Below are 72,089 nucleotides of genomic sequence, written 5' to 3'. Positions count from 1 at the left end.
TTCCAAAAAGTTTGTTGTGGTTTCTGACCACCTCCTCACCGAGCACCTCCAATTCCTTCTCACTGAATTTGCGTTTGTGCTTCCTCTCTCCTTTGTCCGTCACATTCCTATCAGTACCCATAATCTTGTTTGGTCCTGGCTGGTTCTCAAGACTGCCTCACTGGTGCTTGGCTGGGTCTATCTGCCTGCTCCTGTGGATGGGGCTTCTGGAAGCAGCATGGACTGACTCACTTCCTGGTTGTGATGTCATCAGGCTGTTCCAGGTTGCCGTTTGCGCAATTTGCGATTTGCAAATACTGATTTGCTATTTTTTATTAATAGGTATTTGGAACTCGCAAATTGCAATTGCAAATGTTAAGAAATCGCTATTGCCGACTCACAATTTTCATACATCCCATTTTGCAATTCTTAAATAGCGATTTCTTAAAAATCGCTATTTAATAAATGCAAACCGGGAGCTTGTTACATGTAGCCCATTGTGTTCTATCAGTGAGGAAGGAGGCAATCCATCCGAGGGCTGCTCCTTGGATTCCTATGTCGTGAATTCTTGTGAGGAGCATATGGTGAGAGATTGTGTCTAAGGCCACTGAGAGATTGAAGAAGAAATGGGCGGCTGTCTCTCCTTTGTGAAGGAGAGCCTGGATGTCATTTGTGGCAGAGATCAAGTCTGTCTCGGTGCAGTGATTGCTACAGAATCCAGATTGGGAGACGTCAAGGAGGTGATTTTATTCTGGATGGTGAGTTGTCAGTTGATTACATTTTTCCATGACTTTAACCGGAGAAGGAGCAGAGAGATGGGTCTGTAGTTATTGAGTTTGTTGGGGTCCACTGAAGATTTCTTCACCAAATGTTTGATTTCTACATGCTTCTATTCTTCTGGGAAGGTGGCAGAATCCAGTGAGGAGTTGAGTAAAGTAGAACGTTCAAGGCTGATCCTTGATGCTGCTAGGTTGAAGATGTGGTGGCAGCATGGGTCGGATTGGGCCCGTGAGTGGATGGATTTCATGATGGTGATGGTGCGCTAAGTGATAAATGCTTCCAGGTGATAAGACTTAGGATGGTCATGTGTGTGCAGGTACGGCTGTTGAAAAGGTCTTCTGGTTTGAGCTGGGGGGGTCAAAGGTTCTATAATTTTGGCAATTTTTTGTGGAACTAATCTGTGAGCCTGTTGGATAGGTCCAGAGAGGGAGATATTTTGCTTGTCATGGTTGCGGAGTTGGTTAATTTCTTGACTATGCAGAAGAGCTCCTTTCTAACGCTGGGGCTAGCTTTGATGAGTCATGCCAGGGCTTTTTTTTCATCTCACTTACTTGGCAGTGATATATCTTGAGTGCTGATTTGTAGACAGTTCTTTTGGCTGGATCTTTGTTGGTGTGGCACCTTCTCTTGAGGTGCTTGCAGTGGTGTTTGGCTGTTCTGAGGTCCTCTGAGTCCCAGGTGGCTTGATTGGCTGATCTTCTGTGTTTCTCGTTCTATATGGGGCAACAATGTCATCACAGACTGTGATCCTGGTTTTGAAGCTTCTGACGCCTTTGCTCACTTTCTTGTGGTGTTAGGGTGGGTTGAGGGTGAGGTTTTTGGTCTATTCAGTCTGAGGCCAGCTGCGTCAGGCAGCGTTGGGTTGTGTTGTAGGGGAGGGCGTAGGGTGATGATGATAAAGTGGACGATTGAGTGGTCGAGCCATGTGAGATAAGTGTGTGGCCATATTTGATGTGGTTGCTAGAGGTGAATATGGGGTCAAGCATGTATACTGTGATAAGCATGAAGTCATGTACGAGTTGGGTGAAGTCGATATTGTTCAGGCTGTTGAGGAGGTTGGCACAATGAGAGTCACTTATGTCATTGAGGTGGATGTTGAGGTCGCCAAGGAACATATAGGGGGTCATTCTGAACTGCCGCCCGCCTGGCGGGAACCGCCATTTGGCCGCACCGCCGTCAAAAGACCGCTGGTGCCATTCAGACCTTCCCGCTGGGCCGGCGGGCGCTACCCAAGGTAGCGCCCGCCGGCCCAGCGGTAAGGAGCCCTGCAACACAGAAGCCGGCTCTGAATGGAGCCGGCGGTGTTGCGGGGGTGTGACGGGTGCAGTTGCACCCGTCGCGCTTTTCACTGTCTGCTAAGCAGACAGTGAAAAGCTTAATGGGGCCCTGTTAGGGGGCCCCTGCACTGCCCATGCCAGTGGCATGGGCAGTGCAGGGGCCCCCAGGGGCCCCAGGACACCCGTTCCCGCCAGCCTCTTCCTGGCGGTGTAAACCGCCAGAAACAGGCTGGCGGGAAGGGGGTCAGAATCCCCTGGAGCAAGCAGCGCTGCCCTGGAGGATTCTCCCAGCGGCGGGAAAACCGGCGGCAAACCGCCGGACCCGGCTGGGCGACCGCGGCTGTACCGCCGCGGTCAGAATGACGAATGAAGCACCGCCAGCCTGTTGGCGGTGCTTCCGTCATTCGCGACCCTGGCGGTCTATGACCGCCAGGGTCGGAATGAGGGCCATAGTCTTTTGAGATGATGGGGAGGAGGGTGATGAGATTGGTGATGCGTTGGGACCACTGCCTGCTCTTAAAAAATGTTTTTCCAACATTCACAAGATGAAGGGGTCCCATAGGGGCCGCTTCCAATTTGCAAATACATCACCACTAACTTTGAGTTGGCGGTAAAATATCAAGTTTGTGCGGCCAGATGTCCGTTCCAAAAAGCTTTATACATAACACTGGAAATCGCCATTTGGAGGTGATGCCCTAAACACATTCCTTCTAAATAGAAATGTATTCACCCAAAATGCAATTCTGAAGAGTAGCAGTTTGGATGTTTGTACATCTGGAAAAGCATTTTTGCCATTGCAAATGGGCCACTTCTTTGAATTAGACTATTTGCAATAGTAAAAATGTTTAATACACGTGGCCCAAAGTCACTATTCTGTTAGGTACAGTAAAGGTCCTTAGTATTTTCAATCAAATTTCAACCCAAGGTAGTTATGGCACACAATAGACATGCTTCACTTAACAAAAATATATAAAAAGTTTAGAAGTACCAAAATCATTACGAAGTCAAAAACACAGCACACTAAAAATGCCACTCCTATTTAAAAAATATGTAAGGAAAATTACACCACATCAACAACAATTCAATAAAAGGAATTAGAGATATGAATTTTTGAAGATTTAATTAAAAATACTGCTAAAAAAGTGGAAAAGACCAATGGTAGTCAACGGTCCCGGTAGACCAGGACATAAGCGCGAGTTGAGGCCAACTGCAAATTTTCATAGGTTGGCCTGACTAAGGCCTACACATATAGAAGTTTGAAAAAGTTTCTGTGTCTTAATTTGAAAAGGAACTTTGTGTGTTTTTCTGAGGAACAATTCTGCTCCAAACAAGAGAAATCTCTAATTTATTCCTATGCTATGGAACTGTGACATACAGCTCACTTTATGCCCCCTTGAAGCTTCGAAGCAAAAGTTTTAAAAAAGTTGCCAAATTTGTTTTGGTGCCCATACAACCACAAGACTAAATTTCCAAGCCCCCCCAGGGGAACCTTCTAGAGAATTTACCCTTCAGCTTTTTATGGTGCTGGAACCACCCTGTGTCTGTGAATTAAAAATGGGAGGGGAGTTCAGCTTCCTCAGATCCTTCTCATAGCTCACATACCCAAGTGTTGGCACAGTTCACCTTGTATAGATTCACAATCCCCACGGTGTTCTGATGAAGTACCTTGGGGTGCCAGATTTTCTGCATGATGCTAGCAAGTGGATGGGATGAATCCTGAACACTCCCTAACCGATGGGGTAAAAGTTCCTTTGGGATATTCTACCCACTTTTTCAGTAGTTCTTGTTTATCCTACTGCAACTGGGCCCAAAATGCCATGTGTCAGGATATTCCCAAGATGACCAAAGTCTTCGGGCCATACTAAACTTGGGCTCTGAGGGCTGGGTGTGTATAGTGGAGTGCACTATGGTATCACTAGTGTCTGCCTACATCTAATACTAAAGTCCAATTTGAAGCAAGCATTCTACCCACAGCAAACCAAAAGACAGATGTCTGGTAGGGCAAAAACAGAGTCCTTCAACAACCAGACAGGGGATACTGTCAGAGTCACCAGATCCTCGGGGTTTGTGCACGTTCCCAACACGTCCACCACTGAACAGCTCCAAGACTCTGATAGATAAATCACAGAGACTGAGAGAGTTCAAGAGGGGAAGAGGGGATTAGGAAGGGAACGGCTGGGAAGGAGACCTGTAGTAAGAAAAAGGTTAAAACACACAATATGAAAATTATGGGGGTCATTCTGACCCCGGCCGGCGGCGGTATCCGCCGGCCTGGCTGGGACCGCCAGAAGACCGTCCCGCGGTCAAAAGACCGCGGCGGTCATTCTGGGTTTCCCACTGGGCTGGCGGGCGACCGCCAAAAGGCCGCCCGCCAGCCCAGTGGGAAACACCCTTCCAGGAGGAAGCCGGCTCCGAATGGAGCCGGCGAGTGGAAGGTGTGCGACGGGTGCAGTAGCACCCGTCGCGAATTTCAGTGTCTGCTAAGCAGACACTGAAATTCAAAGTGGGGCCCTCTTACGGGGGCCCCTGCAGTGCCCATGCCATTTGCATGGGCACTGCAGGGGCCCCCAGGGGCCCCACGACACCCCTCACCGCCATCCTGTTCCTGGCGGTCGAAACCGCCAGGAACAGGATGGCGGTGAGGGGGTCGGAATCCCCCATGGCGGCGCAGCAAGCTGCACCGCCATGGGGGATTCCTCAGGGCAGCGGAAAACCGTCGGGACACCGCCGGTTTTCCGGTTCTGACCGTGGCCATACCGCCGCGGTCAGAATGCCCTCCGGAGCACCGCCAGCCTGTTGGCCGTGCTCCCGCCGACCCCGGCCCCGGCGGTCAAGGACCGCCGGGGTCGGAATGACCCCCTACATCTCCTGAAATCAATACTAAACTATGATTCTAAGTCTGAAAACAGAGTTAAGTTTAAAATGACTAAGTTTCAAGATGGCCGGATACCTGTAGGGGAATCAAGATGAATTAAATAAAAACTTTCTTACTCAAGTACTTTCCTTTACATGAGAATCAGAAAAAACATTCTGACTAACTTTTAAACCAGTCATATAAACCCTGTTTTGAGAATGTATACTAGGACCATACAATATTGCATCTAGAAACTATGGCCTTCTGTGCACTCTTAACATTTTTCAACATAAATTACGAATATTGCATATATATATATATATATAGTAAACACCATAAAAGGATTGTGCACCATGAATAACACAATCTGGATTCAGGAAACAAATCACATAACTTGTCAACTCAAATATTACATAATAAATATCTTAGAATAGTGGCATACAATAAACAACATGAACTAAACTCGAGGAGAGAATCGAGCGTCTTGCCAATTCGAGTGTTACCATGTAAAATACCAAGAAATGGTGACATGCAATGAATATCAAAGTCAAATCCTCATTAATCGAATCGCGCGTCTTGATGATTTGTAAAACCCGATATAAACGTCAAGGATTAACATCTCACAGTAAATAACAAGATAAAAGTACAATGAAACAAATCGCGCTTCTTTTGCCGATTCTTAAGCCACCATGTAAATGTAAAGAAATGGTAGCGCGCAATGAAAAACAAAGTTAAATGCTCATGAAACGAGTTGCGCGTCTTGCCAACTCGTAAAACATCCTCTAAATGTCAAGAAATATCAGCGCGCAATGAACAACAATGTCCAAACACCATAAAACGAATCGCGCGTCTTGCCGATTCTTAAGCCACCACGTAAATGTCAAGAAATGGCAGCGCGTAATGAATAACAAAATAAAATCTTTATGGAATAAATCGCGCATCCTCCCTATTTGCAAACCACCATATAAATGACAAAAAATGGCAGCGTGCAAGTAATCTGTTATTCATTTAAGAATTAAAAACAAGAATATGAAAATTCTCAATAACGGTGTTGGGAAATGTCCAACCACCGTCTTACCGCCTGGAAACAATGATCACCAATGAGAGATGAGGGCAGAAGACTGGAAGATCCAAATAGGCCGCTGGGACAGGAGCTCAGGAAGAAGCTGCTGCTCTGCACCGGGTCCTCTGAATAGTGAGCACTGGGAGTTGGGCTGACTCTCTTTTATAGAGTCTTGGCCCAGCCCAGAACCACGCCCAGGCATGTTGCAGGGAAAGTCTCTGGAAAGCCCTGGAAAGGGGCCACACCCTAACACACTCTGAAAACCTGCAGCAATACATTGCAAAGGAACAGTATTTGTAAACATATTAAAAATAAGTTGGCAGGATTGAACTCTGCAATGCAAAAGGTTAAACCACAACATATCAGCACAATGCATAAATTACGTTGTTTTGAGAGTGCTGGGTTTTTGCATTTTTGTCGCCAATAGAGCGCGTAGTGTTCTGGTGTTGACAGATACACAGGAATTGTCCCGGCATCCTTTTTTCTCCCTTTGAGGCGCCCAAAACATTTACATGTGCTTCAGACAGACCTGTCATGCAAGATTTGCCCCTATAGGGTCACAGACGTCAACCTGCATTTTCTATCATGCTCAGAGAAGTCATCTCTGCCCATTCAGGCCTGCTAATTGTGTGATCCTGTGAGGAATTTCACACCTCGTTCATTCTTACCACTTGAAGGGCACTTAAGAAGGTCTACATGTGTTCAATAAAAATAGATGTTCTGCCCACTGGGAGGTATAGAAATTCCAGTCTGCTTGCCAACCAGAAAAGCAACCATGATATCCTGTTGACTGCTTTGAAGAATTTCTCTCAATCACTCTAACATGGACGTGACATCTACCTGAAACTTAATGCAATCAAGATTGAAATCCTCACATTCTACAATAAACTGAGTGATATTACATTGGATCCACACTGTATCCTAATATAAAAACAATTGCACTTTACTTTTGTGTAGCAAAAACTCCCAACTTACCTGTGCCACCTCCACCATGGTTTTTTTGCCCAGAGGTTCCTCTGTACTGTTCCCCTTTTGGCCAGGTTTATGGGTTCCTAATCAGTAGGGACCACTTATAGGCACTGCAGTTGCTGTTGGGAAAACTCTCAATTATTTCTCAACCCTATAACATTAAGGTAATGGACCCCCACTGTGCCATGTTTTTTTGTCAGGTGGTGGTTTGTTTTCTGGAGTCTCTCCAGGATATGGTCCTAAATGTGGATTGTATTGGCTATCTGGTAGCACAGACTTAGGGCCTGATTTAGAGTTTGGGGGATGGGTTTACTCTGTCACAAACATGACGGATATTCTGTCCACCAAATTACAATTCCATTATATCCTTTGGACACAATAATACAGTGGTTGGGCTATCCATCAAGTCTGTGATGAAGAAACCCATCCTCCAAACTCTAAATCCAGCCCTTAGTCAACATGCCATCATGAGACAAAGTAGATTATTTTTAAAAACATTTTGTGATTAAATGAAAAATATTTTTTCTTTTTACATAGTTTTAATGTATATTTATTTATTTATATCTGTCACTATCTGTCACTATTTTAAAAAATTTAATTTAATTTAACATTATTTTATATGGGATTTATTTAAAAACCCTACCTCCATTATTTTCTATGGCAGGATGTTGCAATATCATGCGTGGTGCTGGACTTAGTACGGCTTTTTTTTAGGCAGTAGTAACTTACACTTTTGAGTAACTCAACACTTGGATTTTGTGAACAATGAAAAATAGTAATGTTACTCAATATGGTAAGAGCAAGGTTACATGTGTAACTCACCCACGAGTGTAACTTACTGTTATAAATAAATATGTATAATAGTCACTATAAAAACAAATAAAAACAAACAAAATAGCACCAATTATATTTGCTAACAGACAGAGAATCAAAACATACCATAACATTTTAACTATAATTCAAAGTGTATTTGTATTTGTTCTATGACCCCTTTAATTTTCTGAATAGCTTAAGCTATCACTAGCACCAAGCGTTGCTTGTGTACATTTCTTAGATGGCTTTGGTTTCATTGAATATCCTAATGGAACAACAGAAGCATTGTTTCATTAGAAGATAGCTGTACCTCTTTCTCCACTTTCAGCGGCTATTGTGCCTCCAGACAGGCTGATTAGCTGGTGGTAAGATTCGAAGTGCCTCTTTTTAGCCTTCAGAGAGGAACGGTGTACACAGAACTTTACTGTGCAACCCTCAGCCTTCTCACCCCTGAATGCCAATAACCCCCTCTGTCCTTTAAAGGCTCAGAATATGAGTATATACATTAGACTTTGTTCAATATCATTGACACAAACAATCAATATAGGAGCTTTAATGTCATTTCACCAATGTATGTTCCTGTGAAACTTTGTTTAGGAGAAACATAACTAGAAAATAAAGATGACAGATTATACTGAAACAAGCACTAAACAACATATTAGAGCAAGCTGGGTTGTCATAGTGTAATGAAACAATCATTCAATTATTCTGATTACTGTGCATTTATAATAAAAAGAACATGCATTTAAATGCATCAAGGAGTGAAACCTACTAATCTGCCCTTCTAAATGAAGTCCACTGACTTATGGCAAAAAGGGCCCCTTTGTGTTTATTTTTTTAATCAATGTGTACGTAAATGAATATTAAGTTCATAGATTTTGCAGGTATGATTGTGATCAATGGAATATGAGAATGGAGGATAGTTTGTGATAACCTTCAGTGTAGCTGTCCTTAAACATGCTCTGTGAATGATTGCCAAAATCCTTTGGAACATAATGTGAGCACAAGATGCTCAGAGGGAGTGAAATTAGAAAATATGGGGCCAGATGTACGACCCAGAGTTTTGCGACTCACAATTTGCGACTCATTTGCAAGTCGCAAATTGCAAGCTGCAAAACCATATGCACAACAGTGTACTTTACACTGCTTGCAATTCCCAATGGGATCGCAAATGACCTCCACATTAATATTCATGAGGTAGGTAGCAATTCGCTACCCCATTGGGAATGGCAGCACTCACAAGGATGGTGGCCTGCTGGGGTCAGCAGACCACCATGTCTGTGACTGCTTTTAAATAAAGCTGTTTATTTTATTTTTAAATGCAGACCGTTTCATTAAAGGAAAATGAGATGCATTTCAAAAACAAAAATGAAAAGTTTTCTTTTCATTTTTTCAGAGCAGGCAATGGTCCATGGGACCACTGGCTGCTCTTTAAAAGTATTTTTGCTACCATTCACAAGTAGGAAGGTGTACCATGGGTACCTCTTCTCATTTGCGAATGGGTTAGCACCAGTTTGAAAGTAGTGATAACTGCAATTGTTTTGTGACCGCATTCACGGTCACAAAACAATCCTACATCGCACTGCGACTAGCAATTAGGAAGGGAACGCCCCTTCCTAATTGTGACTCACAAAGCAATTTTGCGATCCCGAAAATAGATTACCGAATTGCAAAAAAGGGTCTCTACATTGCAAAATGCTTTTTTCTCGTTGCAAACGGCCCGATTCTGCGAATCTGCCCATTTGCTACGAGAAAAAAGCTTTGTACATGTGGCCCATAGAGTATAAGAGCATATAGATGGCATAAAAAGGGATAATGAATGATATCCAGTTCCTCTCCATTTTAGAGTTGATACATGAAAGTAAAAGTAACTCATTTCATTTGTTTTGGATAATCTTGAAAAGGGATCATGACTTGAGAATGCAGAACATGGATTCTAAAATACTAAGGGGCATATTTATACTCCGTTTGCTCCGGATTTGCGTCAGTTTTTTTTACGCAAATTCGACGCAAAACTAACTGCATATTTATACTCTGGCCTTAGACGCGTCTAGCGCCAAAGTCCAGGGAGTTTGCGTCACTTTTTAGCGTGGACACCTACTTTGCGTTAATGATATGCAAGGTAGGTGTTCCCGTCTAAAAAATTGACTCCGAGGCATGTGCGCCGTATTTACACTCCCGGGCAAAAATCACGCCCGGGAGTGGGCGGGTCAAAAAAAATGACGTCCAGCCGCTTTTGCGTTGTTTTCTAGCGCCTGGTCAGGGCAGGCGTTAAGGGACCTGTGGGCTCGGAAGGAGCCCAGAGGGGCCCTCCCATGCCCCCAGGGAACCCCCCTGTCACCCTTGCCCACCCCAGGAGGACGCCTAAGGATGGAGGGACCCATCCCAGGGAACATAAGGTAAGTTCAGGTAAGTATTTTTTTATTTTTTTGTGGCATAGGGGGGCCTGATTTGTGCCCCCCTACATGCCACTATGCCCAATGACCATGCCCAGGGGACAGAAGTCCCCTGGGCATGGCCATTGGGCAAGGGGGCATGACTCCTGTCTTTGCTAAGACAGGAGTCATTTCAATGGGGGTTGGGAGTTAAAACAAATGGCGCAAAACGGGTTGAGGCGAAAATTTTGCCTCAGCCTGACTTGCCCCATTTTTTGGCACCCAAGCTCCATATTCCCCTACGCCGGCGCTGCCTGGTGTACGTCATTTTTTTTCACGCACACCAGGCAGCTCCGTCGGCTAACGCCGGCTAACGTCATTGAATAAATACGGCGCCCGCATGGCGCTTCAGAATGGCGCTAGCCGGCGTTAGATTTTTTGACGCACAACTGCGTTGGCGCAGTTGTGCGTCGAAAAGTATAAATATGGCCCTAATTATAATATCCACTAATGTGCCTGATTTCATACAAAAGTGTCAGAGTCACGAAGATCCTCGGGGTCCGTGCACGTTCCCAACACTTCCAGCACAAGACAGCTCCAATACTCTGATTAGATTTATCACAGAGTCTAAGAGAGTCCAAGTGGGGAAAAGGCGATTAGGACGGGAACAGCTGGGAAGGAGACCTGTAGGAAGCAAAAGGTTAAAACACAACATCAAGATTACATCTCATGAAATCAGTAACATGAACAACCCTGGAATAATCCTAAAACTGACTAGGCTTTAGATGACCGAATACCTGAGGAGGAAACAGGAAAAGTTAAATAGGACTTTCAGATTCAAGTACTTTCTTTAGCATGAGAATCAGGAAACACTCTGAGCAATTTCTAAAGAACCATATGAATCTCCTTTTATGAATACATATCAGGAACACACAGCATTACATCTAGAACTTTGGTATTGTTGTGTTCATTTCAGAAAAAACATTTGGAAGTAAATTGCGCACATTGCAGATTTTTATATGAGTATTAAACACCATAAAGGTTTGTGCACCATGAAATCACACAACGTGGATTCAAGGAATAAATCACGCGACATGTCAACTTGAAATGCTACCAAGAAAATGTCTTAGAATGGAAGCGCACAGTAACTTACATTATTTATACACGAGGAAAGAATTGCGCGTCTTGCCGATTCAAATGCCACCATACAAATGCCAAGAAATAGTAGCACACAATGAACAACATGAAAAGCACTCAGGGAAAGAATCGCGCATCTTGTCGATTCAAATGCCACCATACAAATGCCAAGAAATGGTAGCGCACAATGAATCACATGAAAAAACACTCAACGAAAGAATCGCGCGTGTTGCCGATTCGAATGCCACCATGTAAATGCCAGAAAATGGTAGCGTACAATGAACAGCATGACTTACACACGAGAAGTGAATCGGGCGTTTCGCCGATTGGAATGCCACCATGTAAATGTCAAGAAAAGATAGCGCGCAATGAACAACAAAGTTAAATGCTCATGAAACGAGTTGCACGTCTTGCCAACTCGTAAAACATCATGTAAATGTCAAGAAATATCAGCGCCCAATGAACAATAATGTAATAACGAAGTCAAATCTTTATGGAATAAATTGCGCGTCCTCCCTATTTGCAAAACACTATACAAATGTCAAAAAATGGCAGTACACAAATAATCTGTTATTCATTTAAGAATTAAAAGCAAGAATATGAAGATTCTCAATTACGGTGTTGGGAAATGTCCAAACACCGTCTTACCGCCTGGAAGCAGTGATCACCAATGAGAGATGAGTGCAGAAGACTGGAAAATCCAAATAGGCCGCCGGGACAGGAGTTCAGGAAGAAGCTGCTGCTCTGCACCAGGACCTCTGAATAGTGAGCACTGGAAGTTGGGCTGACTCTCTTTTATAGAGTCTTGGCCCAGCCTAGAACCACGCCCAGGCATGTTGCAGGGAAAGTCTCCAGAAGGCCCTGGAAAGGGACCACACCCTAACACACTCTGAATGTCTGCAGCAATACATTGTAAATGTACAGTATTTATAAGCACCTTAAAAATGAATCTTTTGGATGGAATTCCGCAATGCAAAAGGTTAAACAATAACATATCATCACAATGCATAAATTACTTTATCTTGCAAGTGTTGGGTTTTTGCATTCTAGATGCCCGTAGAGCACGCACTGTCCTGGTGTTGACAAAAAGGAGCTTCTATTTATATTAAGGTGCATGTCTCTCTTTTCACTTGTTTTAAACTATAAATAGATTTTAATGAATGAGATCTGTGAAACTTGTTTCCAGTATTACACTTCCAATTTTTTACTGGAACCTATTTTACTGAGTATTTTTTAGCTGCATGGGAAATTACACCTTCTGATAATTTAGATATCATAAATGATAATGGATATTTAAAATTAAATGTGAATGTATCACTAAGACATTAACTATTTCTATGAATTGTATGGTTTGCATTTGAATAGTTATGTTTAGACCTGACAGCCTTAGGGTGGTCATCCCCCAACTTTTTGCCTATCTCCCTCCACTTTTCTGACACTATTTTTGCTGGTTTTAGGACTCTGCACACCTTACCATTGTTAACTAGTGCTAAAGTGCATATGCTCTCTCCCTTAAACATAATAACCTTGGTTAATTCCCAAGTGGCATATTTGATTTAATTGTAAGACCCTAGTAAAGTGCACTATATATGCCCGGGCCTGTAAAATGAACACTACTAGTGGGCATGCAGCACTGGTTGTGCCACCCACATAAACAGCCCCTTAACCATGTCTCAGGCCTGCCATTGCAAGGCATGTGTGTGCAGTTTCAATGCCACTTCGACTTGTTAAAAAGTACTTGCCAAGCCCTAAACTCTACTTTTTCTACATATAAGTCACCCCTTAGATAGGTCCTAGGTAACCCATAGGGCAGAGTGCTATGTAGGTAAAAGGCAGGACATGTCCTGGTAGTGGAAAACTCCTAGATTCGTTTTCCATGGCTGTGAGGCCTACTCCTTCCATAGGATAGCACTAGGACTACCCTCATATGCTTTTTGAATGGTAGATTCTGATCAGAAAGGGGTAACCATGTCATATTTAGTATGGCCAGAATGGTAACAGACAATGCTGCGTATTGATGAGGTTGGATTTTATATTACTATCTTTAGAAATGGCACTTTTTGAAAGTGAGCATTTCTTTGCACTTAAAATCCATCTGTGCCCTACAGCCTGTCTCAAGTCCATGTCTGGGCTGGTTGACAGCTTCCTTGTGCATTTCACCCAGACAACCAAAAACACAGGATACTCAATCACAACTGCACTCATTTGCATACTGAATGGGTCTTCCTGGGCTGGAAGGTTGGAGGGCCTAACACTTACATTTCAAAGGCTATGGGGCCTGCCCTCATACTATGGACTGGCAAACCCCCTACTGGTGCCCTGGCAGACAGAGCTGTACTGAGAGTGGAACTTGAGCACTTCAAAACCACTCTTTGAAGTCTCCCACACTTCAAAGGCATTTTTAAATATATAAACGAAGATCTCTGACCACACCAACTCAGACAATTCTGGACCTGAACCTTCAACCTGTCAAGAGAAACTCCCTGGCTTCCCAAAGGACTCATCTGGATTGCTTTGCTGAGAAGGACTGCCGCATTGCTGTTGCTCTGCTGCCCTGCTGCCCTGCTGCACTCTGCCGTTGCTGAGAAGTGCTCCCCAAGGGCTTAGCTTGAGCTTGCTCCTGTTTTCTAAAGTCTCTGGGGCAAAAAGACTTCGGGGGTCATTCTGACCCTGGCGGTCCATGACCGCCATGGCGGAGGGCGGCGGAAGCACCGCCAACAGGCTGGCGGTGCTTCCTGGGCTATTCTGACCGCGGCGGTAAAGCCGCGGTCAGAAAAGGGGAACCAGCGGTTTCCCGACGGTTTTCCCCTGGCCCAGGGAATCCGCCATTGCGGCGCTGCTTGCAGCACCGCCATGGGGATTCCGACCCCCTTCCCGCCAGCCTGTTTCTGACGGTGTCCACCGCCAGAACCAGGATGGCGGGAACGGGTGCCGTAGGGCCCCTGGGGGCCCCTGCACTGCCCATGCCACTGGCATGGGCAGTGCAGGGGCCCCCTAACAGGGCCCCACAAAGATTTTCACTGTGCTTTGCAGACAGTGAAAATCCATTCCGAGCCGGCTTCCTCGTTGCAGGGGCTTTCCCGCTGGGCCGGCGGACGGCCTTTTGGCGGTCGCCCGCCGGCCCAGCGGGAAAGTTGGAATGACCGCTGCGGTCTTTTGACCGCGGTGCGGTCATTCGGCAGTAACCGAATGACCGCCTTCATCTCTCCAGGAAACTCCTTGTGCACCAAAAAATCAATCCACAGCCTGCCAGAAATGATGCACAGCCGTCTTGCGACAGACAATCGCCACAAAGCCGAAATGGAACGACACCGCCTGACTTCCCAGTGAAGATTTGATGCACCGCCTGCCTTGAAACAGAAAATTCTACACACAGCCCTACGGATCAACATACAGCCAAACCAGAACAACGCAGCCAATTCCCTGAGTGGAAATTCGGGCAGTGAAATGCGCGATGGGGCTATGCCTGGGGGCCCCTGCACTGCCCATGCCAAGTGCATGGGCAGTGCAGGGGCCCCCAGGGGCACCCCCAGTCCCCTTACCACCAGCCTTTCAATGGCGGTGTTTACCACCACGGACAGGCTGGCGGTCGGGGACTCATAATCCCCAGGGCAGCGGTGCTTGCACCGCTGCCCTGGGGATTATGCCCGCCAGGCTGAAGCCTGGTGGGAAAGTGTAGGGGCCGGCGGTATGACCGTGGCTTTTCCGCCATGGTCAGAATTTCTGGCGGAACACCGCCAGCCTGTTGGCGGTATTACCGCCAACATACCGCCAGCCGCCAGGGTCGGAATGACCCCCATAATTCTTAGACCAGCAAAAGCAAAGTCAGTAAAAACAGGAGTACTGAAGACAAAAAGTTGGGGTAAACTACACCAAGGATGTCAGGTACAACAGGAACGTTGTCATTTTTCTTAAGACAAACACTTCTGTACATGGGACAAACCTGCAATTCAGGCTGATTCCATGGAACTAACAGTCATATACCTTTCGTGGTTGTAAACCTTTGCGGTCTGTCACCTTGCACTTCTGGAGAAAATGTTTTGAACAAGTTCTCAAACTTCCAACAATCATAGTAGTACACTTCTAAGTCCCCTGGACCTCGGGGGAAGCACTGACTGTCAGATTATCATGCAGAGGACAACAGCAATGTCCAGTCCAGGTCCAGTAGCCATTGGTCAACTTGGATTTTTGACAGGAATGTCCTCTTCAACTTTTTAGGATACTGGAGTCACCCAGGGGATCGGCCTTATGATGCTTAGAGAGCTTTCTGTCCTTGTATTTCAAGTGGAAGGGAGTACAACATTCTCAGGTCTGTCTCACATAGCAGAGATACCAAATGCAGCCAATTCTGTCCACTTTGTGTTCTTTTGCAAGTCCAGCAGTGTTCTAAGGAAGGCTGAGTGACTTCCAGCTTTATAGGGTTAACCAGCCAGTGGATAGGGGACCCCCTAAGACACTCCTTCAGGTAGGCAAAGGGTAACTTTTTAAAAGTAACTTTTCCTTAATATTTAATAAAAATGCAACTTCACTATTGAATTGGATTTGTAATAGGTATTATAATTGTTTCTAGTTTGGCCCATTACCAAGATAACGGCATTAGTATTTTAATATATGTTCTGGTTTTCTAAATAGGACAGCTAGGCCTGCAATAGCAAAAACAGTTTTTAGAGCTTTGCTCCTGTAGGGCCCACCATGTTACCCTTTAAAAGACCTTGCACCATATATTGTGGGCTACATAGCTTACTAATATACTAATATTTACAAGGGAAGTTTTTACTTGTTAAAAAGGATTATTTTGCCAGTTCGCACTGCAGGTTTTACATTGCAACAGTGAACCTGCATTCACAGGCCTAAAGCAATGTTTGTCTCTGTTGCACTAGTTCCTAGGTACTTGCATACATTTTCACAGGGACTGAAAATTATGATCTGCGAAGTGACCAAGGGTGGCAATTGTACCAGCAAAGTGGAGCTACAGGGTGGGGTGGTAAGTTAGGCTTCAGGTTAGCTAAGCATGGTCATGGTGTGACGTGTGAGTCATGCAGTTATTTTGAGGGTTTCACTCCATATTAGCCTCTTAATTAAGCCAATAGCTTCCAGAATAGACAGAGGCCCTCATTATGACCCTGGCGGTGTTGCACCGCCAGTGCCAACGGGGGCGGGAGCACCGCCGACAGGCCGGCGGTGCTCCCTTGGGCATTCTGACCGCGGCGCTTTGGCCGTGGTCAGAAATGGAAAACCGGCGGTCTTCCGCCGGTTTTCCGTTGCCCATTTGAATCCCCCATGGCGGCGCAGCTCGCTGCGCCGCCATGGGGGATTCTGACACCCCCTACCGCCATCCTGTTCCTGGCGGTTCGCCCGCCAGGAACAGGATGGCGGTAGGGGGTGTCGCGGGCCCCCGTAAGAGGGCCCCGCTAGTATTTCACTGTCTGCATAGCAGACAGTGAAATACGCGACGGGTGCAGTAGCACCCGTCGCACCTTCCCACTCCGCCGGCTCGATTATGAGCCGGCTTCATGGTGGGAAGGTCGTTTTCCCCTGGGCTGGCGGGCGGCCTTTCGGCGGCCGCCCGCCAGCCCAGGGGAAAAGTCAAAATACCCGCTGCGGTCTTGCGACCGCGGTACGGTATTTTGACGGCGGGACTGTGGCGGGCGGCCTCCGCCGCCCGCCAAGGTCCGAATGAGGGCCAGAGATTTGACTGCACTGTCTTATGCTGTATTTAAGTTGCTATACCTATACTGCACCTGGGCCAAGTCTTCAATCATTACTATGGTGAACTTTGGTGAGTCAACTATCTAAAAGTTGGACCTTTTTTTGAGCTGGAATGAAATAGAAACATCAGACCTCACAATTGCCTTTTGTGTTTAGTCTCTTATCTTTGAACATTAGAAGAGCTGGTAAAAAGGCTCAGTTAAGCTAGAGAGTACTGTGAAGAGAACCTTCGCAAAGACCCTCCAACAAGATGTGTAATTCACTGAGCTGGGCAGACACAAACACCCAACTTCCACCTCTAGATAAAGAACAGTGGGAAAGGTTTAGCCAAGGCACTAGCAGACTTGACATTTCATCCTGACTTTACAACTGTACCAAAATAAGCTGGCATTAAACTCTATTTGTCTGCCTATTTGTGTAAATCTAGGCAGGTTCATTTACATTCTGTGGCCAGAGTAGTCCCTGAGTTTCACCATCTGATCCACTCACATCTCCGTTCTTCTGTAATGAACAAGATGGAAACTGTGGAACAAGAAGGCTTTTCACAAATGTGGTGCTCTTGGAAATCACTTTTTTAATGCATTTCTCTCCTTTTGTTACAGCAATGAGAAGAAATTGAAGCAAACTAACACTGATAGTAAGTATGTGATAGGAAATTGAATGATAACACCACAGTCAGTTGATTTTACTCATTGGTGAGAATTCACAATCCCATAGTTCACTCACTAAAATGTGGTATAGTGAGAACGCTATGGACCTTGTAATAAAGAGTCCTGCACTGTGGTGTCTGTGCTTATGCTTCAGCAAATTGTTTGATTGTGTCGTTCCTATACCTTTGTCCCCTTAATTGCAACTATGCTAGAGGCAGGTGAACCTCTATAGGCTTGAGCCAAGCACGAGCCAGATTCCTGGCTCTGGCTCAGACTCAGTTTTCTCTTGAATCCCCAAACCTGAAACAACCACTCCTTCGTGAGGCTACTGTCTGCCACTGATGCTCTAACCTCATTCGCTAAGAACTAAAGACAAGTCACTAAATTTTTATATGAAATGTGAACGGGAATGGGATATTCATCTATTTGTTTTAACATTTCTTTATTTGGTTTTCTGGACCAGGTGAACATTGATAATACAGCTTTTCACCTCTGTATAACAGGTAACAGTGGTAATACTCTAAATGCAATTGCCACCAACAACAGCTATCTTGCATATTGTGTAATAGAGGGTTCCACAGTCAACCTTTGTTTCCTTGATACTGTCTAGGTAGTCTCTGTGTTTGCCCTTTCGATTAGCGATTCCTGCCATGCTTCTATTACTGATGGGAGGGGAGCCCTCCACAGTATAGCCAAGTGTAGCGCCATGTCTGGAAACCAAGCTGTGGTCTTGTTGCGTTAGTGTACAGGTATATTTCTAGAGTGCATACCCCGCAGCAAGATGCAACAATCATTTTGCACCATGGTTGCCAGTTGGGTAACTATCCTGGACTAATAATGAGACATCAAAAAACATGATTCTATCATGTAGCGCATATAAAGACAAACAATGGAGTAGCAAGAGCAAGCAGTGCAGGCCTTGGGGGAAAAAAACTTTTCATTTAAGAGGGGGATATAAAAATCCTAGGAATCATCAAGTTCTGTATGAGTTTAAACCCTGTATTACCAGAGATCGTAGCTGGATATGCAAGTAGTCTTTCCTACCCTTTGTCTGATGGGGAGGTCCAGTCAAACTCAACTAAGAGGAGTCAGTGTATGTTCCCAAATTACCTTCACACGCCAAGTGCCAAATAGTGCCCATTACATGTAGGTTGTGCATCACAGATCTTGCTGGCAACTTAGTTACTGTAGGCTGGCAGCTGATATTCAGGGTATGAGTGAGTGTCTGGAATGTCAAAAACCACACTCTGTGGATGTTATGCTGGGTTATTAATATATAAAGGGGTACTAATATACAGCCTTAGTAAAGGTCTGTCCCTGGGTGGTAAATCCTGTGTAGTGCTTGTGTCACAAGGTGCATCAAGTTAGATGTCCTCTACCTAAGAGGGGGATAGTCAATGAGTATTAGGTGGTCGAGGCCATAAAGTGCAGGATGTGCCTAAAGCAGTAGGGGGTCTTCTGATGTAGGCATAGAGGGAGTGGGGTCAATACACCCACTAGTTGAAAAAGTCAAAGAAGGCACTCCATTTCCAGGGTGGTTGCAATGAGGCAGCGTCATCAAGGTGGCACTCAGCAAGCCAATGACTGACCCACTGTAGTAGCACATCCAAGTAGTAGTGCTCAAAGTGAGGAATGCCCTGCCTGCAACTTAGATAGTGCTACCCTGTAACAGCCATTGCACCAGATTAAGAGTAAATCTCCCAACAGTGAATCTCATTAATGGAAGAAGGTGACAGGGAGTTTCAGGGGTAGATTATCAAAACAGCAGAATAGATGTAAAACACAACCATTTTTGATAGGGCTATCATACTCATGTTGACAAAGGGAACTGTTTTCCAAAATGCAATCTGACTGTGTATCATAGTAGTAAGTTTTTACTGCTGTTATGTATGCGTATTCCAAAATAGCAGACCATGTTCAGTTGCCAACTGAGTGAGCCTTCTCCCATGTCTACTGCAGCCACCTCTGCACCACCCTCAAGGGAAAGAGACTGGATTTGTGCCAGTTGATTCTTATGGCCATGATTTCAGCAAAAGTATTGCGCATGTGAACTATGCTGCCATGATCCTTCATTATATCATGGATATAAAGTAAGATTTCATCAAGGTTTAAGGAGACGGAGTGTATTCTGTCCCCAAGCATATGCCGTAGTGGGTGCCATCGCATTGCATGCTGATAGCCAGCAACTCCATTGCCAAAGTAAAGAGGGGCGTGGATAGCAGGAGTTTCTATTTAGTACCCCTCTAGTCTCCTACTATCTTCAACACTAGTGTGCTGGTGTAAATGTGCACCAATGGAGGTGTATATAGTAGGTGCACAATAGCAGCAAATCTTTTACTCTCACCATAGCACTCTAGCAGCTGAAACAGCTATGGCCAGTGTAAGGAGTCAAAGGCCTTTTCAGGATTTAGAATCGTCAGCAGTCTGTACGAGGAGAGATCAGAGCTGTCCCTACCCAGCTTCAGAATAGCAACATGAATGGCCTACATGGAGGAAGGATACCTTTGAACAGTGCCGATTCATATACTGACCCTAATTCTAGCTAAAAGAGTTGCAAAGGGCTATAGAAATCTAGTTGGAGCTTTTCCGGACCAAGGTTTTTTGGTGGCAAAAATGTATTTGCTTATTCCATCTCAGTTTCAGTGATAGTGAGGCCCAGATCATGGCTCTGTCCCATGAGAAACCTGGAGTAGAGGAATCCCAGGTAGGTAAGCAAGAGTACACTCCGTCAATGGGGCCTGTTCTGGACTGTACAGAGTCCAGTAGTATTCAGTGAATGCTCGGTGTAGTTCTACCTTTGTGTGAGCATAACTATCTGGGGCTATTTGGATGGATGAAATGGGGTGATTAGGAGTTCCTTGCTTAATTTACCGAACATGTTGGACTCCATGCTTAGTTATCTGTTCACATTGTGTGGGCACAACGTTAGCACCCTGCACCCATACCAGCAGCAAGTTTTTAATGAGAAACCAAAAGGGGTCACTGTTGTTCTTACTCACAGATCACTAGATTCTCTAAACCAATCAATGATTCCTCAATACTGCTCAGGCCAACTTCTAGGGCTCCATGAGCTTTCAGCTTTGCTGAGATACAGTGCCCATGAATGGAAATCTTAAATGCATCCCACCTCAGCACTTGCATTGAGGCTGTGTTCATACTGTGAGGGAAATAAATGATGTTGTCATGCAAGATGGTGCACAGCACCTGGTCCTACAATAACGAGGGCTGGAGCCTCCAGGTTGGAATTCAGGGCACGGCGCACCTCAGCAGAGTTCTGCGATCAAGGTTTATGGTCCAATACTGTCCACCACCAATGGTCAGTGTGTATGAAAAGTGATCCCATAAAAGCAGTGCAAAAAGTCCTCTCTAGGTGGGAATGTAGATTGTGTCAGGAAAAGTAAAAATAATATACGCTCACACCTTCATTGAGCCTTCCCAAAATACCCTCCAAGAACCATTGCTGCAGCCAATTGGAAAGGTGTTTTGCATTCAGTGTGGTTGGGGCAAGGGAAGTGGATGAAACTACCTATTTAGTATAGGGCCCAGCTCACTATTAAGGTCATTGCCAAGCAATAAAGGGATATTAGCCCATTGCTCTCAGAAAATAGTCTACTCCACATTAGAGGAATAGATGCTACCCAAGAGGAGTGATCTACCTTCGAGCTTGTCCTCCATTAGAAAGTATCTTCCCTTACTATCCAGGACAGTCATCTGTGGCTGGAAAGGGACCCCAGCCTGCACCCAAATTAATGCCACCCACCCCCGGGATTAAGCTATATAGTTAGTAGAATAAAATGCACCTACACTGTTCTTGTAAAAGTGCTTCTGTGGCTCTCTCATATGTGATTTCTGCAAAAAGGCAATGGGTGTTCCTCTACACCTAAGGCATGGGTATACAGCATAATGTGTATTAGCCAAACCAATACCACTAATATGGTAAGTGCAGAACGGCACAAACCAAGAATAATACAATTTATAATATCTGGTGGCCTCCAGTATTGCGGACCCGAGTACCTAGATCAAGAACACAAATAGGAAGCGCAGAGGGTGGAACACCACCCCTCCAAACTGTTAACCATAAAGTAATTTTGCATAGGGTAGGCTTTAGCCATGGTTGGGTGGTGTGGCATTTGAGACCCTTGATGAAGAGAGTAGTAGTGTGGGCCCTGGAGTGCAGAGCAGTAGGAGTGGCATCTCAATTGCGACAGGGTCCGCTCGCTGGTCGCTGTATTGAGGGTGCTGAGAAGCAGTCTCTTACACCATCAGACCCTCCTTTTCAGTAATACCAATTATGGTGGTAGTCTCTTATGGTTGCCGGGGGTGGGGGGCTGTGATAGAGCTCTCACAGAAAAGTATTAGCAGTTGGTGGAGAGACATCCTGAAGAGCCACTGAACTAGGAAGTGAGACACTTGATCCAGCTGATCTCTCATCTTTCGATGTTTCTGTCTCCTCTCGGGGCGAGCAGAACCCATGCAGGGATTCAGTCACTTCCAAGGCAGAGCTCTGAAGGAGAAAGACCACCAGAGGGTGTCCCCGCCGTACCCCGGTGTGACCTATTATGCCTCTGTCTATGCTAATCAAGGATTAGCCAATTTCTACATATTTTAGGGTCAGAAGACATACACTGGTCACTGGAAATCAGTGCCAGAGTGTGCAGTGTAAAACCCAGCAATAAAATGTACTCACAAATAACTAGCAGAAAAATATGTCTAGGGTTAAATATGCTAAATGCTAACTTTTTAGGTCTGCACGTCATTTTCGAATCCAAACAGGATGAATGCAAACCGTCATTATTATAAATAGCTTGGAAATTCGCATCTCATTGAGTTGATTCTAGAAACTGTCATTTTACGGCATTATAAACCGGCAACACTCAGGTAGCAAGTGCTATATAAAAACAAGTTACTCATTCATTAAAGACTTTCACTGTAAAATTAAGAACTTCCTCAGTAGATGAGCTATTAACGTTTATTATCACTCAGTTTAGCAGATGAAAGAGGGCGCAGGCAATTAAAAATTAAAACTACTTCTGTCCCATTATTTGCCTTGCATGTGAATCACTTACTCGCATCCGGATTCTCATGGACCCATGAGAATCAGAGTTATTCACAAGACATTTGTCTTGCTCTTTTGATTTTGTCATAGCTCTACTAAACACCACGCCTTTCTATGCATGTATAATTCAGTAACAAATACGTTAGACAGTGATTACTTTCAATTGGTCCCTACAGGCTGAATGCCACACTTACAGAAATGAAAACTCATTAAATGAGGTGTCTGGTGACAACCTACATTTTTCACACAGACTCATAATGAACAGAAATTAACACACAGCTTTACAGTACAGTGTGCTGAAAAAATTCACAGGATCAGGAATGGAACGTAAGAATCACAATCTATCATTTTGACAGGTATGTAACGAAAGGAGGAAACTGGCAACTGTTACTGTGAAACTCGCAACTTTTATTTAGCCAGTATCTCAGTAAATAAAAATATTGACTAAGTGTGTAGATCTAAGGAATTCACTCGCAATCAAAACAAAAGATACTATTATTATATGCAATGCAAAATATTTTATTAGGATTAGTCAATTTGTGAGATTTGGACGTATTTAATTCCATGAACAACAAAATTAATTTTATTGTAATAAAAGTATTATAAAATTGCTGTAGAGTAAAAATGTACAAAAATGCTACCATTACAACAACTTACATGGATTTTTTTCTTTGCAACAGGAGCATCTAAACGGTTGGGTGCTAAGAATGTACTGGACACGCCCTCAGCATCAGGACGTGTCCAGCACATCCGAGCACCCTGACTATGGGGGAAGCGCTGGTGTGCCAGCATCATCATAAGGAACCTGGACACTTTGGAAACATTTGCTTCCATTGAATCATGGGCTGAGGACCTTTCTGGTTTCGGCCCACTTGCTGGGAGAGTGATCGTGGTTCAAGAGGCACATTGGGGGAATGCAAAGAGTTTTTCCTTTCTCCCGGTGTCTCTCTTCAGTGCATTACAGGTGTGGGATTGAGGCAGGGACCATAATCGAGCAGCAAGAATGCACACAGTAGACACCAGGGATGTGTTTCTGGTTGGGGAGCGGCCCCTTGGGATTGCTTCCCAATATGTATGGACAAATGGTTTGCCCATTTGTGCCCTCCCAGGGGCAGATCACCATGTTTAAGCCCTATCTGCTCCTCAAGGTGGAAAGCCACTAATCACCAGAGATTTCTTAATAAAGATTGTTCATTTGGAGTGACCCCCTTGGGCAAGTGTCCCTCCCATTCAAGGATGCATTTTTCCTCTGTTTCTGCCCCCCCAGGTGGGCAGATTGGACATTTTCTTAAACGGATCTCCTCTCTGGGTGAGCATGAGTACCACTAGACACCAGGGAATTAAAATGTGGTGAGGAGCACCCCGTGGGAAAGGGTTGTTTCACATTTTTGGGGAAAAACATTCTGGCAATCTTCCACCCCCTCCAGGTGCAGATTGGCCATTTTTTAGGCCCATCTGACCCAAAGGGGAACGGAAAACCACTAGTCACCAGGGATTACAAAGTTAGGCAATTTCAGGGAGTGGCTCATTGGCCAAAGGACTCTCACCATTTTGGAAATGGCATCTTCCTTGTTTTCCACACTCCCTTGGGGCAGATTGGCAATTTCCCAGGTTGAAAACCTCAGACACCAGGGAATTATTAATTTGTATGTTGTGGGGGAGCGTTACCTTGGGCAACAATTGCTCCTTGTTTTGAAACTGGAATGAGTTTAGTTTACTGCCCCCACCCAGGGGCATATCATCCATTTTTAGGCTTTAGGTTTGCAAAGCATTGTGGATAAGAAAGCTTTGTGGGATTCACACAAGGCACGCCACCATGGACTACCCTGGGTGTCTAGGGTTAAGAATTGTTTGAGTTTGGTAGTTTTTCCTTGTTGGCTGATGAGCCCCATTCCCGTTTCCATCCCCAATGCCAAATCAGATCATTTTTTGTGACTGAAATGTTGATGTCTCCACATTGCCTTTTGGGGTCTTTCCTATTGCAGGCCCTAGGTCTACGGACCCAAATGTAGTACCATTTTTATTGGAATAATGGTTGGAATGCTGGGTTGCAGGACATTTGTGGCTGACCTCAAATTTCAGAACTTTCCATCACAGAAAAGTAAGGAAATGTGTGTTTTAGTCATGTTTGAGGTTTGCAGGGGCTTTGGAGTAGGAAAAGCCCTGAAAGAGCCATGCACGTCACCTTGGCTTTCCTCGTGTGTCTAGTTTCCAAAAATGTGCATGTTTTTCTAGGTTTCCTAGGTGCAGGCTGGACTAGGGCCCAAAATCCACAGCTATCAAGATTGGGAAAAAAGAGTTACTGTGATATGTCTATGATGCCTTTTGGGCCCTTTCCTGTAACTGGCACTAGGCCTACAAACACAAGTGAGGTGCCATTTGTATTGGAAGACTTGGAGGAATAGTAGATGGTAGGACATTTGTGGAAATGTGCGTCTCATCTCAGATTTCAGACCTTTGCATCACAGAAATATGAAACAAATGTGTGTTTTGTAGTCAATAATTGAGGCTTGCAAGCTCTTCTGGGGAAAGAAAACACATAAGAGCAACACAAATCGCCCCACCCTGGATTCTCCTAGGTGACTAGTTTCTAAAAATATACCCGTTTGCTAGGTTGCAAGTGCAGTACCATTTCTATCAAGGGACTTCTGGGAATAGAGAATAGCAGAACATGTGTTATTACCAATTGTATTTCTCTGCATTTGTGCCTTCCAAAACTTAAATTAGTGAAGAAGAAATAAGATATTTTGAAAAAATGCTCTCTGAATCATATGCTAATATGACTACCCACAATTCCAGAGATGTTCAAATAACCACTACTCCAAAACTCCATATCTATTTTACTATTCAGAAATACATAGGTTTTCTTGATATCCATTTTTGCTCTTTATATTTTAAGATATGATTGCTCTATACCCAGTACACAACAAAAACAATTCTAAGGTGTAGCACAGTTGTTGGTTCTGTGTACCTCAGGTTCTTAAAAACCTACAAACCCCGTATATCTCCTCAGTCACCAGGGTCTAGCAGCCGTTAATTGTATATTGTGTTTGTAAAGTGGCTCTTGTGACAAAATGTTACAAATGAAAATGTCACAAATTGCTGTTTATTCCTACTCATTTTCATTTTTGTTTTTATTTCCTCAACTTTGTTTATTTCGGAAAATCTTGAGGGATCTACACAAAAGACCCCTTGAACAATTCAGAATGTTATCTACTTTCAGCAGCCTATAGCTTTTTGGGTTCGCCTATGGGTTCCACAAGCAGTTCCAACAAAAACTGGAAGTGGATTCAAAGCACAAACATTAGGAAAAAATGGGTTACCTCTTTGAAAATTGCAAAAATTGTGGTAAAAAATAGGTTTTTGGATTCGGCTGTGCATGTTGTTGATACCATTTGAAGGGAAAACAACTGTCACTTTTTTGCAAAGCACTTTTTTCCCTATTTTTCCTCCCAAAAACAAAATGTTGCTATATTTTGTCTATTATCTCAGTAACCTCAAACGTAACCCACAAACGTGAAGACCCTTAGAATTCCCAGGATTTTGGTAAAAAAGGACACACAATTGGGGTGGATACCTTGTGTAGAAAAAAACTACTGCAATTAGACAAAAATTACTTCAGAAATAGCAACCTAGGGGTTAAACATTGGTATCTGGGTAACAAAATATTATAACTGCTGCTATTTTTTGTCCTTAGTAGTGAGATAAGGCAGTGCTTGGTGCAAGCAACCTTTGCCACTGTACTAAGAAAGTAGGTTTCTGAAGGTGGTAATTTAAGACCATAATGTTTGTGTATAGTTGTTGGGAGGCATTTTCTTGTGGTGGTGGTATGTTTTGTTGCTTTTGTTTTTGTTGTTTTTGTGCCACTGTGTTTTTGTGCTGCAACATTGCAATGTGACCATTATATTTTGCTCTGATATACATTCATTGTTGTGTTATGTTGCTCTGTGTATGTTATTGTTTGTTGCTTTGTATATTTCAGATACATCAACATGTTCTACTACATTACCAGATAAAAGCAGCACATGTCTTTAAAGTTCAAGCAACCACTTACCACTGCCTAAGGATGCAAAATAGCACTGGTCCTGCTCTTCATCTATTTAAAATGCCAAAAATGTGGCAGAAATCATGACTTAAATTAACATGTACAAAGTTCACTTTATGTGATACAGCCCATGTCTTAAATAATATATTTAGGTGTATATTTAAGAGCCCCTAGCGTCATATAATGACACATTAGCATCATTTTGTTTGTGCTAATATGGTGTTTGATGCCCAAAAATGCCACTGAGCAGGTGTTAAAAGGAAGCTCCTATTGATTTCAATAGGCCTTTAGGTGCTTTGAAGGATTAGCATCATGATTTTAAGCTAATCCCGCAAAGTGCCAAACTAGTGTCAAACATTTTGACACTAGTTCCCTAACTGCCGCCATGGTGCGCCGCAGGTTAAATATGGTGCACACATTGTGGCGTTAGCGGGGGGCTAAGAGGCTCAAGGAAAGTGGTGCTAAACTTTTCTTAAATATGCCCCTTAGTGTTTTCTTCATGCTATTTATATGGCTCGAGGTGCTGTAATTGAGTCAACACTTTAATTGAATCTGTTTGAACTATTGTTTTACAGTATATATGTGTGTACAGAAAACAATGTAAATATAAGGAATAGGATGATTATGTTCCCTAACAAGGGTCCTTTAGGAACACTGCACTTGTCATTGAAATGTTCATGCTTTTTTTAGAGAGTGCAAGTTCACTAAGAGTTTCTTGGGGTTGTAGAAGATTTACTTAGATTGACTTCTGACAGAACATGTGCGGAATCTAGAAGGATTCATGAGTTAAAATTAATCACAAACCAAAAAGAAACGCTCTTAGCTGTGTCTGACAGAAGAATAAGGATCTAAAGACCTGTTGTACAAAGACCCATTCAGAAACCAGTACTCAAAGTAGCTCAATGAACAAAGTTGCTGTGCTGCATTGAATGAAAGAAAGTAAGCAAGACACCACCATTTTGACTAAGATATGTGCTGCTGCTGTTATCCCTTGTGCTGCTGCATTGTTTTTGCTGCATATGCATAGCAGCAGACACACACCTTTGCACCATAGACCAAATATTTATATGTGAATCTAGCATTAATTTAGGATAGCCTTCCAGTAAAAAATACTATGTTCAGACATATTTAAACACTTTTCTCACTTTGCTTGTGTGCTGTACAGTACAGCAAGCATGCATAGTGAGAAAAGTTTGGAGAAAAGAAAACCTTGAAGAGGCGTACATTTTTGACAAAATGCCCTGTCTACAAATGCTAGTAGATATGGTTTTGTCTTGTTTGCATGATTACATGACATTGCCCATGTATCATCTGTGGAATGCCCCTTGATACAAAGTAGCAAAAACAGTATTTTGTATTACTTGATTACTACTTTCCAGCACAAAACAAGTTTTACACAGGAAAGTGAATTCTAAATCAATGTTTGTACAGCACTTTTGCTGACTTGCATAGTGTTGATAATTTGGCACCACGTGATTGGAAAAGGGTATGCAATTTGCAGTGTGACCTGTGCGTTAATAGGTCTTATGGAAGGCAGTGGATAGCAACATACCTTTACTAAAAAATAATAATAAGGCAGGTAGCAATTCGCGATCCCTGGACAAATTCAAGGATGATGGCCTGAAAGGGACAGAAGACTACAATTCTCCCATTTGCTTTTCACAATGGGAAACCTTTTATTCTTAAAATCAGCCTACATCTTTTAAAGTGAAGTCATGAGGGGAGCATGCATTGAACCCCTAAACCACTTTTTCTGCACCATGAGGCTGCCCAACACATTTCTTAAAGGATTAGCTCTCACACTTGTACATTTTACCATGCATTAATTCGATACCACTACCTCTAAGGTGTTTGTAACTGAATTAGATGCCTCCACCTTAAAGGTGCTGGCATCTGATCAAAAGTTTTCAACCACAATTGCCGTCACAAAACATTGATTGAGTCTGTTGTGACTAGGAGGCAAATGCTCCTTTCATGCTCCCCTCACATTTGCATTTCACAATGGGTTGTACATTCATAGTATGACTTAAAAAAACTTTTCTAACTCAGAAAGAGTTTTGTTTGTAGCAAAATACTACTTTTGATTTACAAGGACTCTTTTTGTGATACAAGAGGTTTGCAATAATCAGAATATGGTGAAATAGTGGTATTTGATCATTTATTTTTTGTGGAAGTTTCAAGATAAAGAGAAATGCCTCATATATTAATGGATTAAAACGGTTGTTTTGCCTTAATATATTTAATTCTATTGGGACAGGTCAGTTCCACAATTGTTATACCTCAAACATTTTGCCTCTTTTCACTCCATTTTTCCTGAAATTTGTTTTGGTGGGCCTTAGCACTCTGTGCACTTTGCCACTGCTAACTAGTGCTAGAGTGCTTGTGCTCACTCTCATGGACATGGTGACATTAACTTAGACCAAATTGGCATCTTTAATTTACTTATAAGTCTCTTGTAGATTGGTATACCATGTACTCAGGGCCTGTGAATTAAATATTATTGAGTCTGCAGCACTTATTGTGCCACCCCTTAGGTGTTAATATTGAAAAACTCAATGTTGATGTGTACAATGATATGTTCACATATAACAACAAAATTGCATCACTATTAGTAAATTCACCTGTCATGAACTTTCCATCAACCCGACTCCAAAGTACATGGTCAGGCAGGCTCTGAGAATTAGGCTTGAGGTTACTGACTGACAAGTCACAGGTGGGGAGCACATAGCCAGCAGACAAACACTTAAACAGGAAACTCAAGATCGATTCCCACAGATAGGCACAGCACCACCAATAACCTCAATAAATCACACTTGGCTAAAGGGGATTGCACATTCCCAAAAAACATAAATTCATGTGCCACATTTAGTTAGGGACACTCAGCCAACCAGCATGCACAGTAACACACTGTGATCATTTGCCCATCAGACCAGACATATGAACACATTATCCACTGGCCCCCATTTTGCCCACACAAGGCCGAGGCCCACCTGCCTTTGATACCAGGGCCTTATTCATGACTCCAAGACAACTATCCCCATTTTTTACCCTAAAAGTAATGCTGTACTTATCTGATGGTACTCTGAGAAATTTATAACACACAACTTAGTTGAACTGTACCGTGAGACAGTCCTCAAACACCAGTTCACATTTGAGCAACATAAGTATCATTGCAAATATTTCCCGAACCTGCCATTGCAGCCTGAATTCAGTTTAAACTGCCTATTCAACTTGACAATGTAAACCCCTTGCCAAACCTTAAACTCCCCTTTTATTGTGTATTAGGCAATCCTAAGGTAGGCCCTAGGTAGGCAATAGGAAGGGTGTTAATTAAAAGGTTGGACATGTACTTTTACTTTTTCCGTGTCCTGGTAGTGGAAAAACTCCTAAATTCACTTTTTACTACTGCAAGGCCTACTTTACCCAAAGGATAACATTGGTTTGCGTAATAACATTTAGTAAGTACTAGCTTTTGATTTGGAACAGATCGGCACTTCATGTTTGATATATATCAAATTATAATTACCAATCCTCTTTAATGATGAAGTAGCATTTTAAATTACAATTTTGAAAATCACACTTTGGAAAGTTGGCCTTTTTCTGCTATTTGCTATTTGGTGCATGGAGCCTGTCCAGGGTCACATGACTGGGTGTAGTTCATAGATGAACCTTTTGAATTTCTCCCTGGCAGTCGCACAATAGATGAATTACGCATGCCTGGGAGAATGGGGGAGCAGAGCTTGGCACAGACTCACTTGCAACCTAATAATCTGTGACCTGCCTTCACAGAAAGAACTTGTGACCAATGTGTTGTCCCTGCAGCCAGCTTGGAGCTTGGGCAAAGAAGTCAAGAATTTCCAAGCACTTCAATGAGACTTTGAGTGAGGCTTCAACCCTGAAGTGGTGATCCTCTGGTCCTTGGCCCTTAGTTGTGGTGTCAAAGATATTCAAAATCCAAAACATAAGACAGAACATTTTTATTCTAAAAACTGCTATGAGAACTCAAGGAAGACCAGGAGGAACCTGCCTGTCTATCCACCCAAGGTGCACCGCTGTTCTGCATGACTTTGTGGCAGGTCCTGCTATGTTCTTCTCTCCAGCATCAAACCCTGGTCATTAGTCCCTCAGTGAAGGGATATTGGGTCTCCTGGAACTCTTATTGACTGAAGCCTCCAGCTTCATGCCCCTGAAGATTTTTAACATCCAAAACATAGAGTAATTCCAGGCGTGGAAATCTTCACTGCAAATTCATCTAGTGGCTTGCTGAGCTGCTCCCTCCTCGGACACCATCTTCAGACTTGCACCACTGAACATTACCTTCTCAGAACATTATTTCCAGAATTTCTTCCAAGTCTGAAGGTAAGCGCTGACCTCACCAAATCTACTTTTTGTCAATATTACCCGGGCGCAACTGACTAGATGCATGTAGTTGGTGCTTTGATCTTAAGGGACTAGTTTTACTCTGTTTTTCTAAATTGATGTGGAATATTTCTTGTGTTGTGTTTTCACTTTATCAATGTTTGTGTCCTGGATAAATACTTTATATATTGCCTCTAAGTTAAGCCTTACAGCTTTTGTGCCAAACTACTAGAGGGTTAAGCACAGGTTTATTTAGTAAATTCTGTGATTCACCGTTAGAGGGATTGTGGCTGTTGCTCGAACAGGGGTTACCCCCTTCCATGCAGCAACTTAATTTATCACAAAAAATATTACATGATTTTTTATGAACTCCCCCAGCCTCCAGAAATGCTTTGAAGGGCACAGATGGTGCCCTCCTTGCATAAACCAGTCTACACCAGTTCAGGGACCCCTTCTCCACTGCTCTGGTGGGAAACTGGACAAAGGAAAGGGGAGTGGCCATGCCCCTGTCCATCACCACCCCAGGGGTGGTGCCCAGAGCTCTTCCAGTGTGTCCCAGACTTCAGCCATCTTGCTTTGCAAGGTGTGGGGGCACTCTTGAGGGCTCTGAGTGGCCAGTGCCAGCAGGTGACGTCAGAGACCCCTCCTGATAGGTCCATACTTGATAAGGTAGCCAATCCCCTTCTCAGGGCTATTTAGGGTCTCTCCTGTGGGTTCTCTTCAGATTCTGCTTACAAGTTTCTTTCAGGAATCCTCTGCAACAACTTCAGACTCTTCTGACCTCAGAGCAACCGCAGCCTGCTCCAAGAAACACTGTAACTGCAACAAAGTGTCTACAAGAGACACTTTTCTTCAGCAACCTCAGCTCCAAGTAAGCAACTACAACAGTTTCCATGGTGTGCACACTCTTGGGACTCCCTGTCTTCATCCTGCACCAGAAGGACTGAAGAAATCTACAGTGGAGTGACGGAGTCACACTCCTGCTCCAAGGAGGCACCTTCCAAGGCAACGACCAGAACACTGGGACTCCTCTCATGGCCATAAGCGTGCTCCTAAGGACACAGAGGGTGGACATAATCGACATAGACTGTCCTGAAGTCCTGCTGAAGCAATTTGGAGGCGGTAAGACCTTGCCTTCCCTGAGAACGATGGTACCCCTGTGTATTGTATCTTCTTCCCGTCCTGAAGCCTCTGTGCACTCTTTGCAAAATTCCTTCATGCACAGCCTGGCCCACATCCCCAGCACTCCACCCTGTGATGCTCAACTCACTGAGTTGTTCTCCAGCGGTGTGGGGCTTTCTTTTGTTGTGCTTGATCAACTGTGTTTTGCACCTCCTTTGAACCCGGTTCCTATGGCTTCTGGGGGTGCTAGCTGGCATCCTAAGGGCTCCATAAAGTGCTGAGAGCCCCCTCTTCCTCCTCATATTGAGTTGAGGCCCCCAAGTTACTCCTGGGTCCAACCAGTGCACTTTGATGAAAAACACACTTTTGCCGTAGCCAAGGCTTGTTGGTGCCTTCCAACACAAAATCTCTTCTGCAACAATCTTCACGCCGTGGCACATCTTTTGCATCATGCAGAAACCTGCTGGCATCTTCCTATGGTGCATTTCTGCAGTCTTCAACTAACCAGAGACTCTTCTTTTGCACCCTCTTCTGGGTTGGCAGGGGCTCCTGTCCTTCCTGGAACTTCTTTCGACTTCTGGACTCGGTCCAATTCCTTTGTAGGTCTTCAGGTCCAATAATCCAGCAGTTGTTCTTTGCAGACTTGGTTGGCTGTTACAAAATCCCCAAAACGATGTGTAGTATGTCCTAAGGAAACGTGCAGTACTTTACTACTGCTTTTTTGGGCTCTGGGGTCGGGTAATTTACTTACCTTCACTGTATTCCTACTCTCCCAGCGATTCTGCACACACTACACTTGTCTTGGGGGAATTCGTGATTCACATTCCACTTTTTTAGTTTATGGTTTGTGTTGCGCCTAGACCTATTTTCTCCCATTGCATTCTATATGATTTCCTTCTGTTTGCATTGTTCTATGACTATTTACTTGTCTAATTTTAGTGTCTAGTGTATATATTGTGTATAATACCTTTATTTTTTGTAACAGTGAGTATTGTCTTTACTTGTGTATAAGTACTGTGTAACTATAAGTGGTATTGCATGAGCTTTGCATATCTCCTAGTTGAGCTTAAGCTCCTCTGCTATAGCTACCTCTATCAGCCGAAGCTGCTAGAACACTACTACATTTCACTAATAAGGGATAACTGGACCTGGTATAAGGTGTAAGTACCCAAGGTACCCACTACAAACCAGGTCAGCCTCCTACAGTTTGGAAATTCTATGGTGGGCAAGGATCCTGCGGAGATTCTCATGGAACGGAAGATTAGAATCTCTAAAAAAAATTCTAAATCCAACTGCACTGATTTTGGTCTATAGGACAGATAAGACATAGTGGCATATTTACAAGCCTCTTGCACTGCCTTAACACTGCCTTAGCATTAATTTTTATGATGCTAAAGTGGCATTAAGGTGGCCATTCCCCCATGCCATATTTACAAAGTGGTGCAATGCATGCAGTGCACCACTTTGCAACCCCTGGGGCCACATTATGCCTGCACCAGGCATAATGTATGAGTGGGGGATGTTCTCACACAGGGAGGCTCAAAGAATTGTGCAGTGAAATTTACAAGATTTCACTGTGCCATTTTTCCCATAATTTTTAATGCCTTCTCAGGGCAGGATTAAAGTGGCTCACCCAAAAAAATGTATGGGCCTCCCTGTGCTTCGCTGCACTAGCACCAAACTTTTTGTGGTAGTGCAGCAAAGCACCACAACAGTATCAAAATGTTTTATGCTGTTGTGGTAACGACTGCCATGGTGCACTGAATTGAAAATATGGTGCAACCATGGTGTCGTTAGGTGGGGCAAGGGGGACGCAAGAAAAGTGGCGCATCCAGACTGATGCACCACTTTCTCGTAAATATACTGCATAGGTTCTATAGAAAAGTAATTTTATAACTCCTCATCCAAAAATCATTTGAATGGGGAAGTTTTTCATAGAAAAACGAAGGTACGTTTTCAAATAGCTCATTAGAGGATGGCAGGTCTGCTGCCTTTGCAGTCAGCAAAATGAACACACAGATAATCTTAAAGAGCTCTCTTTACAACTTTGATGAATCTTTTTGTTAGCAATCATTATCTTATGTCTTTATGAACGGGCGCTTTACAGATTGATTTCCATCACACGCTGTAGTAGATACTCTGGGGACTTATCACAGTTGCCTGCCAGAATTGAGTCCTATGTAGGAGCCTGCACCTTTGCCCCACTTTTGCTGTGGACATACTACTAATACTATCTAATCAACTTTACTTTGCATCCTGGCTATGCTTGGCGTTTCTGTCATTTTGTATATAGCCTTGAAAAAGTTGTCAAAGACGAAACACATGTCAGCTGCTTGTTCTTTATGGAATAAACATCTCATTCTCACTACAGAATTTTCATGTGAACTGGATTTATTGGATGGTCCTTTACTAGTTTGGGAATATTTTATCTGCTCGGGTGCTTTATGTTTAGGGTATGAGCAATTTTGTGAACCATTTGTTTGGTTTCATGTGTCAGATTTTCATGAGCTCTTTAGATTCTACAGGAGTCTACTCATTTATAAGCATGGCTAGTATATTATTTAAATAACACCCACTATCAGCGATTCCCAAAATAGCTACTCCCAAAAGAAAGTTGGTGGGAGCTTCACATGAGAGACTATAAATGCTGTGACTGAACTGTGACAAACCAATAGTGTTTGACAAAGGTAAACAGAAATGTTGAGCTTGTAAAGCTTGTAGAATAGTGATAAGAGGAAAATCCCTAACAAGTTATAGTGGTCCAGTACTGTAATATTTATTATTCTCATTCGATTTCCAATGTGTGCCCTAAGCAGCTAGTGGTAGCAACATACAGCTGTTATCTACAAAGCAGCCAACACATGTTTTATCTAAAAATGACTTCATCAAGGCTAATGACAAATGATCCGGAGTCATCCATGGAGAAGTGAAATTAGTGCAAATGTCAAGTATGCTTGAGGGATTCACACCTACCATGAGACAGAGTTGACTGCCAAGAGCAGAAAGTGACTTTTTTTGGAGGTGGTCCATAGGGCAGTGGGGGTTCTAAATTTACAGCTGCTGTCAGTAAAAACAAGTAACCCCACAGAATGTGCCAGGCACCTTTGAGCCTTTGCTCCCTTTTAACAAGGCTCTCACTGATCCTTTGATGACCACAAGGTCAAAATCCGGTTCCTGCTTGCTGGTGAACAGACCCATACCTGGTGATCCAGATTTTTCTGCTAAACATCCTATGCCAGAGAGCCTTGTGGTTCAGGCATCAACTAGTAGAGTGAATCTCAATTCAAATCCCCACAACTCCCCCAAAGTGAGTCCAGGAGGACTGAAGCTTTTGACAAGCATATGTTTTCACCTACCAGTCTAACACTGTGGACAGTTAAAGCTGTCTGTCTATTGTGCCACTAAATGCATGGCCTGCCGGCATGGCCAACAAACTTTTTCTTAAGGTCTGCCATGCTCAAACAATTTCTGATGGACATGGGTGGGCCAAATATGTTATCTACCCTGGCCTAGATGCTACTGATTGCCTGGGAAGGGCTGTTGGCATCAGTGATGTGCTTCCCCGATAGAGGTGGCAGCGATCCATAGGATGTTCCTGTGATGTTCATGCCTATCTCATGAATATGCCTTTTGATGGCTCACACGTTTTAGGTGAAAAGGCAGATTCTCTTTTTGAACATTTTAAGGAAAGTAGAGCAATGGTAGTCTCCCTGGGCCTGTTGACCCTTCCCAATCAGTTTCTACACCAGTTAAAAAAGTTAAAAGGCTATTCTAGTGGTTGGCATAGGTAAGGAAAGTTTTACCAGACAGAAAATCAGACAATTCATTCCTTTCAAGGCCATGGACGTGGATGTGGCAAGCAGTAGCTTCACCTCTCCTGCTTAGACACCAACCAACCCACTTTACTTGCTCTTAATGGCACATACCTATCCAGTGGTGGGAAGAATCCAGCACTTCCTCCCAGTATGGCGATCCATCATGTTTGACTGATGGGTCTTACAAATTGTTTAGGATTGCTATGCCTCAACTTTTCTTTTTGCCCCGCAAATAATCCCTCCACATCAGTGATAATTTCAAAAGAGCAGTTGTCCATTCTAAAGGAGGTGAGAGCATTTCTCTCCCAGGTTGCTATCGAGAGGGGACCAGACTCAGAAAGAGAGTTGTAACTGGTGGTGCAAAATTTGCATAATTTGGATGGGCATAATTCTGCAAAATTTTGTCTGAATTATGTGAATTTAGACCAAATTATGCAACATACAAATCCTTCATTTAGCACTATATGTGAACACAAAAGGCATTTTTATATGCTAGAAGTATTTTTGCTACAAAAAAGTGCCAAGACCAAAAGCACTGCAAGCAACAGCCACTCATGCTTTTTTGTTCTGTTGTGCTGTTATTTTTTGGAAATGGCACATAATTTCCTGAAGTGGCTTAATAGTATAATTTTGGAAATGTATTAACCAAATGTAATGTGAAACTCCTCAAATTATGCAAATTATGGAGGTGTGATTTAAATTAGTTGTTACTTTGTTATTTCCTTATGTAGGAAAAGGACATCTTCAAAATGCTCATGATGGCCTACATCCTGTCTGCCCGGCATCCTGAAAACAAATTGTGTGCTTTGACCTGCAGAACATATATTTTCATAATACTCTCCTGTAGTCCTTCAGACATTACCCGTGGTTCAAGGTATGCTAGGAGTAATTTTGGTTTACTCTGTTCCATTTGATACTCACCACCTGTCGGGTGCTCACAAAAGAGATGGCAGTGACTGCAGCACATCTCCACATTGATGATTGGCAGGTGAAGACGAATTCCCCACAGTCAGTCATAGACCACCTGCAGTTGACAGTGAACATCATAATATAGTTGATTTTCACTGTCAATGAGCCGTAGTCAAACCTGAGTCCTTTGCACAGGTATTCATTTATTCATTTATTGGAGTTGTCCTTGACACAGTGTGTTAGACTTTTCATCCTTGGCGTTGTCTCCCTTAACTTTTTGCCTCTGTTTTCCAGGTTGTTGATGTGTGCTGGACTCTGATTTTACTGTTTTTCTTACTCTGGGCACTTTACCACTGCTAACCAGTGCTAAAGTGCAAGTGCTCCTTTACAAAATGTGTATGTAATTGGCTTATCCATGATTGGCATATTTGATTTACTCATAAGTCCCTAGTAAAGTGCACTAGAGGTGCCAGGGCCTGTAAATCAAATGCTACTAGTGGGCTTGTAGCACTGGTTGTGCCACCCACATAAGTAGCTCTGTAATCACGTCTCAGATCTGGCATTGCCTGTGTGTGCAGTTTTAACTGTAAATTCGACTTGGCAAGTGTACCAACTTGCCAGGCCTAAGCCTTCCCTTTTCTTACATGTAAGGCACAGTTAAGGTAGGCCCTAGGTAGCCCCAAGGGCAGGGTGCAGTGTATGGTTAAGGTAGGACATATAGGCCCTCATTATGACCTCGGTGGTCTTCACTGAAGATCGTCGAGGTCCTGCCAGACCGAAGACCGTCAGTGTTGTCTTCCACCAACCATATTATGACTGGTGGCAACCCTCTGCCATTTTTTGGTCGGAGAGCTGCCAGCAGCCATACTGGTGGTCGGCAGTGCAGTGGAGGTTGCTCCTCCGTCACCGCCCATCATCAGAACACCGCCCACCGAATTACACCTCAGTATTTGGCGTGGCGGTGTTCTGGTGACAGGTTGCTTGCGGCGGAGCATCCCCCATGGAACCCGTTCCCTCCTGGATGACCACCGAGGCAAGTAAGGTGATCGTCTGACAGGGAAGGGGGGTGACAGGTGTTGTGTGGTGTGTACATGAATAGGGGTGTGAGTGTGAGTGTTCAGAGGGGGTGTGTGGGTGCTTGTATGTATGGGGTGTGATGTGTGTAGGGGGATGTATCGTGTATGTATGTGTGCATGTATGTCCGTGTGTATGTGTGTGAGTGGTGTGTGCGTGCATGAGTGGGGGGGTGGGTGTATGTCAGGAGGCCCATGGAGGTCAGAGGTGGGGGAGTGGAAGGGTCCCTACCACCTTTGGGGGGCAGTAGGGGGGTCGTGGCTGTTAGGGGTGGACTCTGGGGAGTGGAAGGGGCAGGGGAGACCCCTATCAGTGCCAGGGAAGGAATTCCCTGGCACTGATAGTGCCTACCGACATGGTTTTCATGGCAGTTCAAAAACCTCGAAAACCATGGCGGTATGCAGGGTCATTATCCCGCACGTGGACTAGTGACGGCCACCAGGCTGGAGACCGTTGTCTCCAGCCTGGCGGTCATTACCGCCGTGGCGGACGGTGTGGTACATTGGCGGTTTTGCATGTGCCAAACCGCCAATGTTATAATTTGGCGGTAATTACAACCAGCCTGTTGGAGGTGCTACCACCAACTTAACACCGTCTGCCAGAGTTGTAATGAGGTCCATAGTAATGTGTTTTATATGTCCTGACAGTGAAATATTGCTAAATTCGTTTTTCACTGTTACAAGGCCTGTCCCCCTCATAGGTTAGCAATAGGGCTACCGTTAAATCTGATTAAAGTGTAGATTCCCTTTGGGAGCGGATAGACATGTGGAGTTTGGGGTCTCTGAGCTCACAATTTAAAAATACATCTTTTAGTAAAGTTGATTTTAAGATTGTGTGTTTGAAAATGCCACTTTTAGAAAGTGAGCATTTTCTTGCTTATACCATTTCTGTGACTCTGCCTGTTTGTGGATTCCCTGTCTGGGTCAGTTTGACAGTTAGGCTGGTTGCACCTCACAATAGACAGTGACACAAAAGGAGATGGGGTGTAGGCTTTATTTCCTGATGAGCCATCTGTGCTATGAGGGAGGGGAGGAGTGGTCACTCACACCTGAAAGGGCTGTGCCTGCCCTCACACAATGCAGTCTCCAACCCCCTGATGAGTGTCTGGGGCCTGGCCTGGGCAAGTCAGGATTTCATATTCAAAAGAGACTTTGGTTTGAAGTAGGCCTACTTCAAAGGTGAAAATGGGTATAAGAAGGGCACCCAAAACCTCCGACTTTAGAACACTTCTGGAAACAAGAGGAACCTCTGCCTGGAGAAGAGCTGAAGAGCTGAGGAAGAAGAGCTGCCCTGCCTGTGAATGTGCTTTGTGGAGCTATCCTGCAGTTGCTGCTTCTGCCAGAGTAAGAGGGCAGACTGGACTTTGTGTGCCTTCCATCTTGAGAAGAACTCTCCAAGTGTGAACACCAGGGCAGTGCGTGCTCTATTGGTGACTAGAATGCAAAAACCCAGTACTCTCAAAACAACGTAAATTATTCATTGTGCTGATATGTTGTTGTTTAACCTTTTCATTGCAGAGTTCAATCCTGAAGACTTATTTTTAATGTGCTTACAAATGCTGTTCATTTGCAATGTATTGCTGCAGGCTTTCAGAGTGTGTTAGGGTGTGGTCCCTTTCCAGGGCCTTCTAGAGACTTTCCCTGCAACATGCCTGGGTGTGGTTGTGGGCTGGGCCAAGACTCTATAAAAAGGAGCCAGCCGAGCTCCAAGTGCTCACTATTCAGAGGTCCCGGTGCAGAGCAGCAGCTACTTCCTGAGCTCCTGTCCCGTGGCCTATTTGATCTTCCAGACATCTGACTTTCATTCTTCATTTGGAGATCCTTGTTCTGGGCGGTAAGACGGTGGTTGGGCTGGCCTCCCGACGCCATTATCGAGAACTCTCATGTTCTTGGGCCTAATTCTTTTATAATTTGACAGAGTACATTGCGCGTGTGAAATATGCGCTTGAGTGTTTGTGACATTTGCAGGGTGACTTGCGAATAGGCAAGACGCGCGATTCGTTTCATGATAATTTAATCTTGTTATTCATTGCACGCTACCATTTCTTGACATTTACATGGTGGCTTAAGAATCGTCAAAACGTGCGATTCGTTTTATGGTGTTTTAACTTTGTTGTTCATTGCGCGCTACCATTTCTTGACATTTACATGGTGGCTAAAGAATTTGCAAAAGACGCGCGATTCGTTTAATTATACTTTGATCTTGTTATTCATTGTGAGCTGTTATTTCTTGGCATTTACATTGTGGTTTACGAATCGGCAAGACGCGCAATTCGTTTAATGATGATTTGACTTTGATATTCATTGCGTACTACCATTTCTTGGCATTTTACATGGTGACACTCGAATCGGCAAGACGCACGATTCTCTCCTCGAGTTTAATTCATGTTGTTTATTGTATGCCACTATTCTAAGATATTTATCATGTAATATTCGAGTTGACAAGTTATGTCATTTGTTTTCCTGAATCCATATTGTGTTATTCATGGTGCACAATCCTTTTATGGTGTTTAATATATATATATATATATATATATATATATATATATATATATATAAATCTACAATATGCGCAATTTGTGTTGAAACATTTTAAGAGTACACAGAAGATCAGAGTTTCTAGATGCAATATTGTATGGTCCTAGTCTGCATTCTCAAAAAAGGATTTATATGACTGGTTTAAAATTTAGTCAGAATGTTTTTCTGATTCTCATGTAAAGGAAAGTACTTGAATAAGAAAGTTTTCATTTAATCCATCTTGATTCCCTTACAGGTATCCGGCCATCTTGAAACTTAGTCATTTTAAACTTAATTCTTAGATTGTTCATGTTTTCAGAATGACTATGCTTAGAACCATAGTCTAGTATTGATTTCAGGAGATATAATTTTCATATTGTGTGTTCTAACCTTTTTCTTATTACAGGACTCCTTCCCCGCTGTTCCCTTCCCAATCCCCTCTTCCCCTCTTGAACTCTCTTAGCCTCTGTGATTTATCTATCAGAGTCTTGGAGCTGTTCAGTGGTGGACGTGTTGGGAACGTGCGCAGACCCCGAGGATCTGGTAACTCTGACACCAATGGCTTGATTTAGAGCCTGCCTCCTGTTGTTTGAAGTCTCAGGGACAGCAACGACTTCTCTCTGCCAGCACCTGGAGCCTCTGGAGAGACTCCTACTCTGCCCTGTGGTGCCCATCCATTTCCTGGGACCATGAAAGGAGAAGCTGGCAGCCTAAGAGGAGGAAATCCACGCACAAAGCGCTATGCAGGGAAAGATTGACGCAACTCCCATCTGTGGCTGAAGAAACGATGTGCCGCCGGCTCCGCGGCAAAAAATTGACGCTCGCCAGAAATGCGACCGAAGAATCAACGCACAGAGCTGTAGAAACGGCGCGCAGCATCGCTGACGGAGGCTGGGAGATCTCAACCTGCGCTGTGTGGTTCACCGTGCGGCTGGATTTCCGACGCAAGCACCTATGGGCGTGTAAAAACAACATAAGGCCTGCCCGGACCTGAGAGTGCTGACCGGATTGATGCATCGCTCTCCTGAGGAGAGAAGAAACGACGCGCCCGACCTGACAAAAGGAGAAACAACGCAAGGCCCCGATCATGATTGGAATCCACATATCGTAAGCCCTTTTTGACACACACTCACCCGTGCAGGGTTATTTTTGACGCACCCAAGGTACATTTTCACGTTAACAGTGTTAGTGTGTGTTTTAAACTACATAAAGACTCTTTTTGCTTTTTAATTGATAACTTGATTTGTGTATTGTGGATTTTTGTCGTTTTGGTCTTGTTTTGTTTAGGTAAATATTTTCTATTTTTCTAAACCTGTGTTATGTCATTTTGTAGTGTTTTCATTAAATTACTGAGTGTGTTGGTACACATACTTTACACCTAGGACTCTGCAGTTAAGCCTACTGCTCTGCCAAGCTACCAAGGGGGTAAGCAGGGGTTATCTGAGGGTGATTTCTTTTCTTATCCTGACTAGAGTGAGAGTCCTTGCTTGAACAGGGGGTAACCTGACTGTCAACCAAAGACCCCATTTCTAACGCAGTGCAATTGAGGGCATTCCATTTGCTGCAATGAGACCAGGAAATTTATGCTGAGCATTCTAGTTGTCATTCGGCCAAAAGTAATGACTCCCTTTCCCTTAGAGCGATTCAACACCATGCCTGCGTTCTTTTCTCTCTCTCCCCTCAAAAGAGGATAAGAGGCTCCATGGGCTGGACATCACATGGACTTTAAGCTTTTACATTTATTGTACCGAAGAACACTGTGTGAACAAAAACGTCTGTAAGTTCTCAGGGGCGAAGAAAGGGAAGGCTGTGTAGAAAATAACACTGCCCATGTGCATAGTACTCAGTATTAAGATATGCTATGAAGCAGCCCACCAGAAGGTCTGCGAGACCGCAGATCTTCCACCTGAGGAGGTACTGCTTTTGTATCAATTCTAAGGTGAGTGTTCCACAAGTAAAATTATCCATCTGAAGAGCAAATTGCTTACCTATTGTAATGCTTTTTCTGGTGGATACTGTAGGTCCTAATTTCGAAATTAACACACCTGCACAAACAATTGTTCACACTTATCAGTGCCTTGAAAGGGAAAAAAGAAACTGATATAAGCATGCAAAGGTGACCCCTTTTCACTTCTATGGCAATATGGAGCCAACATGGAGAGCCATGTCTCCACCTGGCAGTGCACAGTCACTGCTAAGGACAATTTTTGGCATGCAGTCGTGCACCTGAGGAATATTCAAATGTGAGGAACCTACATTTAGATCGAGTATCTACCAGAAACAGTGTTACCAAACTTGTTCATTTGGATGCATAAACTTGACAAACTGTAAAATAGGACAGATTAATCTACTACAACCATTACTAATGACAAAGCCCACAGAGATAGATAATCAGCAGTGCTATTACTACATCAGAGATAAGGAAACCTGAACATCGCTCTTCTAACTGATCTTGTCCGGAGGCTAGCTAGAAGAAAAAGCAAGCATTAAGTCGATAGTTCTTGTTTTTCAAAGGCATTCGCAGCTCTTTTGGATTTGTAAGTGCATATTGCCAAAGTTGAAAAGCGGGAGAAAAACGTTATTCTATGCAAATATTGAACAGCATAAACTACAAGAAAGAAAAAGCAAAATGGCCGTGCCCAGAGAAATGACGCATGCACTTTAATACATCATTTGCACACGTGTCATGATTTTGCAGTGACCATTTTCTTGGTTTTCAAATTATTATTTTGATCGTTGACCTTCGAATGCCAATGTTGATGTGGTAATCGGAAAAAAATGATGACAAGTGCACTGTAGAGGACCCTGAAACAACTTCGAGCTGTGCGAAAATACAAATAGCCTATTCAAAACGTTGGTAAAGAGGCTATGTCCAAGGCAGTGACCATTTTAAGGAGAAGAAAGAAAGCCATAAAATTAGAAGTAAGCAAGTTAGATTGACAACAAAGCTAACCAATGATAAGCAAAGGGCTTGCCAAAATCCCATAGTAAGTATATTGTAAATTAATCAATAGGTGTTGTCTACAGATTATCTGAAGGCGAGACCTAATAAAGCAGGATAATTGTTTGTTTCTTATTTGGCACACGAGTTCAGATTTTGTTTGAAGCACTGTTCACAGACCAAGAATACCCCCATCTTCTTCTACCAAAGGACATAACTTATTTATATTTATTCATAATTAGATGTTTTTAATATATTCATCCAGGCAGCCCGGCAGTCTTTGTAACACATTCAGCATTTGGTTAACTAGTATTATATTGTTGTCATAAACACATATTGAAATGTGCACTCATTTATAAAGTAGGAGAACCTAGTTATTTACACTGACTCTTTTATTTCTTTTTGTTTACCAGTGCAATAAATGTGTATTCAGGTCAACGTAAAACTTTGCTTTTTTTATTGCCCAAGAAGTACCATTGTGCACATCTGAACAGCAACCACAGTTTGAAATGGAATTCTAATAAATATATCATTCTAGTCGCTGGCTTTCAAAAATATGGTTAGTTCACTCATCAGCTCCTTGCCTTCACTGACTTCCCTTGAGATTTGCGGTGGCCGCTGCTGCACATACCCATTGTCACTTGTCCTGTAGTGTGATCATGCTTTGTTTCTTGTATACATTCAACAATGTTCCTAGTTTTTTGGGGGGTTGGTTCTCAGATAAAGAAGGTAAGTGGAAGTGGTTTAGTTATATGCAGGGCCATGGGTTGACCAATGTATGTGGCAAGAAAAGTCCTGTTATGAATTTACAGTGCCTATAGCTCTAACTCAAGAAAATGTGAGACCTATTGCATTGCAAATGCTTGTTAATTCTGTCACTTGTTGTCACACTATCCCAAGATAAAAAAAAATATATTTAGTACTATGGTGTCGCTTTAAACTGTAAATCAGAGACCAGCAGCATAAGATGTGCCTACAGTTATTATTATTAACCAATATCACACAAAATGATGAAGAGGTTCAGTCTCCATCAGTCGGGGTTCAGTTACGATGTACACTAAAAAACTCTGACTTACCCTATGAAGACTGGGGAGACAGCCAGACCCACCAAGTCGTGCCCCCATGGGAATACCCAGTGGTCTGATGAATTTCCCCAATGTTCTCTTAAATACTTTGGGAAAATTGCAATGGGAACTATAAACAAGATTTAGAGTTTGGTGGATGGGTATTCCGTCAAAAACTTTTCAGATATCCTTTTCATCTTATTACAAATGTGTTATATACTTATACAATTGTAATGTGGCGAATCAGATAACTGTATATCTGAGACGGGGTACCCATCAGCTAAACTTGAACACAGGCCCAAAGTTCCCTGGTTAAGTTATTTGACAAATGAGGGTTACTGATTTGTAAATCCACTTCAACTTTTCAACCTAACATAAGCATGCATGTAGTGGTATTTGAATAGCATGACATTTGCCTAGAGCAAGATAGTTTCTAAACGGGGAGCAAGACAAAGGTTATGAATCACGTTTGTTTGAATGGAGGTGGCATAACAGAGGATCCTACTGTATGGGGAGGTAATGCTCTTTGAAAAGCTGGTATAACAGGTCCTTCAGAAATTGCAGGAAGAAATAAGTTGTTTTGTTGATGCAATATTGTTCAAGACCCCGAATGGATCAATGAGGTGAGTATGTTTTATGAGATTCTCCTTTTTGCATTCCCTTTTCTCTATTCTGACAGTTCCCTGACTCCTGGGTTGGTGCCGTCCAGGAAAGAGACTGTACTATTTCAGTAGTATTTCTGAGGCCTTTTAGGTTATGCAGCCGAACTTGAAGGTGGTGTGGACCTGGAGAGGGAACCAGTGTATTTCCCTCCATGTTGGAGTGATGTGCTTATCTTAATTTATACTTTTAACCAAGTGTGATCAAGGAGGCAAAGTTCCTTTGTGGTGTGTCAGGGAAGTGCTATCCAGGCCGCTGAGCAGATCACTGCCTCAATCTAATCTGAAGATTACTAAGGATTGCATTTGTCACCTAGCGTTTGTTTCTGGTCGATATGGTTTCAACTTCTTCTCTCCTGAGAGCTGATACAATGCGGACCTGTGTTTTAGGGTGATGTGTTCCGTAAAGGGGAAGTAAGTGCTGAGGGTGAATTCCAGCGGCATTGACTTAGGTGACTGCATTAAAATAAAGCTGAAAGATTCGTTTCGGCTTTTTAACCTTACATTTCTGTTTTTAGGTTGCTGTTAGCAAGCAGGAAATGAACCTTCTTTGGTTTAAGCTTCAGGTATGAGCTTGGCAACCTATTCTCGAATAGACAAAGGCAGATTCTCAGTCACTGGATGTTATGTGTTGATGGGTTGATTCTATATGAAAGCCAAAGAATGTGTAATTTCTTTAAAAAATACAAGAATCAATCCTGTTCAATTATTCTTTTCAAATGACAGAATTCATGGTGTCATTGAAAAGAGGATCGTCAGACTTATTAGTTTAACTAGATCTTCATGTTCTTTTTTTAGCAAAAACACTCATTTGTAATAAAGAACAGGATGCATTAAAGATTCACAAATAATTTTATGAGCAAGCAAATTAATCTGCTAGGTATATCCTGTGACGCCATCTGCATATTCTAATTATCATATACAGTGGTATTGTATTATGGGTAAGTAGACTATCAAGTTAGGAAGGTGAGCAATATTGACTATTTGATTTTAAAACTGACAAGCAAACATCCTTTGCAAACTGGCATGGTAAGCAAACGGAGCCATTTCTACAATTCCTAAATGTTTCTTGAACATCTTCCTTAAAATAACACACAAGGTGATCCAAACTGCTAATTGTAATTCCAAAGATGAATGTGTTCTTCCTGGAATTATACTTCAATATTGATTTAACTGTAGAATAATTTTCCATGATAAGCTACTCTCCAAACTGTGACTCTAAAGTGAACCAACTGTGAATCAACAGTCAGTGTCCCTGACTGCCTCCAACACATGCAGGGGTGGGTGACACCTACTACACCTGCCAGACTGCTACAAGAACTATGAAGCTGATGGTGGGCACTAAGCAAACTTTACAGCAGATATTTGTTGGGCCATGCAGTGGGGGCGATATGTCAATCCACTCCGCGCAACAGCGGCAATGTGTAGGTTCCGAGAGGGAAGCACTGGTTCCAAATGTGATGAGCTGCTGTGGCTCCTGTAGCAGAGGTTGTGTAGATTGAGAGCGTGATGCACTGGTTCCCAATGAGATGCGCCGGGTTGGGTCCATGTGTAAAGTTGATGTGCTGGCTCCAATTACCACAACAGTGTTGATGCACCGATTCTGGCTCCCGCAATGGCATTGATACATTGATTTGTGCTGGAGCAGCACTTTATACCCACTGCCAAGGGCCCAGGACTAGATTGTCATCACTTGCAGGCAGGACAAGACTCACAGTTGGCAGAGTCTAAGTGCTGTAGCAGGCGAGTTGGAAGTCTTTTGTGTCCCTGAACCTTGAGAAAACAGGAGACAAACCAGCAATATCTTGGAGTCACTTTGGTTCAGGGTTGGAGAGATGCAGGTCTGGCCCTTCTCTCTACCAAGCAAGGAGGGCAGCAGGCAGCAGGCCTGCACAGCAGAGCAGGAGTCCAGCTGAGTCCAGCAGAGTGGCAGCCCTTATAGCAGAACAGCAGTCCTTCTTCCAGGCAAAGTATGCACAGGTCCAGAAGTGTGCTGTGTTTGTGGTTTTTGAGGTCCAGTACTTATCCCCAGTTGTGCCTTTGAAGTGGGGGAAACTTCAAAGAGAGGCCTTTCAAGTGCACAGAGTTCCTGCTCTTCCTGCCCTTGCTCCAGACTCACTACTGGGGGTATGCAGCCCTTTGTGTCGGGACAGTTCACAACCCATTCAGGTGTATGTGTCAGGTCCTCCCTTCCATCTTGCCCAGGACAGCCCATCAGGCTGTGGATGGCCTATCAGTTACACCTAAGATCCCTTTGTGTGTGTGGCTATCTCAAGGGAAAGCACAAGCCCAGCTGTCACGCACCCCTGATGTGTATTCAGAGACAGGCAGAAGGCACCGAGGCCCAAATGAACGAACACATTTTGCATTACTTAACGGTCCGATCACTATTTTGGGCCATTAAGAAGCGCAATACTGCCTTTTGAAATGTAAGAAAGGCATTTGCGGTGTCGCAAAATACAATTTCTACCCAGCAGAAATCACATTTTGGGACTTTCAAAATAGGAAATCGCAAATAGGGATTTCCTATTTGGCATTGGTTAGCCACGTGTACATAGCATTTCCAAATTGAGGCTAGTCACAAAATGGGCATTTAGGAAATGAAATTACCATTGGTTCTGAACTGGTGCTAACCAGATGCAAAGTATAAAAAGGCACCCAAAATGCATCAAGAACATTCACAATGGCAGCTTTGTAAATTCTGACAAGGAGGAGGAGGATTTTGGTGGGGAGGCAGAGAAGAAGGAGGAGACAGGAGAGGATATTTGAATATACTGAGGAGGTGATTATTGAGAGGTACACACTAAGTAGTCAGATAATATTTCATTTAATCGCTGAGTTACAGCCTCAGCTGTAGGTCCTAACATTCAGAAGCAACACAGTCCCACCACATGTGCAATTATTGTATTGCTTACATCTCCCAGCTTCTGGCGGTTATTTAGTGGGTCATGGCAGTGGTGGAGGGGTGTTCCCAAACTGCATTGTCCAGGTTCTTCAGTATGGTCCTGGACATGATGGTGAGCACAATCAGCCAATATATCGTTCCTCAATACCCCCAAACATTGCAACAAACACAATTGTTGTTCTACAGGGTAGCAAAGTTCCCCATTGTCATTGGATGTGTTGATGGCATAAATATTGCCATATGTACCTTGCAACAACTGAATACAGATACAGGAACAGTAAAAGCTCACACTCAATCAATGTGCAGGTGGTGTGTGATTCGTCCTCTATCATAACAGACCTTGTGGTCAAATACCCAGGCAGCACCCATGACTCATTCATGTTCCACCACAGTGGCATACAGAACCAACGTGCACAGGGTGAATTTGGTGATGGTCACCTACTTGGTAAAAGAATCACAAGCTTAATGAAGAAAGTGGCCAGGACAGTGTATGTGACTTAATGGTTTCCCTTCTCATGCTCTTAAGGTGACAGTGCATATGTGTTACATCCCAGGAACTCTGGGATCCTAAAGTCCTGCTTCCTCTGCCTCCATAAGGCCGGGGGGACACTACTGTACAGAGCAGATTCATGCTGAAAGATAATCACCACTGGTGCAATACTGCACAATGCTGCCATGAATAGAGTTTGAGTTCCACTCTCATGATGACTTACTACCACTACAGCTGCAGCAGGAGGGTACACATGCAGCTGAGGGATGTACACGATGCACAGACATAAACAACAACTATTTAGAAGGTAACGGATACATAACACCTTAGAAACGAAACATCACACCTGACGGTAGTTCATGGCCCACAACTGAGTGACCGCCTTTTATTCCAGTGGTTAAAACATCATAAGAGATCAGGGTGAACTAAGGAAAGTACTCTAGGATCCTAATTAATAGGAGCAAGAGTCCTCACACACCCAAATGGGTGTCATGCTTCATCATCGGACAAGCTCCTCGTCAGACCGGCGCTGCAATGTCTGACGGGCACCACCCATAGGGGGGGCTCTTTGCCGGAGATCTTTTTCGATGATGCCTCACTGTCCCGCAAATGAGTAGGGAGGAAGAAGAGGGGAGAGTTCAAAAAAAGATGGAAAAATAGAAATAAAATTGGCTCAGGACCCTTGATAAATGCTGATTTTATTCTATTTGTGTAGGGTAAAGGCCAAGGTTAAAATAACAGAGAAAGTGAGGTAGAGGTAATGCTCAACCACTTTCAAACTACGTGTCTAATGGTAGGGTCAGGACACTGTGAGACCCTACCTCAAAATGGGGTCGACATGTTTCGCGTCCCGGTGGTCCAGGATGGATCCAGTGACGCTTCTTCAGGACCTAGTGTAAAAGAACTTCTCCAATTTTAAAGCTAAATTTAGCTGTTATATAGTGTTGCTAATAGTCAAAAAAAGTAATCGTCAGTCACTTACACAAGTCTATTGTGACCAAGTGTATAGTTCCTAATCGTCACCCTGAAAAAATATCAAATATCAAACATAAGTTATATCCCAAGAAATTTTCTCGAGGCAAACGAAGCAGAATGAACAACAAACTGTGTGGCACACGGTGGTAGTGTATGTGATCGCACAGCCATGCTTAAGTATACAAAAATTATGCTTACCCTCCCAGATTGAGTAGGGGCTTCATGGGATCACGCGGGCCATAAGCCAGATCAGCACAACATACTCTTTGTCATGTCAGAAATAGAAAATGAGGGAACAGTTATAAACATTGTAAGGTATGTCATGCCCTTCACCCAATGTAGAAAAGAAAAAACGAAAAAACACGAAAAAAACAATAGATATTTATGAGTATCACAAGTCAAATCAGAAGAGAGTTCCCTCTGTAGAAAGACATCTTATTCATTTGGTGGTAATGAAAGGAACACTTATTAATGGTGGTTATACTTCAAGTGCATGGGTTTTCAGTGAAGTTGAAACAGTTACTAAATGTCCATAAGTGGTGTTCCTACCTAATCGTGGAACAGACAAATAGTAGATCCACTGTACAGTTAGACTGGTAGTCGTGCATGCCTATTTGCTGCCGGTTCGTTGAAAAACATAAGAAACGGAAGCCTGACAAAAAAAACTTTTTCTCATCAATACGGGCAAAGGGAGCCAACTGCCGCACACATGCCAGAATAACATTCAAACAGCGCGTAAAAGCGCACTTACTTGTTTTGGATCTGGTGGAGGGCGGCTCAACCTGCCCCACGGACGCGCTCCCGGATATTAGCTGGAAGCGCGAGCCCAGGGTTTAAGAATACGTCGTTCTGCGCGCGCGATCGGAGATCGCTGTCTGCGTTGCTAAGGGACGCGGGTGTGTCCCGGAAGCGACGTACAAAGAAATAGCCGACGGACTCATAGAGAGTCCGGCTCTGATATGGCGGCCATCTTAAAGGGGACAGAATAGAAATTATCTATTTGTCACAACAGACGGTCGAAGAACGGTTTCAACATATAACCAGGATGACTTCAATGCGCCTAATAGGTTCCTTTATATACAAACCAACGGAAGGGGTAAAGACCTATTTCATCGTTTGAGGTAAATTTCTCGTGATGATTGGTGAATACATAATGCAGTAGAGACATTGTTATTTGAAAAAACTTTTAGACGCGGTTACAATGTGCCTCATTTGATACATTTACATTAGACATCGGGAGAAGGGATATGTTCTTGATGTTATTTTTTGACATTTAGTTATCACTAACCAGTATAAGAAATACTAGTCGACAACTGGTGATAGACTATGAATTGAGAACATCCACCAGATCCAAAACAAGTAAGTGCGCTTTTACGCGCTGTTTGAATGTTATTCTGGCATGTGTGCGGCAGTTGGCTCCCTTTGCCCGTATTGATGAGAAAAAGTTTTTTTTGTCAGGCTTCCGTTTCTTATGTTTTTCAACGAACCGGCAGCAAATAGGCATGCACGACTACCAGTCTAACTGTACAGTGGATCTACTATTTGTCTGTTCCACGATTAGGTAGGAACACCACTTATGGACATTTAGTAACTGTTTCAACTTCACTGAAAACCCATGCACTTGAAGTATAACCACCATTAATAAGTGTTCCTTTCATTACCACCAAATGAATAAGATGTCTTTCTACAGAGGGAACTCTCTTCTGATTTGACTTGTGATACTCATAAATATCTATTGTTTTTTTCGTGTTTTTTCGTTTTTTCTTTTCTACATTGGGTGAAGGGCATGACATACCTTACAATGTTTATAACTGTTCCCTCATTTTCTATTTCTGACATGACAAAGAGTATGTTGTGCTGATCTGGCTTATGGCCCGCGTGATCCCATGAAGCCCCTACTCAATCTGGGAGGGTAAGCATAATTTTTGTATACTTAAGCATGGCTGTGCGATCACATACACTACCACCGTGTGCCACACAGTTTGTTGTTCATTCTGCTTCGTTTGCCTCGAGAAAATTTCTTGGGATATAACTTATGTTTGATATTTGATATTTTTTCAGGGTGACGATTAGGAACTATACACTTGGTCACAATAGACTTGTGTAAGTGACTGACGATTACTTTTTTTGACTATTAGCAACACTATATAACAGCTAAATTTTGCTTTACAATTGGAGAAGTTCTTTTACACTAGGTCCTGAAGAAGCGTCACTGGATCCATCCTGGACCACCGGGACGCGAAACATGTCGACCCCATTTTGAGGTAGGGTCTCACAGTGTCCTGACCCTACCATTAGACACGTAGTTTGAAAGTGGTTGAGCATTACCTCTACCTCACTTTCTCTGTTATTTTAACCTTGGCCTTTACCCTACACAAATAGAATAAAATCAGCATTTATCAAGGGTCCTGAGCCAATTTTATTTCTATTTTTCCATCTTTTTTTGAACTCTCCCCTCTTCTTCCTCCCTACTCATTTGCGGGACAGTGAGGCATCATCGAAAAAGATCTCCGGCAAAGAGCCCCCCCTATGGGTGGTGCCCGTCAGACATTGCAGCGCCGGTCTGACGAGGAGCTTGTCCGATGATGAAGCATGACACCCATTTGGGTGTGTGAGGACTCTTGCTCCTATTAATTAGGATCCTAGAGTACTTTCCTTAGTTCACCCTGATCTCTTAGGAACAGTGTATCACTTTATAAGTCACATGTATTGGAGGGTATACACTGGACCTTTAATCCTCTTCATCCCCATTATTTTTGTTGTTAAAAAATCATAGCAATCAAGGATTAACTTCATCCTTGTGCTTGCTAAGTTGAAAACAAAACAATAAGGTGAATTAGAAACAAAGACAAGTCATCCTATTGAGAGCCTAGGGAGTCACTTCCAACTGCCCTTTGGGTTAAGTGCTTTGTCAGCAGCATTGGGTCTCGGGACTGGCGACAAGTCATTGCCAGATGGATTGAGGCGTGAACGCCTGCTTAACGCATGACTCATAGATGGATAAGCCCTCTTTGCTCTCAGGTAGGGCCCAGATGCTGGGAATGCCCAGGTTGTGGGTCTGAATGTTCTCCAATGCAATAGTGACCTGCACCAGCCCACGTGCGACATCCTGGCAGCAGTGTTCCATGTCTGTCTGGATATTCACAGTCTGCTTTACCAGGGTTGATGTTGCTGCGTTACAGCTGTCAGCCGGTTGATGGACCAGGTGAATGTGTGAAACCAGGCCAGGTACTGCCTGTGCCTCTGATGCTACACACAGTGCTCCCTCTCCATTGCTGTTACCCAATTTTCCGGCCCTTTTTTCCATGTTATGAAGGGACTTTGTATGTGTTGCAGCTGTCTACTCGCTGTTCCAATTTTCTTGGTCTGCAGGTGCTGTGTGTTGATGATCGACCAATCTAGGCCACCATACATGGGATGTGCATCCAACATGTCTGACACAGTCTCTGGACAGAAAGTTGGGGTTTGGCCTCTGCGCCTTTGCTGTGTCCTGGGCTCAGCTGTTTTGGAGTCCCTACTTTGTGACTGTCCGCCATCCCTGTCCTCAAACTCTGGCATTGGGGAGATGGTGGCTTTCCTGTCAGTTGGAGCTGGGGTGATGGGCGGAGGGGATGGTGGTGTCGTGGGCTCAAGGACAACCTCAATGGCAGTAGCCCCATCAGCTGCCAAAGGTCCTAAACCCTCCGGGCTGTGATTTGTGAAATTCATGTATATGGTCTGTGCAATTAAATGATTAAAGTTTAGCAACAATATTGTTGTGACTCTCCTGCATTTGTTTGTGACACGTTTGTGTTGTACACATATGTTTGGTGTGGTTATCAATATCCAATTCTGCATGCTAATGATGTGTACTACAACTGCTATGATGCATTGTCTGGGTGGGCCAACCACATCAATGGAGTAATACATGCTGTGATGTATAATATGTGTGTTGGCTATCATCATATTATGTATAAAGGGAATATGACTTATCCTGGCTGGTGCCTGCTGGAATGGAGGTGCTAATATCAGCAACTCTCACAACAGTCCCTGGTTCAAGTGTCCCCTCAATGAGCATCTCCATAGGAGTTGTAGGGGGTGTTGTGAGAGTCCTCTGCTTGTCCCTTGTCCCTCTTCCATCCCACCGCCAGCCTCTTCTTGGTATGGGACTACAGGTTGTACCAACTCTTATGGATCTCCAAGATGGTCCTCTGCATTACTCCTAAGGCATTCACCTTCTCAAAGATTCCATTTCAGATCAGCATTTTCGGTGCCTCAAGTAGTGAGAAGGAGGCCTTCATGAACAGATGGACCATGTCTCAGAGAACTTTAACCTTTCTCTTCCTGCTGCTCCTAGAGTCCTTGTTCCTTTCTTCAGCTGCCATGGTGTTCACTGGAGACGGTGTGTAATACTGGCAGCAGTGATGGAGGGGCACTCCTTCCTTCCAATAGGTTGTTCGGCCCCTGGCTTAAGGCCACACCCTGTAATAATCCTCCATCTGGGCTCTGACATCATCCTCCTGCTTCTAGAAAGCTGAGTTTCCAAAATTGTGATTTCCTATTAGGTAATGGCAATTTTTCTGTTTCCCATATTGCGATTCTTAATAGCGACTACGAAACTGTAGGAATCGCTCAAAGGAAATCGCAGGTTTGTGATTCCCAAATAGTAATTTCTAAGGATTTGCTATTTGGGAATTTCTTACATATGTGCCAAAATGTCTAAAGTAAGAAAATGCCAACTTTCAAAAAGTGGAATTTTCAGAATTACATTTTAAAATCTGACTTCACCATAACTTGTAATTTTAAATAGGGATTCCAGAGACACCAAACTTGCTTTCAAATTGGAAATTATACTTATGAAATGTAATAAGACAATCTAAATGTTATCCTAAGGGGGAGATAGGCCTTTCAATAGTGAAACACAAAATTATAAGTCTTTCATTGCTAGGACATGTAAAATTTAATACATGTCCTACTTTTTACTACACTGCACCCTGCCTTTAAGCTGCCTAGGGCTTACCTTAGGGATGACATATGTAATACACAGGATGTTTTGGGCCTGTTATGAAGGTTAACTTGCTGAGTCAACATGGCAGGTTAAAACTGCACACACAGGTTCTGCAATGTCAGGCATGAGATACGTTAAAGAGCTACTTAATGGATGGCACAATCAGTACTGGAGATCCAGTAGTAGCCCTTAATTTACAGGCCCTGGGAACAGGTATTCAACTTTACTAGAGACTTATAAGTTAATTAAATATGCCCATTGGGGATAAGCCAGTGTTACCATGTTTTAAGCAGAAAGCACATGCAGTTTAGCGATGGTGAGCAGTGATAAAGCGCCCAGAGTCCTAAAGCCAGCACAAATTAGGTCAGCAGGAGGTCTAAATGTGAAAGGTCAGGGGAAACCACATCAAGGATTCCAGGTCTAGGCTCCTCTCCTATAGGTTTGGTCAGGGAAATGAGCAATCCCTCAGCTGTGGTCACTCAAAACCAGTTTGGAAGCATATCTTCTCCTACTAGGATTGGTGCCTTATCAACTAGGGGGACTAAGGGACAGGCCCAGGTGTTAATTACATATGTCTGTGATAGGGTAGGCCTCCGTGTAGTTAATTGAGTTGTTGGGTACAACCCAGGTAGACATCCTGCCAGAGGAACAGAACACCCCCTTACCCTGTCCTTTGCCTCAGATCTGGGGAAAAAGTTCACACCTCATCAAGAGGGGTAGTCAGTGGGTGACAGGAGTAGCTCATGCAAAAGGGTGCATAGAGGCTTTCGGCAGGGAAGAGGTCACTTTCTAAAAGTATATTTCCAAAATATTTCTTGCAATCTCGACTTCACTAATAAATTGGATTACTAATACATATTTTAAAAATAAAAACAAATAACTTTGTAATTGTTTCCTATCCAGAGATAACAATATTGCATGTAATATTTGATCCCAGCGCTTTCTTATGTAACTGCTAACTCTGCTACAGTGAAAATAGCTTTTAAGGCTTTTTTCACTCTTGGGACCTGGTTAACATTAAAGCCCTCATTACAACCCTGGTGTTAATGGCCGCTGACCGCCGCCAACATACTGTGGCCGCGGCTGAAGTCCGCTACAGGTATTATGGCCCACATCTAGAAATCCGCCACAATACAGACACCCACACAAGTCCACCACACCAAAGGTCAGTGAAAACTGGCGATAGCAAAAACCACACTGTTACGCCAACAGGAATACACCCACACTATCACGGCCCACGAATCAACGCGGCGGTCATTCAACCATGGTAACTCACTGGCGGTACACACCGCTGCGCTCGAAATACACACACACTTACAAAACACAACCACATTGGAAAATTCAAACTACACACACCTGACACACATACACACACCACACCCACACACTCACACCACTGTAAAACACACACCCACATCACCCACAACCCCTTACAACGACAATTGTGGAAGAAGCATAGAGAGAGAATAGCAAAGACAACACCAGCATCCAGAGGCACACAACACAATCACTCCTACACCACCCATGCACCTCAAAGAACACACCCCAACACATCACAGCCTAATCACATCAACCATCACCTCAGACATCACCCACACCAAAGGTTTTTTGAGGAGGAGCTCAGGGTCATGGTGGAGGAATTCATCAGGGTGGAGCCACAGCTATTCGGATCACAGGTGCAGCAGACATCCATTGCAAGTAAGATGGAGCTATGGCGCAGAATTGTCAACAGGGTCAACCCAGTGGGACAGCACCCAAGAACACGGGATGACATCAGGAAGAGGTGGAACGACCTACGGGGGAAGGTGCGTTCCGTGGTATCCAGACACCAGGTAGCAGTACAGAGGACTGGTGGTGGACCCCCGCCTCCTCCCCCACAACTAACAACATTGGAGGAGGAGCAAGTCTTGGCAATAATGCATTCTGAGGGCCTCGCAGGAGTAGAAGGAGGACTGGACTCTGGTAAGTCAAATCTTTACTATTATATCCCCCACCTTACCTGCATGCCACCACAAACACCTACCCCTACCCTCACACCCACCACCCCAACACCTTAGATACCCTACTATCACAACCCACACATTCCAATACCAAGCCCTGCATGTCACAACAATGCATGGACACCCATCACAGACCTGCATGGACACCCAACACCAAAGCATGTCCAGTAGAGAGACTCAGCCAGGGCACACAATCACCACTCACACAAGGGCCAAGGCGATAATGCAAGCACAGGAGTAGAGGGAAACTCACCCATTGCACAAGATGGCACACACAGATGCAATAACTATGCATTTACACCCCAACAGGACCCCTATCCAACGTCACCGGACAGGAGGTACCAGCCATATCCCGTCCCCCCACAGAAGAGGCCCACAGTGACGACAGCAGCTCTGCATGCCTGGATCAAGATGACCAGCCCGGCCCATCAGGGACCTCTGGACAGTCGGTTCCCCTGCCACAGTCCCAAACCACCACTGATCCTCCCCCCTCAGGAAACACCACCACAGCACCCACCCAGCGGGCCCATGCCACTATCCCCAGGACACATCAATCAGCAGTGTGTCCACCACTTCAGGGACCCCAGGCAAACCCACTAAGCCAGGACGATCAGGGACCTGGGGTCAGTGGCAGTGGGCACACGGTTCAGGGGACAGAGGCACAGGACAACAGGGAAGCTGGGAGGACTGCTGTGCAACAGGGGGAGGACAGGCCCAGGGAACCCACTCTCCACGAGGCACTATCAAACATCATGGGAGCATACCACCATTCCCAGGAGACCATAGGCACGCTACTGGCCAAGTTTCAGGAGACCCAGCGGCTGCAGGAGGAACAGTACCTGGGGATCAGGGAGGACTTGAAGTCCATTAACACCACCCTGGTCACCATAGCAGGGGTGCTGGCAGACATGGCCAACACCATGAGGGAGACAGTGGCATACCACCAGGCCACTGACACCAGCCCGAACGATGAACAGCCCTCCACGTTCACCGGCGCTAGTGGACAGGAGGTTCCGCCACAGGACCAACAGGCCACCAACACCCCACCCCCTGCAGAAGGAGAACCACCCCACAAACGGTCCCTGCGATCCAGGCACAAGACAGAGAACATTGCCAAGACCCCGCCAGGAAATAAGACTCCCCTGATTGTCACCCTTCTGTCCCACTCTGTCACCCTGACCACCTTGAACTGCCATTGCTCCACTTCCTATGCCCCCTTGGACAATGCACCTGTTATACAAAGAGACTGGACTCTACCATGGATATTCCTCCACCATCACCCAGCCCCACTGCACATCCTCCTCCACTTATTAGCACTTAAATAAACACCCTTGTCAGTCTGTACATTCAGAAATGTGTTATTACAACCTCTTTGACAAATATCAATGTTAATGTTCATTTGCACATACCAAAGTATGACAGTTGTTGGGCAGCAGTGAACATAGCAGAAGGCAGAATTTGGTACCCAGATCTGTGAAAAGGAAAGCCAAAGTGAACTGTCAGGGTCGATACACAGAGGTAAATAGGCAGACTTATACAATGTCCTACAGTAGTCTGATATGAGAGGAGCAGTGCCAGTCTCTTACCTCTGTCTCACTGGAAGTACTGCATGATGATGTTGTTTCGGTTGTCAATATCTTCTTCTTCTGCCTCCTCTTCTTCGCTGTCCACAGGCTCCACAGCTGCCACAAGACCAACATCAGGCCCATACTCCTGTAGAAAAGGTACCTGGCATCGCAAAGCCAGGTTGTGCAACATACAGCATGCCACGATTATCTGGCACACCTTCTTTGGTGAGTAGTATAGGGAGACACCTGTTAAATGGAGGCACCGGAATCTGGCCTTCAGGAGTCCAAAAGTCTGCTCTATAATCCTCCTAGTTCACCCATGTGCCTCATTGTAGCATTCCTCTGCCCTTGTCCTGGGAGTCCTCACTGGGGTCAGTAGCCATGACAGGTTGGGGTAACCAGAGTCACCTGCAAATGTAGAGGGATATCTGTTAGACATACACCAACCCTTAGGGACTATCCCATACACAGACACCTAATCATACTGTGTGGGGACCTTGGGCTCACCTATTAGCCACACACAGCGCCTCTGGAGTTGGCCCATCACATAATTGATGCTGCTATTCCTCAAAATGTAAGCATCATGCACAGAGCCAGGATACTTGGCATTTACATGAGAGATGTTCTGGTCTGCCAAACACACCATCTACACATTCATGGAATGGTAGCTTTTACGATTTCTGTACACCTGTTCATTCCTGCGGGGGGGGGGACAAATGCCACATGTGTACCATCAATGGCACCAATAATGTTGGGGATATGTCCCAGGGCATAGAAGTCACCTTTCACTGTGGGCAAATCCTCCACCAGGGGGAAAACGATGTAGCTGAGCATGTGTTTCAGCAGGGCAGACAACACTCTGGTCAACACGTTAGAGAACATTGGCTGTGACATCCCTGATGCCATGGCCACTGTTGTTTGAAAGGAACCACTGCCCAGGAAATGGAGCACTGACAGGACCTGCACTAGAGGGGGGATACCTGTGGGATGGCGGATAGCTGACATCAGGTCAGGCTCCAATTGGGCACACAGTTCTTGGATTGTGGCACGATCAAGTCTGTAGGTGATAATGATGTGTCTGTCTTCCATTGTCGACCGGTCCACCAGGGGTCTGTAGACCGGAGGATGACGCCATCTCATCATCTGCACCCAGCGGATGTGCCATATGGAAGAGAATGGTGAACAGAGGGTCATGTACCACATAGGTTTCACAAGGGTGTTTTGCACTAATGTGATTTAATCGGTGTGTGGCGCTGTCTGTCCGTATTCCTGCCCAAATGTGCTGTAACACAGTTAGGTGCCCTGCCACGTGTCCCCCTGAAATGGCGGCTGCCTGACCTGTAAGGAGGGACAAGGGGAAATGAGGTAACTGCGCTGGCGTTGTGCAGCGTCGCGGTAGACGGTCGTAGATGGCCGCGCAATTCAGCATTGGTTATCATTGGGCCCTATGGGTTCCAGGGGCCAATGATGATGTACGCCGGCGGTGACGGTGCGCACTGCCGCAGACGTGACCGCCATTTTCTATCTGTTCAATCACTTGATACCTGACCTTCAACAGGAGAGGACCTACACTGCAAGTGCTGCTGTGACCTCAGTCTGGAAGCGACAATGGCTACAGTGTCTGGGGAAAGGGCCCCTGCCTTCATCGTGGAGGAGTTGGACAAAGTGGTGGATGGGGTCCTCCCCCAGTACACGCTAGTCTATGTTCCTCCAGACAAACAGGTGAGTACACTGTGAGCATGATGGATGGGACATGAATGCATGTGAGGATGGTCAGTGTATGTGTTTCAGGGAATGGGTGGGAACTAGTGGCCAATGAGTAAGAAGACCTGGACAGGGGATTAAGTTCCATTCTTACTTTACCTTTCCTCTAAGTCAGCGCCCACCAGAAGAAGGGTATTTGGCATGCCATCGCCAAGGAAGTGCAGACCCTTGGGGTCTATCATAGACGGAGCACCCACTGCCGCAAGAGATAGGAGGACCTGTGCCGCTGGAGCAAGAAGACGGCGGAGGCCCAGCTGGGGATGGCCTCCCAACGTGGAAGGGGTGCCCGTCGCACCATGACCCCCCTGATGTTCCGGATCCTGGAGGTGGCATATCCGGAGTTGGATGGGTGCTTGAGGGCATCACATCAGCCACAAGGGGGCGAGTACAGTCTCATTCAGCTGACTCTGCGCACTTTAAAAGGTGTCTCGGTGGGGGAAGTGGGCTGTGGGTTCCCCTAGGCCAGGGCGAACTTGCTAGCGTAGGTCCCTTGTTAGGCAGGCTCTGTGGCACTCCAACCCCAATAGTGGTAGTGGTCATCTACACCTAGTCAGGCTCCTGTGGGTTCCAGGTATGCAGCAAATAAGCTTAGGCATAGTCCCCCGTGGCCAGGTGTTTTTCCCACTAACTGCTAGTGCATGGGCTAGTGCATAAGGCTGCTCCCTGTGTGTTGTGTTCGCCAATGGTAGTGGTGTCTCCTCTGTCTTTCCCCCCTTTTTGTTTTGTCACCCTGTCCTTGTGTGCATTACCATCATCTGGCGGAGGAGCATTGGCACCGGAGCAGGAGGGAGCTGCAACCCACATGGCCCGGGAGAGTGAATGTACGGCATCTGAAGGCACCAGTGGGACGGAGGGCGAGGGGAGCTCCACGACGGGGACAGGAGGGGACACCAGCGGCAGCGACTCCTCCTCTGATGGGAGCTCCCTTGCAGTGGCGGGCACATCTGTGCCCACCGCAACAACAGGTACAGCCACCACCCACCCCCCTACCAGCACCGCCCTCCCAGCAGCCCCTCAGCATGTTTCCCGTGCCTGCTCACCCAAGAGGGTGGGCATCTCCTTTGCCCCAGGTACCTCAGGCTCTGCCCCAGTCAGCCCTGTTGCCCTCAGTGAGGAGGCTATTGACCTCCTGAGATCCTTCACTGTTGGGCAGTCAACCATTTTGTATGCCATCCAGGGTGTAGAGAGGCATTTGCAGCAAACAAATGCATACCTGTAGGGCATTCATTCTGATGTGGCGGCCCAACAGAGAGCAGTTCAGGCTCTGGCCTCCGCACAGATGGCAGCCATTGCCCCCGTGTTCAGCCTCCACCCTCCACTACCCAGACCCAATCCCCTCTACCTCAGCCTATCCCAAGCATACCATCAGACCAGCATGCACACACATCAACACACAAAAGTGGCTCAGGCAAACATAAGCACCACACATCCCAAAGATCTCACACAAGCATCATACCCATGCAGACACACCAATATCCACTGCCTCCACTGTGCCCCCCTCCTCCACGTCCTCCACCTCCCTCCCATGGTCGTCTCCACTCACACCTGCATGCACTACATCCTCAGCCACTACCTCCATCACCAGCACGCCCATCACCACACACACCTCATGTGCAATCACCACCCCCACTACCATTCACATGTCCCCTGTGTCCTCTCCCAGTTTGTCTGTGAGCCCTCCTCCCAAAGTACACAAACGCCGGCACACACCCACTCAACAGCCATCCACCTCACAACAGCCTCCAACCCATGCACCTTCACCCAAACTCAGCAAGCGGACGTACACCTCCTACAACCACTATCTCTTCCTCCACTCCCAAACCCCCTCCATCTTCCCATCCCAGTGTGTCTAAGAAACTTTTCCTGGCTAGCATTGACCTCTTCCCTACACCTCCCCCATCATCCTTCCCCTAGAGCTGCCAGTGTGCCACCTAGTGAAGCCAAGGACCACCCTATTCCTCCACCTGCCAAGGTAAAGAAGGGGCCAGCATTCAGAAGAGAAAAGCTGCACCAACCACCCAGCAAGGCCTCTTCCAGAACCAAAGAGGACAGTGCCAACGTCCCAGCAGCGACTTCCAAGGTGGGGAAGGGACACAAGAGCAAAGGGAAGTCAGCTCAGGGCACGGAGCCTCCGGTGAGGGACTGGTGTCACCCCTTTCGCAAGACAGCCCAGCAACCTGTACCGCCATGGGCACCACCCCAATGACCGCCACCTGCACCGCCACCTGCACTGCCACCTGCACGGCAGCTGCCTTAACTACAGTCACCAGCATCATCCCCAGTGGGCAGCCTTCCGAGACTGCAGGAGATGGCCTGGTGTCTCCCTCCACAAGTGCAGACACCTGCACCAACCGGCAGCATCTCTGCCGCAGACACCGCCGAAGCCACCTTCACCTGCCCCGCGACCTGCCCAACCTGTGCCACTACTGCGGACATCAGCAGCATCCCCAGTGGGCAGGTGTCCGAGGCTGCAGGAGAAGTCCTGGACCTTGCACACACTACATGAGGCACCACCACCAGCACTGGCACTTCCAGCAGTTTGCAGCCATAGTCATCGCAAGGAGGAGTGTGGCTCTGCCTCCATGGAGTATCATGCTACCTGTTACCGGTGAATCTCGTGGCTCAGACACCCATGTGAGGGAATGAGAACTGCCACACTGCTGGTGCAGCATCACAGGGCACCAGGTGCCCTCCAGACCCAGTGGAGAACAGCATCCACTACCCCAGTCCTTGGCAGGATGAAGAACTCTGGGCACCGGCCCCCCTCCAGAACCAGTGGAGAACAACATCCACAACCCCAGTCCTTGGCAGGATGAAGCACTCTGGGCACCAGGCCCCCTCCAGAACCAGTGGAGAACAGCATCCGCTAGAGAGACTGTGGCTTTGCACTCCCGAGGACCAAGCAGTGTGCAGAGCACCCACTTGAGAAACTTGAGAGACTGTGGCTTTGCACTCCCCTGGACTAAGCAGTGGGCAAACCACCCACTAGAGAGACTGTGGCTTTGCGCTCCCCAGGAGCAAGCAGTGGGCAAACCACCCACTTGAGAGACTGTGGCTTTGCACTCCCCAAGAGCAAGCAGTGGGCAAACCACCCACTTGAGAGACTGTGGCATTGCACTCCCCAGGACCAAGCAGTGGGCAAACCACCCACTTGAGAGACTTGTGAGACTGTGTCTTTGCACTCCCTAGGACCAAGCAGTGGGCATGGAGGCCCCTCGAGAAGCAGTGGCGTCGTCCCATCATCCGGCTGAGGTGCCCCCCTCCCCATCCCCCTGAGGTGCCTGTGTTTTTTTCCACCTGATGCCCCTGCAGTGTTCTCTCCGTTTTGAGGCAGGTGTCATGTGTGGGCTTTGCCCATGCTTTTTGGGACCACTGGTCCACGTACATTTAATGGGACAGTGTATGGACTTGTGTACTCGCTGTAAATATTTGTACATACTGATGATTTAAAGTTATCTTGGGCTACCTGATTGTTCGATTATTACACTCTTTAAACTCATTTCATTTGGTCCTTGCGTTCTTCCAGGGGGTGACGGGGTGTATGTTATTGGATGTGTGTGTGTGTATGTTGTTGTGGGTGTGGGTGCTGCGTGTTGCATGTGTGTGTCACTCTCTTTTTCCTCCCCCCCCTCCCCTGTGTACTAGGTGCAGTACTCACCGTTGTCGTCGCCACCGTCTTTGATGTTCCTGGTAGATGAGGAGGTAAACCAACATGGGCAGGACCTGTAACTTAGGCTCCATGGCATCCTGGTTCCTCGTTGGGTGTCGAGAGGTGAGTGGTTTTCCTTCTGTGTACTGTTTCTGTGTGCCTTTAATGGCGTTGATACCGTCCCGGAAAAGCTGGCGGATTGGTGCCTTGTAATAGTGTGGGCGGTACATTGTCTTCTGCCTGTCTGTTGGCGGTGACCGCCGCGGTGTTTGTTTCTACTGCCGTGGCGGTCAGAATGTTAAAGTGGCTGTCTGCGTTGGCCATTTCCGCCATGGTCGTGATTCCAATTTTTTACCGCCGGCCTGTTGGCAGTATTACCGCCGCTTTATCACCGACCGCCAGGGTTGTAATGAGGGCCTAAATGTTTACATGCCCTACTTTTACATACAATGCATAGTACCTTATGGGTAGTAAGGTTTCCTTACGGGTGATTTATGAATATTTACAATTTAAAATGATGTTTTGATAGACTGGACTTGCAGTTCAATCCTGCACTGCCAGGTTACAAATGGGAGGCCTGCAGTGATGTTTGCACTATTACTGTAGTCGATGGCACAATGGATGCCACAGTCCACTTGCAAAATGTAGCTTAAAGGCCATGGCTATACTTTTGTACAAAATACTTGGGTCTTAAAGGTAAGTCAAATATGCCAATCTTGGGTCAAATATGCCATACAGGAGTATGTCAATTTCATTGTCATCATTCTGAAAGGGGGGAAACAGGCACTTTACCACTGGTTAACATGCTTAAAGTGAACAGAGTTCTACAGCCAGCAAAAACAGTCAAGGCAAAAATCTGGTATTATAGCCCACAAAAGGTGGCAACTTCCAACAGGACTGTGTTCTTGTCAAGGTTCACTGTGTTGCTACTCTGTCCTCTATACTCTATAGCTCCTTTTTAGCTCTCCTTGACTTCTCAAGAGCTTTGGAAGAGTAACACCAATTTCTGTGATTGGTGAGCCATCCACCCAATCTAGTGATGACAGACTATTCTTCCACTCCATACTGTCACAATAGGAAGTAGTCAATTCCCTGTCCCATTATTGCATAGTATTCTAGGTGGAATTCAACAAGGCAACTTTCCTCAAAATCAGAAGACATCATCGTCTGGATGTTTACCTGCCCAACCAGGTCTGAACTCTTTCATCCGATAATTAGTTCAACTAACCTGGGAAGCTGATAGGCTGAATCTCATTATGCGCTGGCTCGGAGATGTGTGCTCTCAGATAAAATATATTGCGCAATTCAGTACTTTCCATAAAGTATTTTAAGTCTGGATTTTGTGACCAAGAAATACATACAGACCAGCCACTGTTCACTGTATCATGTTGACTGAAAATGGCAATTTTAACACAACTAAGCATAAAATACACAATGTGAAATTCAACCCAAAACGAATGGAGCAACTCATTTAATTCCCAATGTAACTATAATAATTTAGATGGTGTCCCGTCTGTCACACCTATGCATGAGCACCAGTGCCAGACAACAGTTTTCCTTACTCATCCTTTACTGTGCACCTGTGCACGTGTAGGTGGCATGTATTCTGTACCTTTCAATAACAGTCGCAGCTCGCCAGGATTACGGGGGGCAGGGCGGGGTGGTGCGGGGGGGCTGGATGAAGGAATTTTAATAAAAAATAATTAAATAAACGTACCTCTGCTCAGCTTCTCACCACCGCTCTTCCGTCTTCCGTCTTGCAGTGCAGGCATATGCTCCCAGCCTGACCTGCAGCCAATAATCAGGATTGGCTGGGAGTGCCCACCCAGGGCACTCCCAGGCAGACTGGGAGCCTGTGCAGGCTCTTTCCAGCCCTGCAATTGTGTTGTCTGGCTGGAGAGAGCCTACTGCACATGTATGTTTGGCTGGCCTGAGACGGCCAGCAATACATACATGCACAGTGAAGGGGGTGCACCGTGCACTCCCCTCACTGCTCCTCACCCCATTGCCCCGCACCTTTCACAAGGAGGAGACACCACTGTTCAATAAGCAGTACGCTCCTAAAGCAGTGCACTCTTATCCTCACCCATCCCATCCCAAATCGTAGCACTTCCTAATTAGATGCTGATATTCATTAATCTGAATTGTTTGGTAGCCCCATGGACAGGGTGCAGTGTATGGTTAAGGTAGTACATATAATAATGTGTTTTATATGTCCTGACAGTGAAATACTGCCAAATTCGGTTTTCACTGTTGCAAGGCCTATCTCTCTCATAGGTTAACCTGGGGGCTGCCTTTAAACATGATTAAAGCTCAGATTCCCTTTGAGAGCAGATAGACATGTTGAGTTTGGGACCTCTGAACTCATAATTTAAAAATACATCTTTTAGTAAAGTTGGTTTTGAGATTGTGTTTGAAAATGCCACTTTTAGAAAGTGGACATTTTCTTGCTTGAACCATTTTTGTGACTCTGCCTGTTTGTGGATTCCCTGTCTGGGTTAGTTTGACAGTTGGGTTGTTTGACACAAAGGGGGCTGGGGTGTAGCGTGCATATTCCATTGAGCCATCTGTGCTATGAGGGAGGGGAGGAGTGGCCACTCGCACCTGAAAGGGCCGTGTCTGCCCTCACACAATGCAGACTCCGACCCCCTGGTGTGTGTCTGAGGACCTGTCTGGGAAAGGCAGGATTTCACAATCAAGTGAGACTTTCCTTTGAAGTAAGCCTACTTCAAAGGCCAAAATGGGTATAAGCAGAGCACCAAAACAAACCCACAGACTTTAAACACTTCTTGGGGTAGACACTCTACCTCACAGACACTTCCTGGAGAAGATAACTGGAACCAGAACCTGCATCCTGCCCAGAAGAACTGCCTGGCTGCCCAAATGACTCACCTGACTGCTTTCTGTGAAGGACTACTGCCTTGCTGTTGACCTGTTGCCTTGCTGCTCTCTGGCTGTGGTGAAGAAGTGCTCACCAAGGGCTTGGATAGAGCTTGCCTCCTGTTCCCTGAAGTCTCAGGACCAAAAAGACTTCTCTCTTGCAACTGAACTCCTTGTGTGGTGAAAATTTGATGCACAGCTTGCTAAAACCGACGCACAGCCTGCCCCGCAGTGAGAAATTCACTGCACGTCAAACCGGAACGAGGCAGCATGACTTTGCAAGGATAAGATCGACACAGCGCCTCGTTGCGACCAGAACTTCGACGCACGGGCCACCGGATCGACGCACAGCTGACCTGGGATGACACAGCCAGATTTCCAGAGGGGAAATCGATGCAGCGCCAGCCGTGCGGAAGAAACTTCCATGTAACGCCCACCGGAATGATGCAGCGCTTGTGACCTCACTCCGCAAGCCTAGGATTCCATGCACAGACCCCGGGCGTCTGAAAACCCCGCAACCCGAAGAGGATCCACGACCGAGCACCTGAAATTGATGCACAGCCGTCCCTGCGTGGAAACTAAACAACGCATTGCCAAGTGCAGCCCGAGAAAGCAACGCACACCCCCTTTGTTTCCACGCTTCTCCTCCTCTGCGGCCCTTTGCAGAGATTTTCTACTCAAACCAGGTACTTTGTGCTTGAAAGAGACTTTGTTTGCTTTAAAAAGACTTAAGACACTTTATATCACTTCTCAGTGATATCTCTGCATTTACTTATTACATCTTGGATCGTTTTGACCTGCAAATATCCAGATACATATTATATATTTTTCTAAACAATGTGTGGTGTATTTTTGTGGTGCTACATTGTGTGATTGTATTATTTACTGCACAAATACTTTACACATTGCCTTCTAAGTTAAGCCTGACTGTTCAGTGCCAAGCTACCAGAGGGTGGGCAGAGGATCATTTGGATTGTGTGCGACTTACCCTGACTAGAGTGAGGGTCCTTGCTTGGACAGGGGGTAACCTGACTGCCAACTAAAGACCCCATTTTGTGGTACTAAAAATTCTGGACACGTGTTATAAGCTTCGTCGTATCACAACGATTTTGGTATCAGCACACCGAGAATGATTAGAATAGTATGCACAAGCATTGTATTCATATTCGGGTAACGAAATCACCCGAATATCAGAGTTTCCGTCCTGAACCCTCGTGTTCCATTTAAACGACAGCCATTTTGTGATTGCCCTCACATAGGCCAATGTCTAATGCTGAAAACGAGTCTGAAGGACACGTACACCTTTGCTGACTCCTCTGTGACCTGGGCAAGCTGACTCCACTGCCTGAAGCCAAACCTGTTCGGCCAGTTTCTTTGCCAGTGGCCAAATGAGATTAGTATCAAGGCACAACACATCATAAAACCTTTCATCACACACAAACCATGCCTAATCTTACACACACCTGTCCCTGTTTCTTCTTTATGACTTGCTTTACAAGGAGGAGGTGCCCGTTTATATTGGGGGTCCGTCGATATCTGATGAAAGTACTAAGCCTTGCCGGGTAATTGATTGAGGGCTGGACAAACTGAAATATGGGCTTGTCATCATAAACCTGCTATTTCTTTGTAGTGAAAATATGTGAATGATCAACTGTAAAATAAGGAATGTTTGCCTAAAGCATAATATTTTGTATAAAAGAGAAGGTTAGCTTTGCAAAGGGAGCAGTCTCCTGAGAATATACACCGTGTTGTACTTCTAGGATACCTGTTGCTGGCTGCAGCCAATAAACAAGATCTTTGACTTCACCAAGAAGACTCTGTGTTTCTGTAGTCTGAAACAGGAAGGACTCGAAGTCTTAGAGTGTGTTCCCTGGCACCACTGGGTTCTGAAAAACCCAGTACTTCAATTTCTAACACCAGGACAAAGCACAGGGCAGGTTGCCCCCTCCAGAACCAGTGGCAATACACCCACTCCAGGGACTGTGGCCTTGCACTCCCCAGGACAAAGCACAGGGCAGGTTGCCCCCTCCAGAACCAGTGGCAAGACACCCACTCCAGGGACTGTGGCCTTGCACTCCCCAGGACAAAGCATAGGGCATGTTTCCCCGTCCAGAAATAGTGGGCAAGACACCCACTTGAGAGACTGTGGCCTTGCAACCCCCAGGACAAATCACAGGGCATGTTGCCCCCTCCAGAATCAGTGGGCAAGACACCCATCTGAGAGACTGTGGCCTTGCACTCCCCAGGACAAAGCAATGGGCATGTTGCCCCCTCCAGAACAAATGGGCTTGTTCCAGTATCCGGCTGAGGTGCCTCCCCTCCCCCTAAGGTGCCTGCCTATTTGACAACTGATGCCCCTGCAGTGTTCTATCCGGATTGTTGCAGGATTCGAGTTGGGCCTTGGACTGTGTCCTGTGGCCATGTGGGCCCTTTGAACTATGGACTGGGCAGTGTCCCTTTTTTATTCAAGTGTACATATCTGTTTCATGGCCAAATCAGATTATTGATTTTTTTGTTGAACTGATTACAATCACTTTCATAAATTCCTGTTGTCCCTGCATTATTCTGCACATTTTTGGGGTCTAATTGTTTTTGTAATGCAGCTGGTTGTGTGTATGGTTTGTGTGTGTCGGGTGTGTGTTGTGCATGTGTATGTGTCACTCTTGTTTTCCTCCCACCCTCCCTTGTGTGCTAGGCGGATGTCCTCACTGTCGTCGTCTTCACCGGCATTGGTGTTCCAGGTGGAGCATAACGTAGAAGATCATAGGAAAGACTTGCAGTTCGGGTTCCATGGTGGCGTGGTTCTTCCCTGTGTCTCCAATGGTGAGTCCTTTAACTTTTGAGCTCTGTTTCCACCAGGCTTTTGATGGCGTTGGTACCTCCCCGGAAAAGGAGGTGGTTTCCTTTGTCAAAATATGGTGGGCGGTACTTTGTCTTCCACCTGGCTGTAGTCAGCTACCGCCGTGGTGACTGTTGTTTCCTTCCTGGCTGTCGGTGTGGTACATTGCCTGTCTATGGGAGATATCACTGCCATGGTCATAATTTGGCGGTAATTACCGCCACCCTGTAGGCAGTATTACCACCACTTTATCACCCACTGCCAGGGTCATAATGATGGCCATTGTGTGGTGGCCAACAAAAAATTTCTTTAGTGAAACCCCCTGAGTGGGAACTTAGCACACAAAAGGAGGGACATTTAGCAAAATGCACCAATAAAAGTAAAGTATTTAGGACCAGCAGAACAAAGAATAAATGCCAAGAGTCGGCGTGGTGAAAGCCCATATTGAATACAACATTTCTTGTACACAGCATTGCACACTGCCAAACTTGACCTAAAAATTCACACTTTGGGGGCAAAAGCAGATTCTAACAGTGAACTTGCCTGCCTTTGAAAATACATTACAGGGGTAAGACTTCTATTGCAGATGTCGTTTTGTGGCAAGCAATTTGAGAGGATTATAATAGTGGTAAGATATCTAGTTGTTAACAGTCTTGTGAGAGTTCTGTGTTTTTTTAGTGCAATCTCATATTTGACGAAAAAATAGCACATAAAGTGGCCAATAGTTTGCCGGAGAGCAGATTCAACGCCATCTCCGACGTGGCCAAATGACTTAATGGAGTAATGGGCGTCAGAGGATTGGCTGTATGCCTGCCTGCCCAATTTAGAAGAGCAGACCTATAGACTTTTTTCACTGCCAGTCACCACCAGGAAAACCCTGGCAGTAAAGGGCAATAAAAATATATTTTTTTAAACCCGTGCCATGGGAGATGACTCCCATGCTGAAGGGGGGATTGTTTTATTTTATTTTCAAAAACAAAATATAATTTTGGGGTTTTCTTAAACCTTTTGCTGATAGGCCTTCCCATGGACACCCAATGTCTTGACCCCTTTTTGGACAATTTGGGGTAGTTTTCCTTTAGGTCTCCTTAACTTTTGTCCACATTAGGTATCCATGCCATATTTATGTCCTTTTTTTCCAATAGGGTGCCCAGCATTTGTGGATTCCCCTGGAGACGACCGAGAAAAATAGGCAAAATATAGCAACATTTTGAGGTTTGTTTTTTTTAATAGGGAAAAAGTGTTCCAGATAAAAGTATTCATTTGTTTACTTAATAATAGCATTCACAAATGAGTTCTTACACTAAAGTCACCGTCTTCCAACTTTCAGGAACATGCAGAGCTGAATCAAAAAACCTAATTGTGAACCACAATTCTGGCGTTGTTCTAACAGGCAGCCTATTTTCTCGAGTTTTTATGCTAATAACTTACTTCCAGTTTGTGGTAGAAACCAGTGTAAAACCCATGCTATAGATTTCTCAAAGAGTAGGCAAAATTACAAATGATCAGCAAGGGGTCATATGTGTACAAAATGAGTAGTAAAAACAATCATTCTTGACAACATTTTCATCTGTAACTTTTTGTCACAATGACCAATTGAGAAAAGTGGTATGCTGTTACGTCAGCTAGACCCCTCTGGTTGTGGGGATATACATGATTTGTAGGTTCTTCTAGAACACAAGGAACCCAGCGCAAACAACTGAGCTGCAAGACACAAAGGCTTTTAATTGAGTACCGAGTATAGACCAATTCTTGAAGTGAAATAGGCAGAGTGAAAAATAGGTATAAAGGAAAATTATGTATTTATGAAATGAGCATGAGATATAGAGTTTAGAAGTAGTAGTTATTTCTTCATCTATGAATTTGGAGGTACCCGTACTGGTGTATAATTTGGAGGGTATTTTTCAAAATGTCATCTTTCTTATACACTGGCTTACATTTGAATGGCACAAATGCAGCAAGATCCAATTGGTAATACCAAATACTCTACTATTCTATGCTCCTTCAAATCTCCTGCTAAATTGGTACCTCACTTGCATGCGTAGGCCTAGTACTCGTGACAAGAAACGTCACAAAACTCAACACGGATGCATCACATTTTTCCACTGAAAACTGACTATCTTTTTCCTATGTGGGTAGCTCTAGGTTTTGGACCCTAACTCAGCTGGCACCTAGGGAAACCTAGCCAACCTGTACATGTTTAAAAACTAGATATGTAGGGGTATCCAGGACAGTTTGACTTATGGGACACTCACCAGATGTTTTTACCCAGAATCTCTTGCAAAACTCAAACATTGACTAAAAAAATAGATTGTCCTCACATTTCTGTGATGGAAACTTCTGGAATCTGCGGGGAGCCACAAACCTCCTTCCACCCAGCATTCCTCTAAATCTCCCGATACAATTGGTACCTCACTTATATGGGTAGACCTTGTGCCTGCAACAGGAAATGGTTCAAAATGCAACTTGGATGCAGTGCATTTTTCCATCCACAACTGACCCTCTTTTTCAAATGTGGGTAGCACTAGATTTTGGACCCTAGCTCAGCTGGCACTGAACAAGAAAACCTGTACAGTTTTGAAAACTAGATACCTAGGGGTGTCCAGGGTGGGCTTTCACCACATTTTGTTACCCAGAATCCCTTGCAAAACTCAAACTTTACAAAGAAAGCATAATTCTCTCACATTTCTGTGATGGAAAGTTCTGGAATCCGCAGAGAGACAAAAAACTTCCTTCCACCTGGCATTTCCCCAAGTCTCTTGATACAAATGGTACCTCGCTTGCGTGGGTCAGCCTAGTGTCCAAGACAGGAAATGACCGAAAGTTCAAATGGACGCCTGCACATTTTCCACCAAATACTGACCCT

The sequence above is a fragment of the Pleurodeles waltl genome, chromosome 2_2 (genome assembly GCF_031143425.1).
Source record: "Pleurodeles waltl isolate 20211129_DDA chromosome 2_2, aPleWal1.hap1.20221129, whole genome shotgun sequence".
Taxonomy (NCBI): Eukaryota; Metazoa; Chordata; class Amphibia; order Caudata; family Salamandridae; genus Pleurodeles; species Pleurodeles waltl.
Note: the sequence above shows the minus strand (reverse complement) of the source record.